The sequence below is a fragment of the Pseudopodoces humilis genome, chromosome 7 (genome assembly GCF_049639895.1).
Source record: "Pseudopodoces humilis isolate 2021_Gansu_Grassland_sample_001 chromosome 7, ASM4963989v1, whole genome shotgun sequence".
NCBI lineage: Eukaryota > Metazoa > Chordata > Aves > Passeriformes > Paridae > Pseudopodoces > Pseudopodoces humilis.
In genome coordinates this window covers 50,282,091-50,354,179 of record NC_142206.1, presented here as the reverse complement: position 1 = coordinate 50,354,179, position 72,089 = coordinate 50,282,091, and positions in this window count along the sequence as shown.

Here is a 72,089-nt window from a genome sequence, read left to right as displayed (position 1 = left end):
TTGACTGTTTTTTCTCTTCCTCTTTCTAATTTCACCCAGCTTTAATAAATATGAGGTTGTTACTGCCAGTTCTAGTACATGTAACCAGTCATTGTGCTGTAAAGTGCTACCGTTTGCTGTTATTGATCTTAGCTATCTTTTTAATTATTGACGTGACCTGAGGCTTGGTTTGGTCAGTCATGCAGGTCATTCTTCCACCTTAATGATGTGAAATGTTATTGTCAGGGTGACGGAATCAGAGTGCCCATAGTTTAATGCTCTTTTACATGCCAATTATTCCCCAGACTATAGAACAACTGCAGTCAAATATCAAATCTGGAGGTCATCTGTCTTTCTTGACCTCTTTGTGACTACAACATAACAATAGAAATATTTGATAATCTTGCCTTTCTGTTGAATGAAATTATGTTCTAAAATTTATCAGTGATGTTCCAGAAAGTGAAGTAATTTTCTGCTAGAGACAAATTTGGGAAAAATAGTCACATTGTTTGACACCAATTTAAATTTAAAATGGACTTGAGCAGAAATATTTAATCTGAGTTAGAGAGATTCACAGTTTTGTCATGTGCTGTTTTTTACAAGCAAATGGACCAGGTTTTCAATAAAAAGTTGTCAGAGAAAGTGAAATTTTGGTATGGATCAGAACATGTCCAGTGAAGGCATGATGGTGCTGATGGTGGAATGAAGGCTGATGTGTCAATGATTTACTGTTTGGTACCATGGGTGAAATACTGCTGCATATAAATTAAGCACCTTTCAGAAATTCTCCACCTTTTCTATCATTAAGAGTACTCTAAGCAGTAGGCAGTAAAATCCAAAGATAAACCACATGAAGAAGTTTTCCTAGGAATTTTTTAAAAAAAGAACCTCAAAAACCTGTTCATAACCCTGTAACTTAACTTCCTAAAAATACTTTAGATTTGTAGCCTTTAATTTTACTGCTAAATTATCAAAAAAGTGTCAATTTTATTCCTCTGCCTCTTCCTAGAAGTCATAGCGTCTTCAACCTATAACTTGTTGCAGTCTGATGTATTTTTAGAGAAATATCTGACCATTTGCTTTGTGATCAGATGAAATTCTCATATATATATATATATATATATATATGTATGTATGTATGTATGTATATTTTAAAAAATCTTTATGATAGGTAGGGGCAAGAAATGTTTAGAGAAAAGGTTTTAATTTGTGTCATCACAGGGTTGTTCTGCTTTCCATCGGTGTATGTGAGCATTGCTCTTTAAGAAGGCAGTAAAGCCTAGCAAACAGCAATGCCTGAACCTTTATTCTGAAACAACCTCACTTTTAGTTTCTGATGCTTGTACCAGCCACTGTAACTCTTAATTCCTGTAAAAGAGAAAGTTATATAGCCTTAGAGACCATTTGGAAACGGAAGCAAAAGTTCAGTGCAGAATTTTGGTATCTGCTTAAACATGTCTTTTCAGTGGATGTGTCCTGGCAGGCAGCAAATTTCTGGCTGGTGCACATTATTGGCATTAGTCCCTAGAGCCCCTAGTGGCCTGGGATTTGCCTATTTGAGAGATTTTCTCTCTTCAGCTGACAGAGCAGTGGGCAACAAATCACTCTGGGTGTGCTCCAAAGCCCAGTAAAGTCAATGGAGGCATTTGTGGAAAGGGAGGTTAGCAGGACAATCTTTAGTAATGATTTCTCCAGAGCTCTCTCTTACAGTTGGTTTACCATTGATCTGATTTTTTAACCTTTGCATCAAGCTGAAAAGCCCACTTCACTATTTCCACTCTACTGAGAAAGGCTGAGATGAGAGCTGGAAGGATCTTTTGCTTGTTTTCTTGACATTAGGATGGTGAGTATTCACCTATCATCAGAGGGATGCTTCTTTATAATTTATATTTTGGGAGAAATGCAACATAAGATAGATGGTTATTGAGGATTTTGTAAATATAAATTAATAATGCTGATTACACTTGGATATTACAATCCCCTCTCCTATCTTCCCTGAGATGTTTCTTTCTTGTGCTTTCTACTGCAAGAATAAATACTTGAAGCAAATATGCATTGTTATATTGCACCAGGGCGCTATGGATTTTTTAAAAGTACCTTTTTTGCGATACGTTAAAAAAAAATCTTGGCTGATTACAACTTGTTAGCTTTGCTGCTGCTCCAGTTCCGTTTAGGAAAAAAAATATGGCTTTATATTCCCTCCCACTGATTTTCAACTAAAACAGAACTTAGTTGCCTGCTGATCCTGCTGGCTTTTTTAAATGAAAAACTTATTCTTCTTAAACTACTGGAAAATTATGTTTAAAAATCAGCATAATTTCATTGCCTTTTATTTCTGTCTGTCATGAAAACAGCTAGGCTGCTTTCTGGAAAAACCCAATGTAATTTAATGCACAAATTTAGTTATAGTTATGAATATATTGACTGAAAAAATATTTAAATTATCTAGAGATATTAGTCACTCTACAGTAAAAATGACTGTGTGCATACAATGGGGGGGGAAAAATCTATGTCTGTAGGTGCCTGTATATTCATAACAGATAATTGCATAAGATTGAGAGCTAGCAAGTTCAGTAAGGAGGGACTACACCTAACCAATGTACCAAAAGTGGTTCAGCCACTTAAGCTGCAGAGGACAAAGAAATTAATTCAGAATTATGACATCATATGCCAGTTACTTTTAAGAATGGTAAAGACAGTCAGGAGAACAGGGAATAAAACACTTGAAGCTGAGAGAAAATGGTAATTTTTCTGACTGGGGGACCACCTGGTGGTTTTGAATAATTTTCCATGTCTCTTCATTAGGGAGGATATACACTGGAAGAACCAAGAGTGGTTACAAGTTCAAATCTAGCCGAGGTCAAAACTCAGATGCTGTTCTGAATCGCTGATTTATGAAAATTTAGAGTGCTTTATAAACCTAGACTTTTTTTTTTTTTTTTTTTTTGTGAATTTCACACCATTTTATTTTCATTTATTCCTTCTGGAGTGACTGAGTACCCTTTTTGATTCTAATACTTTCTAGCAAATAATTTTCCAAAAGAAAGGAGATAAAGATGTGGGCACCTCTACGTATACAGAATGGTCACACTCAGTCCACTCTCTAGCAAATAGTTCAGTGTTCAAGACACAGCATGAGTTGCAAGACAAGAATAACCATAAAGGTCTTACATAAGCCAAAGAATTTCACTGGAAGGATTATTCTGCATCAAACCCTTATTTTTTGACTGAGTAGGAGGCAGGGGAAACACTGACTACACTGATGGAAGAAGTTCATGTGATGGAAAATCTGCTCCATCTCCCAGTTTCCAATGGTTAGTTACATTCACTGTTCAAACCAAGTGCCTGGCTGTGGCTGAAAAGATCATAAATACTTGAAGTGTACAGCTCGCATAGTTTAAATTCAGCCAACTGACCGTCAACTGATCCTTAATGGAAAGTTCAAAGAAAATTAGTACTCTCTATTGCAGATTTCCAGTTCCATGAGAAACCTTTTGGCTTTTCTCCATCCCTGTCTATACTATTATTATAAGGAAGGTATCACACATTTCCAAGTCTGGCACTTTCAGCCAGTGCCTGAATTCAAAATAGCTGAGGAAGCAAATGATGGACATATTTTTCTGTCTTTGAGTGATATGATTTTGTCACTAAGTCAAGGTCTAGGATGTGTGACCAACATTGCAGGACTTTGTCCCATGCTTAAAAATGAAAGATAGTACTTCCATCCCATTACTTTTTGACTAAAGGAATTCAACTTCCCAAGGTTTCTAGAAAAAAATTGTTTGCTGTTGGCTCACTGAGAACCTGAACATAGCTGTTGCAGGGAGTGTATGTGTCTTCAAATCAATTGAAGTAAGGTGGTTGCCATAATAAATCAGATTGGTGACCCAGCAGTCCTAGCGTCCTGTCTTTAACATCTCCTGGGACTGGATGTTTCAGAAAAAAAGAATAAAGGGTATTCTCAAATTCCATCTGTTGGCTAATTTGCACAGTCATTTTCTACTAGTAACATGATATTCATGCTTAGAGTGGTGGGAAGTCTCTTCCACCAACCCAGACTTGATCTGTTTCTTTAGCAGTAGCCTCTGAGCATTTCAAGGAAGCAGACACAGTCTTGTGAAGTTCACCCCGATGCTGCCTGTTCTCCTCAGAGACTGTTTCTCACTCATTACTGCAAGTGGGCGAGTGCCTTTTTCAAGCCCTGTAAAACTGGAAAATCTAACAGATGGTAGATGTGGCCTATATGCCTGAAGTCCCTTCCTATCACTCTGTCATGTTTCCAAAACTACTTTTCAATGTGCTTTCCTTGGAAGTCATTGGAATATTCCTGTTTGGTTGGATTATTGTACTTTCCTTTCCCCCTTTTTTTCCCCAACTGTAATTCAGAAATACTTAGAGGCTTTTGTCATCATGTAAACATATTTATAGTAGATTCTGAGGGAAGGATAATTGCTCAGGCTAAGACATATCTCTTGCAGCATACTTTAGGGAACTATAAATAACTTTCAGTGGTATCCATGTTTTTGTTAGACCTGTTACTTCCATTACTTCCCATGGACTATCACTATGGCCATTAGCTTGTTTTTCCTACTCACGCTGTGTATCCTGAGGCAGTGGTTTATTGACAGCAATCCAGACCACTGACTGGTCTAACATAACCACAGCAAACAAAAACTTTACCTACATGAATCAAAAAATTATTGTAGGGACATTTGGCATGTAGGGTATAAGAAAGTCATGGGAAAGAGCTACACTTTTTTTCATGAGTTAGAGTTTCTCAATGGTGTGAGTCCTGTCACCTCATTCTTACGCTGATTGTTGTTGCACAACACACACATTAAGGCTAAGGAGCATTTATGATGAATAAATTATCTCCTTTATCCTCTTCTTTTATCTGCTGGGTGACTTCCATCAGTGCTCACCTAAGCATTAGGCTATCCTTAGGCATTAGGCAAGATAAGTTTTTTACTTCTCATACAGGACCACAGTTGGTCCCTTTTGTACAAGCTGGATAGCACAAAGATGCTTCATCAAAAGAGGCCTTTAAAGTTTTAGCACATTGGTTTCCCTAATAACCAAGGAAAATGTTATCTTAATCATGGCTGGTAAATAAAATAGTAATAAATATTAATAAAAACTGATGCTAGTGACACCTATGTGCTTCCCTGACAATTTTACAGATCCAAAATGCTCCACTGAGCAATAAATGTAGCATTCAAATATTTTAGAACTGATGTGAAGGGATCATACAGGAGAAGAAGGATATAACTAAACTGCAATATCAGGCCACCTTCCATCATAGGTGTCTACTGAACACAATGTCTAAATTACTGTTAACTTCAAAGGGGGTGGAACCGGGTCCAGCAGTGCTCACAGTGCATGTCTGCTGCTTCCAAGTATGCTGCAAATGTCAAGACTGGGACTTCAAAGACAGGACTGGAAGGGATGGTTGGCAAACTCTGCCTCCACTCCAAAAATAACCAAGGTCACTTTGAGAAGGTGTGCCCAGTTCAAGAGAGCCTTTGAGTCAGGCATCTCAATTTAAAGCAGCAGAAAAAACAAGCTGTAAATTTTGTCCTGGAGCAAAGCTATAATCTGTCTGGGTGAGAGGTTTCTGATTATCTTCTTTGTGCATGATGAGATCTTTCAATACCTGTGTATGAGTTTGCATGTATGTTTTTGTGGGCATGTAGTGTTCCTCTCCTCTTTTCTCTAACCTGGACTACCGAAATTTAGCTGAATTCCAGAGCTTGGAACATAGGTAGCAAACAGTGCTAGCAAAAAAAATACTAAAAATTCAAAATTAAGTGATCAGAATTCACTTTTAAGGGAAAAATAAATTAATAATTAAACATTAATAATACATGATACATTCAGTTTAATAACCATTTTCCATTTAAAAATAATAATTGTTTATTAAATGTTGCTGATCTTTTATCATGATGCACAGACGTTTATGCTAGCCTTTGAAACAACAAGTAGGATGTTACCCCTCTGGATTGTATATGTGAGGAATTTTGATGGGAAAATTGCTTTATGTCACACAATGACAGTCTTGATCTCTTCAGCTAAATGTGGCTGAGGTTCAAAGAAAAGAAGAGAATTCTTACTGACCTGTATATGGTCAGCCTGAAAACTTTTATAAGGAGTGTCTCTTTTCCTTACTGTCAAGGTAAGTTTAATACTGTTGAATTATGTGTCAAAGGCCCATACAACACACCAAGACTTTTTAGGAATTTTTCTACTGGAAATTGTGGAATAGTCAAACTAGAAAATATTTGCTGAACATGGTAGCTTTAGTGAATTTCCTTTTTAAAAATAAATCCTTTCTTTTTTTTTTCTTTTTTTTTTCTTTTTTTTTTTTATTTTCCTAGATGTCAGTATTTATTTACATGTGAAACTACCTCTCAGCTTCCAAGAGACAGTTTGGAAAAAAACATTCAAAATAATTTGAGCAAATCTCATCTTTCTCACTTATGCTTCTTTTCCCCCTAATTTTTCATCAGTTCACAATAATTTTCAAGATCTTGACCTCTTCTGATACAAGAGGAGAAAAAAAACAGTTGCAAAACTGCTGTTGATCTACACTATATTTTTTTCTTCATCATTCAAGGACATCTCTTGTACTAGAGAATAAGATATTAGCAGTCAGCTGAATACCAGTACCACTTCTCAGGAGCTTAGGTGCTCATGTTCTGCTATGGAGTAAATATTTCTTTAGTCTCAATGACGGATTTCTGCAAATTCATCTCCTTCCTTACAAGATAGCATTTTCTTGCAGCTTCTTAGAACTGCTTTCTGCTAGGGAGATGTTTGGATGGCTTATGTTGCAGCTATCAGGCCTGTGTATGTGTACTAGAAAAGTACATTATCTTTGCTTCAGGGATCACCACTGCCTGCCTTCATTTATACTCCACTGCTGTACCCTCCAGCCCTGTCATTCCAATAGTATTCTTGAAGAGAGCTTGATCCAAAGCACATTACAGAATTGCAAACTCTCTAAAGAGTTTTGTGGCAATGTGGCAAAAATAGTTATAACTTTTGAAATGCTGTGGAAATATTTGCTGGAAGCCAATGAATTTCCTTGTGAATATGTCACATACAAGTGGAAGTGAATAGAAAATCTGGTAAATAATTCAGATTTTTACAAAGACCAAAAAAATAAAGGGAAAAAGAAAGTTAAACACCCCAACCCCCTTAACCTGTTGGGTTTGTCCAGCTTTATTCAATTCTTCATGACATCCTCATTAGTCCAGACTTTAATGCCAGTGTATTGAGTCTTCTATCTGGAGAGGAGCTTTGAAAGGAAACATCATTATATGCAGTGCCTGTACAGATCCAATATGCATGTGTTAGTTTTTCAGATTGGTGTCAGTGTTGAATTTATTTGTTTGGGACAGTGGTGATAATGTGTAAGCCATTTTGCTTCAAGAAAACAATGCACTGGGATCTTTTTTCTAAATATTAAATTCTGGTTTACTCAGGGCTTTCTCCACCCACTTTAGATGAGGGAGGAAAAAATCTTGGCAAGCGGATGCTCTGAGGGGGCACATGGAGGCGTGTGTAATCATCTTGCCAGTTTAATTAACAGTGCTTTTGACTGATATGTGTTAATGAGGATAATGTACAGTATGGAGGGAAAGAACCCTGTGTGCTATATTAAAGGGACAGGTGCTGGGCGTATTGGAAAGTTCACTAAAAGGAAATAAAGTGTATGAAGTGACTTAGAAAGGGAGGGAGAGGAAACATTTCTCAGAGCACTTGTAAGGGAGTGAATCTTTGCACCCAGTTCACGTGCCTTCAAAGTGGCTCATCGAGGAAAATGAGGAGAGGAGAAAAGCTGTCTGTTGGCTGCACCATTCTGCCTAGGCCAGCCAAGGGAGAGTGGCTCCTGCCTCCCTGTGCCTGGTACACCTCATCAAGTCATCTCACCTGTGTACACACTCCCTGGTGCATAAATGTTTGCAAGAGTGGGCCTAAAAATGTGTCACACGTTTGACATTCTGTGCTGCTTCTTCTGAAATGACACCATTTATAGATAAGAGCAATCAATGAAAGATTTCCTTCTGCATAAGGGCCTGATCGTCTGATGCTGCAAGAGCCTCCTGCAAGGTGCTGAGTGCCCTCAACTCTAAGTGAAATCAATACGATTGGGCACTAGCATTTTTAATTCTTCTTATTTATGGGATATTTTTAAACCCTTTCTTATGCTTTGAAAGTAGAACTAGCTTTACAAGACTTATTACCAGCCTGAAAAGAAAGGGAAGAACTCAGTGTGGCAAGTATATTTATCTTGAAGATATCCTTGGAGACTGACAGTGTCCTATCAGGGCCTTTCAATATTTATAAAATATATGTGTTCCCATAGTCTTTATTTCAACAAGGTTGGATACAAGTATTTCCAACACAAAGTCTTCATTTTCAGGAAACAATGGTATTGGTGGTCCCAGAAGGCTAAGTTCTTAGTGAATGTTTCAAGTTGTGTGGTGGGTTTTTGTTCCTTATTATTTTTTATTATTATTTCATTATTTTATTCCTTATTTATTGTGAGATGCAGATATTCAAGTATAAAATAGTTTTCTGAATTCAATATTCACAATTTTCAAGGTTTTATATTTATCTCTGTTTTCAAGTCTTCATCTTTCTACAAGATTTTTGAATTTGAAATCAAAACCTATAAATAGGATTTGTAATTAGAGGACATATTTATAATACTATTGCTTTGAATACGTTGAAAATTCATTACATGTGTTCACTGTCTTAAACAAAGATCTGATATTGCTGCATTCATAGTGCATTGAAAATGATCTATATCTGTATGTATATTTAAATTATCTATATATAATATTTATGTATATTTATATTTCTGTAATCAAAAGAGAAATGATCATCTGCAGGTAGCCTGTTCAGTCTCTTTGAAAAGAAGAAGCAGAAGCCTCTTGGAAAATATTTCCTCTTCTACCCAGGGCTGTACCTATATTCTGTGAATACTCTGCCAAGGCTGTAAATGACAGAAGAGCTCCACAATCTGGGAATAGGACCAGTGGATACTACAGTGCCTAATCCAAGCAGGAGAAGAAGATGTTAGTGTTAATTTTCTTAAAACAAAAAAGAACTCCAAAATCCCTGAAAAAAACCCAACCCCCCATTTTTGTCATGAAAACTCTGTTCCATGAAAATTCCTGTTTCAATGATAGGAAAAAAAAAGTGTTTGCCCTCAGAACAATGGCTTTTGTGCAAATAGCCTGAAACTGGTACAATCCAGAAACTTTGAATATTTAGGAAGATTGTTTCCTGAGTCTTCTGTCTGTGAGAAACAAAGGCTACCCCCAGAGAGCAGCGTCCTTTCAAAATAACTGCTAAGGCAAGAAAGAAGATAACACAACTACCTCTTTATTTAGGAGTGATTATAGGGATAGTTGTTTGGTTGTTTATTATTTAAGAGTGCCCACACTTACACATCTGTTTTTCAAGAGAAAAATCAAACAGTTTTAGATTTTGATGGTTACTTCTGAAAATGAGTAGAAGTACTCCAAAACCAGAATGTGAGAATATTTTCTATATTTTAACAGTATCGGCATCACAGATTTTCAACAATGTAATTCCCTTTTTTCCTTTAAAATTTTATTATGTTTCTTCAACTAGAGAGGGGTTAAAATCCAAGACTATGTTGGCATAAGATCAAATGGGTATAAATTGGTTATAAACACATCTAGGACAGAAAGAGAAGATTTATAACAAACAGAGGACTGAAGTTCTGGAACAGTTTCCAGATAGGGACAATGAAGGGTAAAAAAAATCTAATGGGTTTAAACAAAGAGCTTGATAAATTTATTTTCAGAACTATATGAACTGGTTGTCTCCATTAACCATAAACTGGACCTGATCACTCAGGAGTTCCTTTCTATTTTTGTTTTCTCAAAGAAAATATGCAAGCACCAGACTTTGTGCTGCAGAAATACAACGTCTTGCAAAACACCCCAAGTAAATAAAAACCAAAGCAGTCTAGCATCAGCTCTTACCTGTATCTGACATCAATAACCTTTAGATAAAAGACAGAAACTGGTATTATAACCAAGTGCAGGCCCCCCAGTTTTGACCTTTTTTACTTTTTCTCTCAAATAAGGCAGATTTCAGACATTAATTTTATTCCATCTCTATTCAAAGCAGACATGAGCAAAAACATTGGCTGAATGTACTGTTATTCATTTTAGGGTCAGTATCTCATCCTCCCTGGACAGCTTTACACATAATAAAAGAACTAACATCCAGCAGAGTTGAAAGCCTTCAATAGATCAAGGATCAGGCTCACAGTTTTAGAATCTGTGCCTCAGCAAAGCATCTGTTTAACCCTACATATGCACTTCATTCCAGCTGAAGCATATGCCTAAATATTTATGTGATTGCAGACAGACTTCAGTGCATGCTCAGAGTTAAGATCACATCTAATTGCTTTATCAAAATGAAATGCTGCTTAACCTACAGGATGTACAGGCTATTAATGGATGATGTTATTTGAATAATCATCAATACAATGCTCTCCATTATTTTGATTTATGTATTGAAGCTTTCATTATAAGCAAGCATCTCAGAAATACTGTGTGAAGTTAGGAGTACAATTATTAAGCCAGCCACTTCTAAATATGAGGAGAAGAAGAATAAACTAAGAGAAAAAGGAAGAAAAGATAGAGACTTTCAGATTAAACATCATCATTATGTTCACTGTAACACAGTAGATATTAAACTGTATCAGGTGCCCTGTCTTTTTACCACTAAAATAATGAATGAAAAGTAAAGTACAATATTACACACATTGTTCTTACCCGTTATTATCTAACGATGTTCCATTCTTCTTAATTCAAGCATTTCTGGTCTTGTGTGCTTAACCATCCTACTCTCAGTTGTATCCCTGTTCGTATTGTTTTCCTACAGACAGTTTGTTATGGGATTCAACCAAAATTATATCCTCTGCTAGTAGGATCTTTTCTTTCTTATTCCTACCATTCTGTTACAAATTTCATTATACTTAAATGCACCTAACATATTCTCTTCATATTCTAGATAACTGTTTTGACTGATTTTACTTACTGGGAATAACAATTTTGGCTTTGTTTTTTCATTTTTTTTTAATCTTCCTAAATTATTGTAGTCTGAGTCTTTTTTTCTCTCATATGTACTATCTGATGTATATTCTGAAACATTTGCGATCAAGTTTTGAAACAGCAGGTGTCAAATTCTCAGACTGAGTATAATAATCACAATAATTTGAAGAAAAACATTGAGCCTCATGGAACTGATAATAAAGTCAGAGAACTAAATGTGTCATCTTTCAAGGGATGATGCTATTTACAAATAAATGCTTAATGAACCCAGATCTTGCATTTTTCTTCCACATGATATTATGCTTCATAGACAATAAGAGTAATTTTATTTCTATTGTAACTTTTTCACTTTAACTGCATACAGTCCATCAGCAAATAAAAAAGATATACATTGCCTTAGAGTTATTGAAATAAGGTCTCTTAAACACCCATTGCAATAACTTTTACATTTGCTGTGAACATTTTTAATACACAGAAATAATTATCAATAAAAGTACTGTGATGAGGGTTATGGATCAATTATTTGCATATATTTTAATTTTGAAAATGGATTTTGCTGTTGAAGATAACATTAGCACTTCTGTTAGGGAACAGTTTTATAATTAGGCGAATACTGTACCATAAAATACTCATCACCATAGCAATGGTTTTTCATGGGGCATAAGTAAGTTGATAACAGAGGCAATACATTTACTACAGAGACTATTGTGGTTGAATAATGTAAAGTTATAACTTCTAGTAAAGCACCTACTAACATAAGAAATCATGGCAGTCACACTACATATTGACATTAAGAGTAATTTTAATGAAAGACATTAATATTTTATATAGCATCCTCCATACGAAGCATAATAACATCTCAGTGTCTCACAGCATAGTGTCTCATATACTGCATCTCATCTTGAAGGGTCATGTGTGTGCATGTATATAGGAATCACTTCAACCACTCCTGAAATTCCTTTATTTATTTATATGTAGTGTTCTAATATTAACCATTTCAGTATTTGAATTACTACGAATCTCTGGAGAGCAGAACAAAAATTTTTTAAAAGCAGATTGCATCTCTAAACAACATTCAAATTCTGAAAGCGAAAATGTTAGTCTATCCAAATGAGCTCCAGAACAGAAATTCAGGTAGGTAAAATGCAATTATCTCAATTTGAAATCAGGCACTGAGGATGGTACTGTGGAAATTACTACAAGGCCTTTAATGGAGAAAAGTAGCCCAAACCTTTGTATCATTTCTCCTTTTTACATTTGCTGTAGCATAGTCTATAGGAAACACAGCTTTGTTTCTGACATGAAGTAATGTTACCATGCTGTAAGGCACAAGCTGCCTGCTTTTCCCCAAATGGTTCTCCTGAGGAGAACATATGCCTGCTCTGCTGAACTTGTGGAACAGACCCCCTGTAAGGGGAAGACAACAGGGAAATAAACGTTTGCTTTGTACAAGTACTTAGAGACTTACCTGGGCTGGAGAGCAAGGACAGCAGCACATGTGAACACTTGGGTGGGCCACAAATAAGAACAGCAGAGCCTCTCCCACTGATCTCAAATAGACCAGCATCAATAAATACTGGCAAGCAGAAATAACAGCAGCTCCAAATCAAGACTTCATCTCAAGCTTTGTGCCTGTGAGTCCTACCACTGAAGTCAATGGGACTTAACTGTTCAGGGGAAATATTCATGGGCATACATACATAAAGAATGCTTTCAGGCACGGCTTATAACAGACACAGAATATTTCTGGAGCTGAGATGTTTCATCTCAACGGGACTTAGTGCTTCAATAAGTACTGCATAGAATCATATAATCATATAATCATAATAAGACCTGCAACAGTTATTTTCTACACAATAATTAGATTAAATCTCTTGCTGGTGACTGGACTGTACTTGTATGAAAGTTTTCTTCTCTTCTCATGAACTACAATCAATGGCATATTTCGAAGAGGGTAAAGATTGAGGCTTGTCATATTGGTAAAACAGACATTTGTGATGATGTCCACTCAGTTGAATAATACAATTGTTTTCTAAAATAGCACTGGATTATATTGAGAACGCTTGAATTAAAATTTAAAAATAAACAGTTCTGAGATTTGATAGAAGAGCTCTGATAGCAGGGCTATCATCTTCTGTTCGAGGTATTCCATCTTAGTTACCTGACCATGTAATAACATGATGTCTGTTCTGAGACTCAAGTCACCAAGAACTGAGGTTACTTGGTGAGAGGTCACTATGAGTTTCCATCTTTCAAGTCTTCTGACATCATCTTCTCATCATGCCTTGTTTGAAAAATTATTTTATACCCATAATTTCACAGAATCCCAGAGTATGTGGATGAACTCTAGTATCTTATTATCTTATACTGTGGTTCCCAAAACTGCCCCCAGCACTCGAGGTGAGGCCACCCCAGCTCAGAGCAGAGCAGGACAAACCCTTCCCTGGCCCTGTTGGCAATGCTGTGTCTGATGCCCCCCAGGACACAGTTGGCCCTCCTGACTGCCAGGGCAAGGAACTCCAGATTTGTGTTGTAGGTACACAAAAGCTTTAAATTATGGAGCATTGTTTCCCTTGAAATTATCCCCATGGAATTTCTAAGCTACTGTGTTTTAGTTTTGCTTAAGCAAATTTAACTTCTTTATTGCATGGGAGGATTTGAGGCATGTGTCCTACCTGGGTTAGTGAGACACTTGCAAAATATCAAGAAAGAAGTGGACCTGTTATGAAGGTAGTGAACTAGTTGTGCAGTGCATTTCTCTTCCGGTGCTTCTAAATCCCTTATATTAAAAAAGAAACAAAGGACTGAGACAATTTCTCCCTTGCTGGGGTTTTTTATATATTGGCAAAATAATATTGGATGCATAAGGGATTCTTGAAACAGAATCCAAATGAGGCATATAGGCCTACCATGGCTAATGGATTCCCTAAAAAGAAACACACTAATGTAAATTATCTCAGATAATTCTTTAAGCATTCTATTTAGAAGATAGGAAATCACACAAGAATTTTTATAGCGTACCACATAAGCAGGTTGACATTCTAAAAAAGACAGGGTTTGTTTCAGCCCTGTGCCTTTTTATTATCACATCTTATTACATTATGGTTTGAGATAAAAATCACACCTTGGGCATTTGAATACACTCAGTTTCACCTCCTCCCTCACAGGTGTCCCTCGAGGTACATTGTTATGTTACAGTATCACACTCCTTGTCATATCTTATTGCTTACTTGCAGATTGCGGTAATATTTTGAATACTGACAGAGTGGGCACAGTCTCTGAGCATCAGCACCAGTTTGCACTAATGTAATGTGCCACTGAACCAGTCCTAAAGAGAACAAAAGCAAAAAATATCTGCAAAAACGTACTGAAGACATGTAGCCCACTCTGCAGTATGTATCAATTTATCTATTTTTGGCATGACTATGAGCAACATCCCTGTCACCTTGGTGCTACTGCTGAGAAAACAGTATGGACTGCATGAAAAACTTTTGGATTCATCAGCTGTTAGGGTTCAGTGCAGTCAGTGACAGACACGAGTCTCAGCTGTGTGGCTGCTGCGGCTGGAGGAACAGCGACGATATAGGAGGGAGAAGGTGTGATCTACATCTATGGATAGTTCCTGAACATCATCAGGCAAACCAAAGCTTGAAACGGAGGTTTCTCTGCAGTGAGAGAGGGGGAAGAGGCAATTTCCACTTCTTGCTGGCAAGACAAGACCAAAGGGGTGATATGGTGAAGGTGGTGTTGGGGAATGTTGCATGTTGTTGGTTAGTAGGTTTGAAGAGGTGAGATTTCAGAAGGAAATCAGAGATTTGGGATGTGAAGGAAAGTACAAAAAAAAGAGGAATTAAAACAATCTCTCCTGCAATTCAGGTACTTTATGCCAAATGAAAGAACATAATGATACAGGCAAAAAGGTCAGAACAGTGTAAAGGAGAACTAAAACTAAGAACTTCCTAATGAAGAAATGACAGACACCAATCTTAAAGATTCCTCCTTGTATTTGGGTATAGCAGATGCTGCAACAGTTGAAAAGAGAACTAGGGTGGCAATATGTAATGTGGAAATGGCAGCAGCATCCTGGGTGGGGATATCTGGGATATGTCCTCCGTGTTGGCACTCTCCTGTGGACAAAGGCCTGGTGGCCACAGTCTGAGTGTCTCCAGTAAAAGCAATCAGATCCGGGATAGCAAATGTAGGAGTATCCAGATCCAGGAGGGTTGTACCCTGGGTAAGTGTAGCACAGCCTTAATGACCTGTGTGGCAGCCTGGATGTGCAGTTGCAATTTAAAAGGTGATGAGGATTGCCACAGTAATTTTAAGGGTCTTTCCAGCCTTTGGAGCAGTCTAGGAGCAAAAAGATTGCAGAAGTGCTTAAAATGATATAGAGTCATAGCCAAGATGGACTTCAAATGTGTGAGTGTTGGCAGCAGCAGGGGAAGTGTGATAGAAAAGATCACTTCAAATGAGCACTTCAGGGATGTGAAAAAGCAGCTTCTATGGGGCAGGAAAGAGGAAAGAAAGACTTTCAATTAGGGAAAAAATAAAAAAGAGAAAAGTTGTCTGTCAAATCATGAGTACATTAATGGGCTTTAGCAGTACTAAAAAATCAAGTTTTGAAAATGGGCCAAATTTGGACGCATTCTTCATTCAAAAATTTCAAGCTAGTCTAGAATAAAAATGAGACTGACTAAGTCAATAAACCTGAGCTGTTCAAACTCTAGGTAAAGTTTCTAATGCAGCTTTTTAAAGGACGGTTGATTGAAGTGACCACATAGCTGGGACATGCGTGATTTTTTTCTTTCGAGCTCTTCAGAAATTGATTTCTACTTTTGATTCAACAATTGCAGCTGTTAGAAGATCCATCAATGGGTGAGCTGTCACACAGAAGGATGAGGACTGGTCCACAGAGTATAGTAGAGATTTAGCTATATAGCTGCCAATTAATGCTGGAGTTGTTCAGTTGGCTCTTCTGGGATAGCAAGTATAAACACAAGAAAAATCGGTGTGGAAAGCATGATTTTCTTTTGTCTGGCTTTACACATACATGCACAGTCTCATTTTGAGTTGGATTTTGCAATGCTTATCTTTGTTACATTGTGCTTCTTTTTTTCATAATCAATAGAATTCAAATATATGCATTTCAAATATGTACACTTTCATCTGCCTGTGGTTTGATTTGTTTCAAAATAAGCTTCGTACCCTTTAACCATCCTGGTTATAGTCAGGAGAGGAAGCAGTGGCAGTGGTGACTGTGGTCATGAAGAAATTTGAGTAGGTGATGGAGACCCTGTAGCTCTCCCAGCCTCGAGTTTGACTGAATATACCTCGTGGCAGTTGTAGGCATGTATATTTTACTCTATTGAGTAAGAGGCCTCGTGTTCCTGTTATCAATGAGGAAGTGAAGCTCTCTACAAATTTAGGGCAACTCTAAGTAATTGAATAGTTTGTTAACTTCGGCCAGATTTATCCATTCATCTTGCATACATGCCACAGGGGTGTATTTTGGTTTGGATTTAAATGCTGTTGATGTCCATGCAAATAGCAAGCAGCTAATGGCCCCTAATGATTAGAGAGCATGCTCTTGCCCACACCTTGGGAGGTTTAGGTGGGTAGGTGGCTCAACAGATGCGAGATGTGGGACTTCACATGGCAGACACTGCTCTCCTACCATTAATCAGAAGGCAGAAATAAACAGGGCCCCACAATGTTTAACCTACTTGGCAACACTGCTTGAGGCAGGAAAAAAGGTTCAGCTATACTGTCAGGATCTGTCTTGACACTGTTATGTACTTCCAGTTGTGGGAGGTCATTTGAGTCTATCTGAAAGGGCAGAAAGGAGGCTCAGACCCTGCCCAGCAGAAAAAGCAAAGTTATATCATCATTGCAAAAGCCCCTTCTTTCTTTATTTTCATTTTTTTCTGTCTCAATCACACTTTTTTTTCCTCCCATTTTTGGGTCACACATGTCTGCAGGCCGCAGAGAGTTGAGAAGCAGCATGGGAGACGAAGAGCTTATGGAAATGAGCTCTCCTCCTCCTCCTCCTCATGCAGACTGCTAATCCTGATTCAACAAGATTTTTAATTCCCTGTCCGTGGCTGTGCAAACAATTTGCTGATCCCCAAGAGTTGCTCCAATCCAAGGCTGGAGTAACTCTCAGGAGCAGCTGTGAACAGGATTTTGGTTAAAGTCAAGTCCATAAATATTTGCCTAATATACCAGACTCTTTAAGCACCAAATAAAGCAAGCCCAGGCTGGGGAGGGAGTGGGGAGAGGCAGCAGGAGGAAGAGAAAAATACCCCTAAGTTTTTTTAACACTCGGTTAAATACTTTCAGTACTGCTGATATTTTATGTAACACTGGCTTTATTTATGTATTTATGTATTTTGCTTTGATGGAGGATTATTTTTCTCACTGCAGTTTTCTTTTGATTGATGCAATGTGCCTGCTCACTTTCAGATATGGTTGGAGAAGATGCAGCATAAGTTGGGTGACTGTATTTAAAATGGGTAATACCAAATGGTTTTAAACTTTAATATTTCACATAGACATTTAGTTTTACAAGTAATTTATTTTCTGAGATGCAAGTTTCTCCCTGGACAGTGCTGATTTTGAGTAACCTGATGTTCATTTCCCACCTCTGCATATTAATATTATTTGGACAGTGTAGTTTCAAAATGCCTCATTGCTGCTGGATTCTGTAATAGCAATTAAACAAATAAAGTGAACTTCTTTATAACAAGATATTTTTTTTCCTTTTGATGCTTTTAAACAATATATTCTTCAACAAAAAAAAACCAGCAGCCTCTATTATATGAGACAACTCTGTTAATCATGAAAAACATAAGATATAAAATTGAATAATTTGTAAAATTGTGAATGTTTCCCAGTTAAAATATATACAGCTTGTGTCAGAATAACAGTTGATATAAATGAACATTCCTCCATCAACTTTAAATCAACTTTGCTAATTTACACCCATTGAGAATCTTTCCCTTCCCTGATGTATTTTTTTTAATCTAGCAAACAAAAACTTTCATTTTAAATCAGATGCCTCTGAAAGTTACAATCTTAGTAAAAGGAAAAACAAGCAAACAAAATTCCTCACTTCAAGTCCTTGAAGAGAATTGACATCTCTCTTTGATTGCAGTATGTTTAATTGAACTTCTGAGTGATTCTTCAGAAAAGAACAGACCAAGCATATTTAGATTTGTCACTGAGTTACTTCTTTTTGAAGACAAATCTCAGCAGGTTTTGAACCAGGACAAGAAAAGAGATATTGAATTCAATAACCCTTGTTGTACTAATATTTTTTTTTAAAGAGAGATGAGGAATACTCAGTTATAGAGAAAATGTGACTGTAAATCAAATGTATCCAGAACTTTATTCATCAACATTATGCCATCAAAGAGATATACCTAGAAAAGATTTATTTAAGAATATTACAGGAGTGCTGGGAGAAGAAAAATATGCTTCTGACACTTATACCAGTTACATTTAAACCTTGATTTTGCATGCTTAATATTGTCAATTCTTTTGAGTTTAAATTTCAAATATACTATATAAAAATATACTGTATACAAATATATAGAAATGATTGTAGTGTCCTGTCCTGGGGTGTCCCTAAGCTAGGACATGTCCACTGTTTCAACATGGTCTGGATCAGTGATTGTACTTAGCATGCATAATACTGCTTAACAAAAATCATAATTATTTTATTAAATCTGTAGATATTAAATAGTCATAAATTCATATTAGTCAACATCTTACACTCTTGCTTTTTTACTAGAGTGAATATTGTGTTTTTGATTTAAAAAATAAAAATCATTCCTGATGATTAAACATTTATTGTGATTTGACCTTGGTATCTTTGGGAAAAAAAGTGATTCTGGGACCTGGTCTAGTAATGAAAGTGGTTTCCATGGAAATCTAAGTAAAGAGGAGTCAGGTTACATCTGTCTAATTCATGCCATGGCTTCTAGGAATTGGTAAAAGCTCTAGGTTAATGTAAGGTTGAGTTCATATCTTTCAACAGTATAAACTTGATCTGTAATATTTTAATGGTCATATGATTCTCTGAAAAAACCTTCACAAATTCCACATTGGTGTTTAATGGGCTAAAATTATATAAAAGAAATAAAATACATCTCATACTTATGCAGAGATAACATAGCTCATGATCATAAATGGTAAAATACTTAACAGAATTCTGTAGAAATACTAGCACTCATATCATGAATCCGTGTGTTCAGGATTTTTCCAAATGAAAACATTTTATTTTTTTTTTTCCTGAAGGAATGTGACTGTGAAAGTCACCTTCCTTGTGACTAGTGACTCTCAGTTCCCAGGCTGGTGTAATCCTAGAGCAGGCTGAAGAAAGCAAAATGCAGACCTGTTGATTTCTTCTCTGGTAATTTATAAGGCCAAACTTTTCATGCATCAATAAACAGAACAGTTCCTGCTAAGTCACATGAGCAAAATGTATGAGACTTGGCTTTCCATTAATGAAAGATGTCACATTAAGTAGTTGTTGTGGTTTTAAAGCAGTAACTAAAAAATTACTAGAAAACTTACTTATTTCTTGCTGTGAGTTATGGATTAGAACAAGAGTAAAACAGGCTTAAAACTTAAAAGGAATAAAGAAAGATTATTAACAAAAACTATAAGAAAACCAGAACAAAACTTCCAGAAAACCCTTTTCTCTCCCACTACCCAACCCTTCTCTTGTTCACATGACAACATAGAGACAAAAAACTTTGGTATTTAAAACAATCTTAATTCTTGCTAGAGTCTTCTCATCAGTCTTTGTAGAGAAACAGAAGTCTTTTTCTGCTAATCTATGGAGTTTTTCACAAGGAAATTAATTTTCTTCATACCTTTCTATTTCTCTGATGCCAGCTGCCCGAAAATCTGCCATCAGTTGTCTCCTCCCATTTCACATCACTCTGAGGTGTGTTATGGGTCAAATGAGTCTAGGGGTGTCATTTTTAAGGATGAGTTATTCAAAGGCAAAAGTTCTCTTCATTTGCCTCTGTGAGTCTCTCTGGAAACAGAAGTTTTCTCTTTGCTTCTACAAAGCTACAAATCTTCAACTATTACTTCCCCCCACTCTGTTCCAGCACCTCACTGTATCACAACCACTTTACTTTTTGCTCAAAATCCACACTTTGAACTACTCTATTCTTCCCAATATGCTCTGTCATGAATTAAAGAAGTTTTTTCAGAACACCATTGTCCATCTCCATAGTTTTAACAGAAAAATATTTCAGCTTATTACAGCTTCTCCTTATTCTCTACCTCTTCTGAAGCTTAATTCCTTTCTTTACTGTCTCTAATAGTTTATAAAGTCTCTTTACATGTAGATTACTCTCTCTTTTTCTCTCTGAAAAAAAAGGATTAATCTGCAAGTCTCATCTGGGTAATGACAGGGTTAAAATCTTGCCCAGGCTTTTGTAGATGGTTCTGTGATCTCTGCCGGAGCAGCAGCTGGAGTTGTCTGCGATGGAAGATTCTTCATGGCTGCTCTGGAGAGTGTGGTCACTGTCTCAGCCTGCCGCAGGTCAAAAGCTTTTTTTTCCTTTCTTTACTCAGCAGTCTCTGGTGAGTTCAGTCACAGCAAAACCTGCAGCCGAGCCAGGGACCGGCCTGGCCCGGCCAGAGCCCGGGGCAAGCCCCGCAGGCCCCATCTCCCGTCCGGGAGCCGCTGGGCCCAGCCCAGCCCCCGCCTGGGCCGCATGGCCCGGGCAGGGGACAGGAAACCAGCTAAAGCTCTGGTACCTTTCACAGCCAGGAGACAAAGAGACAAAGAAATTCCCAGACTTCGGTCTTATGGTGGTGTTCACAGGTTGATCTCACTTTTCAATGGTCAAAACTGCTGTCAATTCTTAGAAATGGCCAGCTGTTGGCCAGGAGAGAAACTCCCATCAGCTTCCAGCAGTTTTAATTTCTTTGGGTGTTTCTTTTTGTTTTCTTAAATGCCAGTTTATCACAGTAGTGTAAAATATGTGGCAGGGAGTTTGAAATTCATGGGAGCATATGGAGCAATGAACACTTTGCAAATATCTCTTCCCAGGTTCCTGCTTTCATTCTGATTCTGTATCTTTTTTATAATATGAATTGCCACATCCCTTCTGGATAACAGAAGAGAGAGCCCCTCACCAGGCTCACATTGCACTGGTCTTCATCCAGAAGAACTCAGCAGCCTTGTTTCTCCTACAGGGAGGTTTGTGTTTCAGAGCTGGTGTTTCTCAGCTCAAATAGCACTGAAGACTTCTGTGGAGAAACACACTTTGCTTTCTTGAACTTCTTTGGAGAGCTACTTATTCCTTACTGCTTTTCTTTTTTCGGGAGTTTTTTTCAATCTGATTTCTGACCAGATGATTTCTAATCATCTCAGTAGTGAGGTTTTATCCTAAGGGCTCTGATACCAATAATACCTTTGAAGTTCATCTCATTGTGCCTTAGTGTGTTTTCCTGTGCATGGGGTCTGGCTGTGATACAGTTATTTTTCCCCATGGCAGCCCTCAATTGCTGTGCTTTGCATTTGTAGCTAGAAGAGGGATCAACAGCAGTGTTTTGGCTACTGCTGAGGGAGGTTCCAGCAGCATCAATGCTGTGTCTCCAACATTCCAGCCCCCAGCTCTGCCAGTAGGCTGGGAGTGGGAAATCTAAATACATGTTCTGCAGCCCTGCTGCCTGGAAGGTGGCTGGACATCACTTGCTGATGTGAAGTAGAGAATAAAATCTTTGTTTTTTCCTTTGATTGTGGAAGCACAACCATTGATTTCTACTTTACTAAACTGCTTTATCTCAGTTTATGAGTTTTTTCCATAATATTTTCTGTCCCTTTCCCAGATGAGAAGGGGAAGTGATAGAGCAGTTTTCTGGGAACCTGGAATCCAGCCAAGGTCAACCCACCTCACCCTGATCAATTTACTATGCCTCTTTTGTCAGGAGTTTTGCTGCCATTGCAGTGCCTTGGAAGGTTATTCTAGACTTTTCTTTCTACCCACCACCAACCATGAATGTTTTTACCTATTTATTTTTTTTTATTAATAATTACCTGGTGTCCTTTTTGTTGCTTCTCTTTGCCTTGCAAAATTAAAAGCGTCTTCAGGGTTTTCTAAGTTTCTTGGTGGCTCAGGAGCTGCCATCATTTAGTCAACATTTCTGACTTCCCCCAAATCATCTTCATAATCAAATTGCATAAGATTTAACTTGAATCACGGAGTAATGTTCGTTAGAAAGGATGTCTGGAGGTCATCTGGTCCAATTTACTGGTTAAAACTCAGCTAATTTTGATAGATTATACTTCTCAGGGTTTTGTCCTATATTCTATGACCATAGGCTTTGTACATCTAAAGACATAATCAAGATGAAGTTAAAACAGTGAAGACTGGTTCTTGGGAACATACAGACCTTTTCCCACCTGCATATTAGATCATTGCTGTGACATGAATCTAACTGTTGTGTGGTGAATTTATCCCATTCACCTGCTCCTAATAATATCTCTAAACATGGAACTCCAGTGATTGTTTTAGTCAAGAAAGTGATGTTTGAGATTCATTAATCTCTACAGGATTGAGTAACATCTTAAGCATTCAAAACAAAAAACCCAAACAAACAAAAAACCAAAATCAAACTGCAAAAAGAAAACAAAGAGGCATCCTTATGCCTCTTCTGTGGCTTGGGAAATCAGGGCACTTATTTAACTGCTAACTGTAAGCACCCACATTTGAAAATACAGGTCATAACTTGATAAGGAAAGTGATACAAATCTCTTTTGCTAGAGTTATAATGTGCTAGGCAAACAGTACACCCCCAAAATGAAGCCATCTGCTTAAATAAGCCGTCCGTGGATTGTGTCTCTTTACACGTATTTTTGTGATCCCACTGAGGGCAATGCATTTCCATAGCTGGCACAAATCAGTGTTTTTCTTTGTGAGCCACCCAAATTTGAAAGATCCCTGTCCCAACTTGCATTCTTATTTAAAATAATTATACAGTTTCCTGATGTTTTGGGACCTGTTAGATTTCATTATAATTATTGTCCCAATTTTGTTACTTTCTCAGGTAATACATTATAAATAAAACTACAAATAATATTCAGGTTGTGTCACCTTGGAGAAAGCTTTCACAAAACATCACAGAGGAAACAGGCACAGATAAAACCTGTGAAGAAAATACAGTAGGATGTACATACACTTCTCCCACTCATTGTTTGCAATTTGCACCATTTTTGCCAGTGTTTGTAGGCAGACCTAGAAAACAAGCCACTGCATAACTGCAAAACATAACCTTGGGACTGAAGCAATTGAAGAGCTCATGACTCCACCTCCTCTCCTCAGCTTTACTTGCTGATGGAGAGTGCAGTTCTACCATTGTCCAGGATTTTTATGCAAACTTCCCTGACCATCCATGTAGAAAAGCTTCAAGCCTGCTCCAGGGAATGCTTCATCAGCTGACACAATTAAAGCAGGTCCCCAGTGGACCCAGTGTCTTGTGGTGGCAGTGGAGCTCAAATCCCTTAACCCTAGTTTGGGCCAAATTGGGATGTAACGTGGCTGTCCCACCTTTCAAAGGAATGTCCTCTTCCTCTGCTCTTGACTAGACAATCATGAAAAAAGTTCCTTTCTGTTCTTATCCTGAGAATTCTTCAGTTATGCTGACCAGGTTATAATAAAATATGATGCTTAAACCAAAACATATTCCTTTTTAATGGTACACATTTTGAGGGAATAGTTGCTTGTTTGTTGTTTTGATATGAAGAGTAATTACAATGTGCTGTAGTGAATTCTCCATCCAAGAAAGTATTTCTTTGTTTTGATGTTTGTTTTTTTTTTAGTATTTAATTTGAGAAAGACTTCAGTTCTTTAATGTATCTTAGATGATCACAATAGCCTGTTCTGACCCTGAAATCCAAAGTCTTGACTGAGGGCTGCACAATACTGGCCTGGAGCAGGACTATTTCTATTATCTTCTCTAATCCATCTCTTGCTGGATGCACCATGCCCACATGCTAGAGCATATTTTCTTTCATTTGACAGTTTTGCAAATTATGGAATTACCACCTCAACTCACAGATTCCTGACAGTAACTGCAGGAGGAAGAAAAAAATTGAGCTCAATTGCATATGTGATTTTTTTATCAATCTAGCCCTAGGTGTGCAGGGATCTTATGTTCATCAAGTATATTCAAGTATGCATTTTAGAGCTGGTACTTTACAGAGCTAATTTTCCTTGTCAAAGCCAGCAAAAGCAATTATATAATGTAAACATTTGATTCACTTTCATTGTGCAGACTGTATTTTTCTTAACCCCACATTCTTAAAAACACCTTAATTTCAATGGAAAGCATATGCATTTGTGTAAAGACTATGAGTTCAATTCTCTCTATTGGTGTAGTCTTGTTGCTCCCAGTGGCACTAATGGGAGTTAAGCATGTGCATCAAGGGGCTGGTATTCAATTGATGGGTTGAACTCACAAATTGTTTGGTACGTCCCCATCCCTGTACTCAGCTCCTTTGGTATATCTATGTAAGTGTGAAGAGGTTATTAATTAAAAATCATATTTCTACCATTCGGTATTCAACCCTACATTTCAATCTAATGCACTATGTAAAGAGATTTATTTATGGAGCAGATGCCCTCTGATGGAAGCTAAGAACCAGTCTTAAACCGACCTTGTCCTGGTTCATATAGCAGAAACCATTAAGCCTGCATTATCACTGGTTTGCTGTGGAAAGGCTCTGGGGCTTTACAAGCATTCCCCATGCTCCCCCTGTCCCTCTGTGTCTCTTTGACATTGTGCCACCCCATTGTTTAGAAATTAAAATATTCAGTACTCCTCGCTCTGCATGCAAACAAATGAGCGTTCACGCAACCCATACAAAATAATGGTGCTGACCTTGTTAATAGAAAGATATCCTCCATCTAAGACTAACTTCCTACTGCAGTAGAGAGTCACTAATGCTTACCTGTCTTATAAATAAGAGAATAATTTAGGCAAACTTCTTCTTTTGCAAAAACTGTACCCCAGCCTGCTGAAGCAATAGCAGACACTTCTTGTTTGTGGTAAATGCTGTGTTGTGCCTGTTACTCTTTGGTTCATCCTGTATTAATGCTGAAAGAGATTTATAAAAATTAATACCTGTGTTTTCAGAACACACCCTGGGATGTTGTTCTGAGCCACCTCACCATAGCCAGTCCTGGGTGCTCTGCAACATCCTAGCAGTGTAGAAGTGATTCCTGTATTCCTGTTTAAAGAAAGATCAGATTCTAGGGTTCTTCCTGGAAATATCTTGCTTTCTTGATTGCCTGGACTCTTTCACCTTATAAGATTTATTTATGGATGGGCAAGAGTCTCTTTGAATTGAATATTATGCAAGGAATCATCAATGAAGAATTTTATAGAAGGGTTGTTCTGCTTCAAACCATATGCCAACACAGTATCTCTTCCTCACAGGAGCAGACTGTAATTTGGGGAATAATATCTTTTCCTCAGTGAACAGTTCTTCTTTCGGGTGGAATTCAGACCAGTGCAGAGGCCTCAAGAACTTAATTGGTGCACAGACTCTTTCCTATGGCTCTTCAAATAGTGCTGGATTTCACCCTTAATGAAGAATTGAGTGGGCTGCCTATGAGTCTCAGGGGAAAATGTACTGGTGTGCTCTGGCACTATTGCTCCCACTTTATGTAAACCCACTCCAGCTTGCTCCATGCTTCTGGCTTGGTGCCTAGCTTTGCAGACAAATGTCAACCTGCCAAATATCTTCCATTTGCATTCCAACCCGTTTCAGAGACCATCCAAACCAAACAAACAAAAAAAAAAAAAAAAAAGAAAAAGAAAAAGAAAAAGAAAAAGAAAAAGATAAAGAAAAAGAAAAAGAAAAAGAAAAAGAAAAAGAAAAAGGAAAAAAATAAAAATAAAGGGGGAGAGGCAGTGACTTGTCGAATTTCCTTCCTTGATCCCTTAGGGAAAGGGGTTATTACTGAGTGTTGTTGCACAGGAGCCACCGTGAAGAATACTTGAATGGGAGGGTGGGAAAGAGACAGGAAAAAATGTCTTTAAATCATAAAACTGTCAGTGAGCTTGAAAACATAGAGCAACATTTCAGTCTCAAAGTCGATGTAGGAACTGTTGTACATGTTATGGTTTCTCAGGGATTTACTCAAGGCTATACCTTTTTCTTTCTGCATTCATCAGGTAGCAGGCACAGTTTTTGGTGGATAAATTAATAGATTCAAAGGAAAGTTTATTTCTTAATATATGAACATATAGCAATGTGTAGGGTATTAATCTGTGAATATGAAAGAGTTTTCAAGCACTGAGTACTGTAAACTAGTAGCTGTACTGTTTCTGTTCTAGACAGGCTCTTTAAAGAGTAATTCTCAGGAGAAACTAATTCACATGTTCTGAATAGTCCTCTTGAGCAGCTCAGCTGACTAGATAAGGAATTGCAGGAGACCAGTTTCCTACCTGAGATAGCTAGGCTTTACCACTGGGGAAATGAGCCTAAGAGCCTTACTCAACTTTCCAGTAGAAGGAGGAATAAATGCTACTGCAGGCCTGTGGCTGCATACATTATGTCTGACAACCAAATGCAAACAAAAGACGTTTGTCAGGGTTTGGAGCTGGCACAGAGCACCATGCTGGATATGTCTGAATTGGACAAACTAGAGAATTGGACAGCTGTGGGGGTGAGCCACTGATACATGCTGTAGTTGCTTTCATGGCTGGGCATTTGATAAGAAACGAAGCTGCTAACTCTTGAAATGACCTTTTACACCTGGCCTGCATGTACAGGGAACTGCTTGTGCACAGGCAGCTGGAACTTGCGCTGTTGTGTGAAGCTGTAGCAGGCAGCAAGATAACCTGCCTCAGTTCCCTGCAATATATCCTGCTTTGCATTTTCATCCTAAGAACCTGTTCTATCTAGATGCTTTTACTGGTGAGCTAATGGGATGGGGATCCAGTTCAAGTCCCTTTATGTTTCTGAAAACACAGTGATAATCAGAAAAGAAACTCTTGGGTCTATTTGGTCAATTCTTGTTAGTAGCTTTTAGCCACCGTCTGAAAAGCCTCAAAGGATCTTTTCTAAAGGAGAACCTCACAATGTTGCATCACAGACAAGCAGTTGAGGGCCTGCACAAATTTATCACTTAGCTTCTACCCACAGGAAGTAGATCCCTGCTAGTCACTGCCCTTTTTCAAACTTTACTCTGATAATTAAAATATTGCCATCAGGAAAAGGCTTCATCACCTCAGACCACTTCAAGTAAAGATGATTATGTTACAACTGACATTGCAGATGCTGAACAAAAGCCATGTGCCACCAACAACTAAACAAACTGACTTCCTGTTTAAAAGAATCATAACACATGCATAATTAGCTAATTAAGCTACAAAATAAATAATTACCCAGTGTAAGAGTAAGAGAAGGAAAGAGAAGAAGGGTTAAAAGGTTACAAACATATTTTTTTCTTCTGGAAACATAACTAAATCTTGCACCAGGAACTCACTAGCTCTATCTGTGATTTTCATTTAGGACTGCCTACTGAATGGTTGCTAATTATATGTATCCACTGGAAATGGCAGTGGCTGTTAACTGTGATCTTTCTGGGTGATGAACAGTCTGCCTTGTCCACCCTCGCTGCAGGAAGACTTTTTTTTCCTTGAGAAATTGCATAGAAGTGCATAAGAGCAAAGAGGTGCCTGGCTGTGCCTCAGGAGACAGCTGCTCAAGGCTCACTCCTCCCCAGCTTTCCTGGGTGGTCTTTGGCACATGACCTAGGGCTAGATCCAGGTGAGGACGGGGAGATTTTGCATCCTGTGAGAGCACCTTTCCAGCCCCCACTCACATGCCACCTCCCCAGTGTTTCTCATGTTGGGATGAGGAGATCCCTCAATGCCTCTAGGTCTGGGCATGCCACCAAGTGTCTTAGTCCCAGGTAGCTCAGTGCCTAATTCCTGCCTGTCTGGCTGGGAATACAGATGAGGTATTATTTCGTGTGTGGTCCCCTTAGGGGCTCAATCTGCCAGGTGACCTCGGAGTGTATACAGTCACCAGAGGAGCAGTGCCACTAGTCCCACAGTTAACCCATAGCTTGGGACCAAGAGAAACCAGCAGGGTTTCCTGCTCTGCCTGAGAGCCTTTGAACCCTCCTCACTAAAAACAGGGGAAAGGGGGAGGTGCTCTCCCCATCTTTGCTGTGGAAGCTCTTCCACTTTGCATCAAATAATTGCAGATTCATTAGAAAGAGATAGGGAGATAGCAAGACCGAGCATGACTCTGGCGGTTTGGGGCCCTCACCTGGAAGGGAAGGGCGCAGACCCAGGCTGCTATCCCTGTTCTAGTAACTGTTTAAGTATTTTATCCAATGGCTGTTTAATATAAATCACATAAACACATTGAAACAAAAGACTGGAGCCCAGGTATCCTTCCTTCCAGGTGAGTGCCCTGACTAGTAGGATGGAGATTCATGTTCAGTCTTGATTTCCCTCTTTGGCCAAATGAATCTCTAGATGTTTCTTACAAAGTGAAACTGATTTGGAAGGAGGGACTGAAGACTCCCACGACAGCTTTCAAGTGAGGAGCAGCTAGCATGCAGAGATCCTCCGAAGATGGCAGCATCTCCCAGCTGAAGTGTGGCAGCTGTGACTCTGTCCTGTGCAGGAATGGCCAGGCAGGGAAGGAAAACAATGTGGGGAATCCCTGTTGTCTCCTTTTTCCCTTCAAAAGAAGTGAGCCTAATCCCAGGGGAAAGGTTGACATTGACCTAAATCAAGCCATGTAAAGTCCTGAAGAGGGTGAATCTGTGTTCCTGGCACTGCAGTTCTGGGTGGGGACATCATATGAAGGCTATGTCATGGGATGAGCACCAAGAAGTGAACCCTTAAGCCACCAGATTCTGCAGAGATGATCTTTCCTTGCACAAACCCCCCCTCCCCTCATCTCCTTGTGCCTCAGTTTCTCCCACTGTTCATACAACCTGTTTATGTTGGTGTCTACCTCTCTTACAGCTGAGATGTACATTTTCCAGTAGTGCAGAGTTCATTTCAATCAAAGGTTTCTATGTATTTTCAGATTTGATAATAACAATTAGTAACAAATAATTCTCTCCTCAAAGTAAAATTCCTGGAAATAGGTAACAGAGGACATTTTTGGGCATTTTGTTTCAATACGGGAGGGCAGTACTCAAGCTAGATTCAGTAAAAAAAGATCTGACCCTAAAGATTTCGCCAAGCCATAATCACCAGCCTGAGGTTGCTAGCTTAAATTATCTTCCAGCACTTATTTTGATTTGGCCTAAATGAATTGACTGTATGGTAAATTGATGCATATGGAAACATAGGTTTCTCTTAATAAAATAGGTACTAAAATATTATGGCAAAATGTTTGTCTTGGTAGTGAGATCATACTCTTGCCTAGATTCATTCACTGGAGTACTGAATGTTTTCTCAAATATCCCCTAGTGCATATCTGGCAAGATCTCAAAACATTCTTAACGCAAATTGTCTTTGGTCAATAAATACCAGAACAGAAGTGTCCTAGAGAAGAAGATTTATGATATGAGCAATACAAACACACCCATAAATCAGAACAGGAACGCTTTCAGGTAGCACAGTCGGCATTTATGCAAATAACTGTAAAGGCAGAAATACACATTTAGGACTTTTAACCAATGACTTACCCTTCAGAATCTCACATCAACTAAACAAAAACCCAGAATTTTCTTAGGGAACAAAACACATGATCACAACTACCTCAACCGTATTGTTTTATCTGTAGATAATAATTTGCTTCTTCCTTATTTTCCCTGAGTTGGTGAATTGGATGCTTCAGATTTGTAATTATAGTATCAATAAGATTTCAAGGTATTGCAGTCTTAATTCACTGGAAGTCTGCATTTTCTGAAGAAAAACTAAACTATTGACATTGGCAGTAAATTGCCTGTTGCCCTCTTCCTTTTCCCCCTAGGCTGCCTTGGCTCTCCTAGTCTGGCAGGTAGATTTAGAGCAGGGCAGGCAGTGTGAGTAGAAGGTGTGTGGGGCTAGGTGAGCAGCAGAGTCATTACCAGCAAAGGGAATTGGTGCTGCAAGGGAAACAAGGCAGTGCACGAGGTGTGTAGCGATTGGGCTGGCTGTGGTGAGAAGCAATGCACAAAAACTCCAAGCAGAGTTCAGCAGCCCGTCAGGACACAACGGAGATTAAAGCAGGTGTGCATATTAATGCATGAGACATCTAGGCAAAGGGACCAGATAACTGCCTTTGCAGTTCCAGCAGCACTCACAATCCCCTAATCCTTGTGCTATCACCATGTGATACATGGTTTTGAAGCAGAACATGGTCACATGACAACCCTATATTTTACTGCTTATGGGTAATTTTCTTGTCCTGTCAGAACCGAGTAACTTTGTCTTTGCTATCAATGTGTGGTCTAATGCATATATCATGTCAGTGCTGCACCGAGCTGACACACGCATTAGATGCACTGACAGTAAACAGGAAGTAATCCAAAGTTATTAAGCAGGAAAAATATAAAGAAGCCTGTAAGCTCTTATATGAAAAGCTATCAGCAACTCCAAGATTTTTTCTTTGTAGATTCTCAGTGTTGAAGACTATAAATATACATATTAAAAAACTTTGTTTTCAAAATCTGTAAAAGCAAAAACAGCTACAGATCCCGATGCTGAAAAAGTAGGGCCTAGGTGAATTCTCACTTCACTGCAGCTTGTGCCAAAACACCCATTGGCTGTCCTAAATCCATCCCTGACTAATGACTTTACTTTGGAGAACGATTAGAATCTCTTTTATTATCTCACTACAAATTGACATTTGTCCTCTTTTGTAGGCTCCCATATTCTCCCTGTCTGTTAACTTTTCACAGCTGGAAACTGCATTCTGACTCTAAAATTGGTTATAAAGTTACTGCTGGTTTATCTGTAATCAACTATTTTTCTCCTCTTTCAGACCACTATATAACTGTACAATTTTAAACAATTGTCGCTGGAAGGTGCTCCAGCCCTGTAAATATCAAATTACCTGAAAATTTGTCTCTGTACCTCCTCCAGAATTAAGTAAATAGTCTTTAATTTGCCAAGAGCCAGTCCTGGAAGGTATTTGTGAAAGCCATTGTGACAAGGTAAGGGTGGATAAGTCCTATGGCATTTGAAGGAAGAAAGATGAGACGAGGAAAAGCAGTAATCTTCAGGCAAATAAAAGGCAGAAGATTTGGCTGTCCCTGTAGGCACTTTGGTGTGGCCTGTCACTACCAGATCTTTCAAAAGGCAGTTTAAAGAAAAAGAATCGGAAATCTTTAGACTCTTATTCAAGAACACTAAAATTAAGAGAGATTATTGCCCTACAGTTCTTTGAGGACAGAAAGATATTTTTATGAGGAAAGACAGTTTTTAACTTTGACAACACCATTATCCAATGGTGCCAAATCTTGTACTACATTTTAGACAGGCTAGGAGGTTTTTGTAAAATAAATTCACTTTCTTTGGATCTTGATACCTTGGTAATCAAGTCAATTCAACTGTAAGACAGGAAATATAAAGTAAACAAACCGTTTAGAAATTAGGAAATACGTTTTTTCAAGGATCTAAATATCCATATTCCCCTACATTACCTAGAATTCCTTAAAAAAATATTATTATTGAAACCAGACTTCCCTAGTCTGAAGTATTGAGTTTTAAAAGTCCATTGGATGCTTATTAAAGACACATTTTTTACATTGAAAACTCTCCTTTTTGTATGTAAGAAGGTGTGGGAGTACATTTTGTGCTTGTGTAGTTGAGACCTGGACTGAAAAATAGTCATGTGCTGCCAGCAATCCCTGTGAGTTAGGTCAGATTTTAATCTCTTTGTACAGGGGCCATGTTTTTTATCTGGTAGTGCCTACTTCACGTGGTGGGGTAGGGTAATCAGATAGGGTATCTTTAATCTGTGATCTAATACATCTGCATGTAGGACATTTTCCATATTAGCAGCTTTTGTAAAAGACCCTTTTCCTCTCTGGAACCTCTGAAGCCTGTCTTTTATCATTCACACCATGTCTGCAGGAGAAGGTCAGGTACAGACTATGGAAAGACCATCTGATAGTGGTGAATTTGAGGCAGTCTGGGCCACAGCCCAGCCAAAAAACACAAGAAAATTAAATCAGAGTAAAACTTGTTTCCATTCCAGCCATGGGCAAAGCACGTTGCCCATGGCTGAGATGAAGGATACCTTGCATGCTGCAGGATGCCTGAAGCACTTGTGGAAACATATGGAGCAGGGGCAAGTTTTAGTACCCTCCCTAATGCTATGGTAGGATTCACAACTTACAGGTGAACTTGAGTGTTAATTTGAGGGTGGTGAAGTGGGTGTCCTCTTATCTGAAGTTCAGCCAAATCATCATGAGCTGGAAATTCCAGTGACTTTAAACCCTCACAACATTCCTGCTATTAGTGTTTTACCACAGTGGACTACTTCAAAAAAACCTAAAAATATCCAAAACCCCCTTCAAATCCCACTGAACTTTGTTTGAGAAAAGGCCTGAGTGAATAACAATGCTTTGGGTTAATTTTGAGTTAAGGCATGGTATGATTCTCATTACAATTAGGTCTGGGCAAACTGGTTCAAGTAAATGATCTTGTGTTTCCAGCTTTGCAAGCTCTTGGAAATACGTTAGCCTTTCCTCCCCCCACCCCCCCTTTCCCTAAATTTAGTTTAAAGAAAAAAGAAGGGGAAAAAAAAGCTGTACTCATGGCTGGAGACACTTTCATGCCAACTTTCACCCTGGAGCAAATTTTTCATGCCTGAGTTATAAAAACCTCAGAGAAATAAGTGCTGATATGTTAGGTAAACATCAGAAGACCTTGAACTACAATTTTGCAAGGGGTGTTGTGAACCTGACAGGACAAAAGATTAATCAGACAAAAGCCTCTCTTCATAGCAGTTCATCTTAACAGGGCTGTGGTGTCTTTTGGTGGGTAGGATACAGACACAGGAGACAGAACACCTCACGTCTGCTCATGTTTCAGCTTGCTGAGTGACCTTTAGCAAAATTCAGTATCTGTGATACCCATTTTTGCAAAGATCCTTGGATTAAAAATGCTGTGTAGTTTTTAAATATTGGCGTGCATTAGCATGCAGATTTGCTTTCCAGGCTCATTCCCTTTTCAGACTTTTATACTGTGGAATTAATTACTCGCAAAAGCATGAAATAGTTTTGGTTTTTCTGTGTTCCTCCTCCTCCTCTCTGCCTTTCTTAGCTCTTATAAACTTTCTAAAAATATGCTGAGAGTGTAACTCATCCTGGGTATAATTCCAGAGATGAAGCTACTTCGGAAGCAATCTTGTAGAAACATAAGGTGAGTTCTGGATATTCTGAGTGTGGTGATAGTAGGGGATTTTTGGAGAAGATTTCTTTCTCGCTTGGTTCCTATATTTTTCATCACTGATTGCTGAAGCAGAGACACAGTGGCTAATGCTGATGGCATCTGCTATATGTCTAGAACATTAACTGCTATGATTATGTTTAGAAAAATTTATCAGAAACACAATGTTTTAATTATTAATAAAGCCTGTGGAAAATCAAGAAACAGAAGACCTTTGTAAATTGAAATTAATAATGTTTGTACAGCTACAGGTCTTTTCCAGGGGGCCAGAATATTGTATAAGGACACTATACAAAAGAGAAGTTGAATGAAAATGCTTAACCTGTAAGGACCTTTTCCTCTTTACTTTTCCTTTCCTTCTGTTTATAGTCTGTCTCATCTGTTTGAATATTGAAGGGAAACTGAACATCCATCCCTTTCTTTTCTTTTTTTATTTTTCTGGTAAGAAAACAAACCTGAGGAATTAAAAGACTCTTGGCCTTGTCTCTTATTTGGCTCTTATTCTATAAAACGGTCCTCTTATACACCCACTTCAACAACCAATGTGCTCATTTAGAAGGCTGTAGGATTCACCCCTAGAGTAAGGAAAAGAAAAAAAGAGATGTGTCCACATCTGCTTTGTCTCATTCACAACTTATAAGCATGGTAATAGTGGCTGATTTATTGTAAACATCAGTTTGCAGTTTATTAATGGAAAATTGAATTACTTTTATTTCCCTTGCTTATTTTTCACCCCAAAGAGACAAGTGTATCTAGATGATTCATTGATTTGCATTGATACTTTGGAACAAAAATTAATAAAATTGCATGGATTAAATAAAATACATTTAACGTCATTCAGAGCAAAAAGAATAAGAGAAAATAAAAGTACACTTGGTTAAGTAAACTAATTAACCATTTTCTGAGTATATTTAAATAATGAGCCATCTTTCACATTAAACAATTGGCTTTCCTTTAATTAACCAGAGCACTCAGAATGTTCTTGGTGTGTGGGTTAACCACCATGTTTTTTAATTCTTAACTCCCTGCACACCATTTTATTTTTTCCCACTGAGGCAATTTAAACACACACACACACACACACACATATATACATACATTTATATATATATATATATATATATATAATGATTATTTTACTGCTTCTTTTGCTAAAACACAACTTCACAACACTGAAAGTGTCTCTTATTTTCAGCAATGGATGCAGACGTGAGAATATCACTATTAATTCCAATGAACTCCATAATGTTTTAGCAGCATGATGAAATGCATTAAGATTAAATAATTGAGAAAATTAAGGACAATTGAAGATTGATGCAACTTTGGTAACATTTAGAATTTGGTGGGGTTTTTTTGGGGTAATTACTCTCTTACTTTATACTGCAGTTTTTCAAAGGAAATTAAATGTTCAAATACACATTCCCATTCCAGCATGTTCAAGTATGGTAATATAACTTTTCCTGAGATCTAGATAAGTGGAGGTTGATGAGGGCAAGGGAGTAGTGCCAGCAGCTTAGAACTTGAACATCAGAGCCAGGTGAAATCCTAACCTCACACTTTTCAAGTTTCTTTGTAAATCTGGAACCTCATGTTTGTGAGATGGCAAGGGGATAGGCAGAAGACGTTCCCATACTCTGATTAGGTGTCACAGCTCAGACAATTATTTTATTATATTTTCAAGTTGAAGCTTATTCAAACTTACTTCCTAATCTGTTATTTTTTTCCCCAGCCTAATGGTAACTTTGAATTGTTCAAGCCACAGTCTGAATTAAATCAAATAAACTTTGTAGTTATTTTCAGTCACAGACCTAGCAAGCATTTCTAAATTCATGAACAAGGACTTCTGTCATTAGTTATATAGGACGGTATATAACAGTTGATTAAGCTGGGACATTTCTTCTAATCACAGATTTCCTTCACATTGCCTCCTGTTGGCTAGATTGAGGCTTGCAAATGTTGCTAATCCAATGAACACTGGCAGATCTCAGCTTTTGACATTTCCAGAACTCTTTCTCCAACTTCTGTGACATTTTGATATCTGAAATGCTATCCTGTCAACATTTTTAAATCAACACATGATGTCAACATAATTCAAATTCACTGCCTTCACTGGGCTTCCATCAGGGTTGAAGTTGTCCCATGAACTTAAACAAAGGCTTGTATTAATGTATTCCTAAGAACTAATTTCAATTACATGTTGCAGTACCAGGCAGTATTATGCAGCTGCCATTGCATGAATACAATGATGACATGAAACCCATGGCTGTTCAACTTTTATAGTTATTCTGAAATTCATGAAAAGTGGATAAATTGGAGAAATTATTCAGAAACAAATATATTATTTAGAAACATTTTTGTTGTGTTCCTTCTGATTGCATACTGTACTGGTGACACAAAAATTTCAATGTGTTTTAATGCACCCAATGAGTACAAAGACCAATTATTCCCTTCCCCATGAAGTGCCAAGTTCCAGTTTTGCACAAAAACATTGCTAAATACAGCACCTTATGGTTCGTTCACTAATTGTTTTTCTTTATAAGGCATTAGCTCCTTTCACCACAGTCTGAGATGAAAGGTACCGCTATGATGTCTAGCCATGGGGGATCAATAAAGCACACTTTATATTAATAATAAACACCTCTCGTTCTTTTCTCTATTCTTCTATTCATTTATTGTTAACATAAATTTTGCTTGAACAAAGGCTTTCCTTTTGGGTATCTGACACAAGTCATTCACAATATTCTCAACAAACAGAGTTTTGCAACACTCTTTCGTACATTCTGCTGTATAGACCGAAATTCCTTTGTCCCAGGAAGTGTTTTATAGGTGCAAATTGATGAAATATGTTGACAATACCTGCATTTAGTTCAGTGATTCTAAAAAAGCATTCACTTTGGGTCAGTCTAGGGGTTCATCAACAGTGTCCTTTCCCAAATGGTACCTGTAAGTGCAAATGCAAGGACATACCAGGAAAAGACATGGCAAACATATATGATCTTCCCCGTCATTCTCCTCAAACATCCTTTTATGTTCTGTTAATAGGAATTCCTGAGCCAGATTTTGCTTGTCTGTTTAGAAACCTACAGATCTTCCACCTCTGAAACCCATGTGATTATTCCTTATTCTTTTCTTTTGGCAAGGAACTCAACTGGCTGCTATCTTCTGCATAAATACCTCTTTTTGTATTTTTAGAGTCTGGTTTCTTTTAAGATCTTTAGTACGTGAACTACAAGATAAACACAGGTATCTGGGCCTTACCCAAACTCCTCAGGCCACTTGGGGTTTTGTAGACCAGATAGAATGGTCTTCATCACTTCAATCATTCCTGTACAATAGCTATTCCATGCCGAGATCCTTCAGACATCTATCTGAAACTTTTCCCTCTATAACTTATAATTTTTACTAGATGGGATCTGAACCCTTTATAGTCATAGAATGGCTAATCGTAGATTTCTACTGTGGTATGATGAGGTTTACTTTTGTTTTCATTCATTTCTTAAGGATTCTGAATACTTAATTTTGTGATGACTACTGACTTGATAGTTTTCATGGAAGTGTCTTTAATATTTCAAAGATCAACTTTCTCCACTGAGTAGTAGTGGTGTGAATGTAAGACAAGTTTTCACAGTGTGCTTCCTTTTATATCTTCTACATATATCAAATTTTATCACCCCAACATTTACTCCATGTCATCCACAAATGTTGAGCAGTGCTGTTTTCAACAGAACTTCACAGGTGATCCTTGTCTACTGCAAGAAAAGGTCATTTATTCCTAACTTCTGCTTCATACATGTTTCAATGTGTAGTCCAAAAGCTTTTGTTGGTTTATGGACCACTGAGAGTTCTAAGGAAAAGAAGTTTCTTGTGCATAAACATAAATTTCCAGGGGGAGTTTAATTCATCTTGGAGGATTTGTAGTGGGTTTCTAAACTGAATAAACTCAAAGCCACTGATTCAAACCATTTTGATAGGGAGTCTCTTGTAAAATCTCAGTGAAGTTTTCAAGCCTTTGAATCTGTTAGATGAACAAAATGGTTTTAACAATCTCAACTTCTATGTAGGCCATTAAATAAACAGCAGATTTACAAAGGTACTTAGTCCTTTCTAACTTCTGATGACAACATTCTGGCCAGTTTTCAAAATAAGTGTAACATCCTTTAACAATCCTTCACCTGTTTATAATAAAATAAAAGTGGAATTATGTGTATAAACTGTTTTGCTTCATGGATGTTCCATCATTGGAATTTTGCTCTTAATATGTGTTTGAAATATACAGATTCATGTGTTTTAATTGATTTTAGACAGAAAAAGGAATTAATTCTCAAAATTGTTTTTGGGAGGTTCTTATTTTAGTAATTTTCAAATTAAAGAGCCTCATTTCACAGTGATGTTTGTCTTTGGGTCAGGGTTGTCTCTCTTTGGATCTCTGTAAAACACTTAACAGTATCCTGAGTGCTAAGATATTTGGGTTTATTATGGAGCGTAAGTAAACAGATACTTTCCCAAATCATCCATTCTGCAAACTCAGGAAGGTATCCCGAAAATAAAGTTGTCTTCTCTCTTCTCCTCCTCCCTTAAGTGTAGTAAGAAGTTATGATATTACAGGTTATTAAAGTAATTATTTGGAAAGAAAAGTACTACTCTGGGCTGTAGAGGCCACATCCCAAGAATATTTTGTGAATTTTTTGTTGTCTGTTTGTGAGATTTACTCATTATTTAAGAGCCCATCTCAACTTGTTCTATACTCTTTTAATAAATAAGAAAGCATTGCCCATTAAAAATTTTGTAATTTTGAATTTGTTTGATATTTTTTACTGAGGAGGCAGAACAAGGTCTAACTTGATCTTATTGTTTTCTGGCTCCTTTTACTGAGTGACAGTGATATCCATAATGACACAAACTGGATGCATTTCCCAACAAAATGGCATATAATCCAAATACTCAACAGACTGAATTAATGGATGTGCCATGACTTTCTTGGATTCCAGGATCTTTTGTTTAATTTTCTAGTATTCTTGAGGCCTAAAAGATGACACAGACCAGTCAGTTGCATACATTTTCTAATCGATACAGTAATGTTAACTAGTTTACAGTGTGATATTCTGATTGTGGCAGAATTGCGGAAAAGAAATTCAGTATTTAGAAAATAAGAGTGTTCTTCCTCCTTTTGCCTTTTCTGTGCCAGGTAAAGCTATTTTGAGTTCAACACCATGACTTCCAGACATGCTCATCTCTAGACATCCACAAAGAAAATAATGTGTTCCCTCTTACTGTCCTTTTCTTTCCTGTAACTGTAGATATCTTGCTGGGCAGAATATCACATTCATGTCTGCAGTTATAGAGACTATCATTGCAGTGACATCAGTGGATTTGTGTCCACTAGACCAAGACCCTCAGTTGACCAGAAGGCTCCAAACTACATAGACTACACTAATTGTGCAAAGAAAATGCAAAAGATCCTGCAAAGCTATAAAAAGGGTCTAAATTACGTATGTATGATGTTAACATGATCATCAAGGAAAACAACTGTATTTATAATCTGGTTTGTGCTAGCACTGTTTTAAAGGTAAATGTGCATAAAGAAAGGGTACATCTCCAGAATGTGGAGGAATTCAACATTCTTCATCCAAGATACATGAAATCTGCTTTGTAATGGACTTAGAGAGCTGCTCAAATTGGTATCAACAGCAGCCAGCTGCTGTGACCAGTAAAACCTTGTATACAGAAGTAGAGCTGGGGGTGGGGGAGCGAGGGAGGGGCAGGCTGAGCCCTTGTAGCTGTGCCTGTGCTAGACACTTCAGAGATCCCTTCTGAATCCATAGCACCATTGCTGCTCCAGCACTCATTTTTCATCTTCTTTGAATCCACAGTTGTCAGTGCAGCCCTCAATATGTTCTGTTTAAATTCTCACCGAATCTCCATGGGTTCCTCTGTCTCTTCACACTGAGAGAGACAAGAGAGAGAGAGAGCAGCAAAGTGGTTAGAAATCTTCTGCCAAACACAGATGGTATCCTGATTGCTCTTTCAGCCTACCTGTGTCTGTCTGTGAAGCTGTGGATGTTGTGGACATGTGTGTGAAGAATTTCCAACACTCAGATCATTCACCCAAAGGAGAATTTCCATGTGAGTTTTAATATTCACCACATTAGTCAGCCTTGAGAAACAAATATGGTTATTTAGGGTTTATCTCTGTAAAATGTGTCTGTGTGTGAATGCGCTTATAAGAAGACAGAAGTAGAGGAGAAGAACAGGAAGACTCCAAAATTACACAGCAGTCTGCTTTTAAAAAGTACTGACAAACGCGTTTGCTTGCACAGTGTAGGCAGTCTGTGAAAAATCCCAAAAGCTGTGGAAAAAAACCACACTGGATTTACCTCATGGTATCTCAGCATGCTCAGCTATTTGTCCCTCTCCTCCTCAGGATATGGGCACAGTGTGGGACACAATTGCATTATGGCAGTTTAACAAGTTGGTGCCTATCAGCTGAGTTGTAACCAACAGTGCAAGCTCTCTTCAGCTGCCCCATTCGTGAGATAAAATGCATTAGCTCAAATTTGCATATAGTAGATTTCCCTTCCAAGACAGATCTTTAAATAGGTTTTGGCATACCTGGCAAAGCAAGCTGGTTTCCTTTTCTCAGCACAGAACATATCCAGTGCAGGAAAGGGAAAGATTCCTCCTTGCAAGGAAATAAATCAACCTACCAACAACGCACTTAGCATTTGGAGGAAAAATCTTTGCTCAGCTCCTATAGGTAATCATTTTGTAGAATGAAGCATGAGATTTGATTATCCTCATTATCTTAGTTCAGATAGCTCCAAAAGTTGCTAGTTGTCATGAAACATACAGCTCTTTAAAAAATTCAGTTATGGTATTTGACTTACTGACCTATTCTGGCATTAAATTGCACGATATGGCAATTCACTGTGAAAATTCAAGTCCTTTTTTTCCTCCATGCATATTACTCTCTAGTTCAAAGGAAGGAGTTTTGGATGTCTTACCTTTTTTTTTTTTTTTTGAGGCACAACAGATTTGCTAATACATTCACATACCTTAATTTTTCAATCTTTTCCATTCTACTCATTCTATTTTCCAAGCAAAATTTTGAAGGGATAATTGAAGGGTTTGGGATCTTGATAGCCATTTTTCAATGAACATCCTTAATAAGGATGGTCTGAGAACTCCATGTTGGACCAGACTGTAAAGTGAATATATTAGTAGGAAGAGCATACCTCTCTGTGTAGCATGTAAAGATACAGGGATTCTTACAACTTCCTTTCCCTTTAGTCATTGCAGATCAGACCAGAATAAAAAAAAAGAAACTATGTTCTTTCTCGTACTCTGGTTGTGGTTGGTACTTTTCCGTATAGCTAACTAGCAGACAAATTAATTTAGATAGTTTTTAGATTTCTGACATGGAAATAACACACATGTAAACAAGTAGATAAAAGTTTTAGGTCACCAGCTCATATAGCACTCCATGCTCCTGCTCTCTTCTATTCATATCTTCCCTCAGTATCATGTGCATTATGACAGAGGGGTTTTATGTCCTTGTGTGTCCATGTTTTCACACACCTTTTATTCATTGATTCATTCATTTCTTTCTTTTTTTCTTTTTTTTTTTTTTTTTTTTTCACAATTGAGAGCTTCACAGGATGGTTGTCACAGCTGCAATTCTTGCTTGGCAGCATTTAAATGCATGCTAAACAAAAGTCTCTGTCTTGCCCATCTCAGATATAGGCAAGTTAGTTGATAAATAGCCTTATGCCACCCCAGGGTGTGATTATACTTTGAGATAGCACCACCCGTAGGATGGATGAAGGCCCTTTGATTTTGGCCCTGTGTCTAACAATGTGTTTTAACTCTTTCCAAGTGCTGGGTTTCTGTTGATCTCAGCAATTCTGTACATGTTACAACTGATATGGTTTGTGATATACCTGATAATGTAGCTGGCATCAGTGAAGGAAACCATTTGGTTGGGCTAGACGGAGCTGCACCAAGACTGCAGCCATCGTTCTGTTAATATGCCAGATTATTGTCAAACTTTTCCACTGCCTCCTTCTGTTGTTTTCTGCAAAGCATTATTGTGGTTGAGAGTCATGATAATCCAATCCATTGGTTTTGGTTCTTGCTAACCCTAATGCTGTTGGTTTCACCTGGGCAAGTACTTATCAACTTGTCCTCTTTGTGCCTCACAGAAAGAGACACATAATGTCCTCTGTATGCAAGTTCTCTAATGTTCCATTGTTCAGGTGGAATTGTCATGGATTCCTGGTGCTGCTCTTCAGCACTTTGAGAGTTGCAGGCATTTTAGTAAGTGGACAAGTCTCTATTCTACCAACAGCTTTTACTTGTTACAATTTCAGTATTGAAAAGTTGTTTAGAATCAGAGAACTTAACAAAATTCTACTATTGACTCCTGGCATAGAATGGCAAAGCTTCCCATCTATGCTAATATACATTTACACAAGACTGACAGAGGAAAGTTGCTTAATGTAAATTACATTTGCATTGGCTTTAAGTCAGCTTTATACTATCAGAAAAGAGAATAATAAATTCCAAAGCATTTAAACCCACAAATGCTCACAGTAACTAGTCCTGATTTCCTTATATTTTCACTAGTATAAATCAGGAATAAGTTTGTTAAAATAGTTGGGATTATTTTCATTTATACTGCTGGAGGTTCAGTGGCCCTGCATGGGAAGAAGAGAGAGGAGGTTGATGCATGCTATATGGGACTATATGCAGCAGTTAGTGTCTGCAGGACCTATTTCTTTGGTTGTAAAATAAGAGAACATGTTTTTCTGGAGTTCTGCCTGGCTGTATCTTTATACAATATCCCCTTCTCAAAAAGCCAAATTAGCTAAAAAATGTCTAACTGAAATATAGACCAGTCACTTTTACTACTCACCCTTTTCCTTACCCTGTAAACTTTGGGCTCCCAAAATTGTAGGTGTTAGATGCTTTTATATGTAAAAAAAAAAAAAAAAAAACCCACTTTCAGATGTATTCTGGTTGTAACTCATCTCATTTGGATTGCATAATATGAATGCCTAACAATTTGGCTGCTTAAAAAGGACTAATTTTCTAGGTATGGGGGGGAAAGAGCTCTTAAAGATGTTCCCACAGATATCTAAATGGGAAGGAAGCTGAGATCCCTTTATCCCATTTGCTTTCATTGAATGCTCCAGAAAAGGCATTTTCTAGCTGGGAGCAAGGTATAGGTTTAGAATGTAAGGAAATCCTGGAGTGTATTCACAGAGAATGAAATATTATTTATAAAAGCATCATTATTATATCTTAATTATTTATGTTTCAAAAAATGAATAATATATATTCTGAGTGCTTGCTAATTATTAAATGACAGAAGTAACTCCACATTTCAACGAGCTTGCCTTTCCTGGCAGCAACTTCAAATGAAGAAACAAGAAAAGCTTCAGCACGTTGCCCAAGACTTCTGAGAGCTCTAGTTTTCATAATGGCCTGGTGAGGGGAATGACTCTCAAACAGGAAAATAAAAATTCCACATTATTTTGAAGCACAAAGGCCTTCTAGGGCACTGGGTCATTTAGGGTGAACATGCTGCAAACTTCCCCTTTTACTTTCTCTAAGTGAAAATGTCAGCAACCATACTTATATAGGTGATATTAATATTTTTATATAAGCAGTTTCAGACACAGAAAGATATCCAAAGACCTTGTTCTCAGAAACAATGTATACACTGTAATGCCAAATTTATAAGCTTTGGCCAGCCAATACTTGCTGCTGACATCTTCAATTTAATGGGAAATAGAAATATTGTACCTAGGAGAGAATGAAAAATATCAAACTAAACTTTACAGTAAACTTACATTTTCAGCATTTGAATGGGAAAAATGCAAAGCCTGCCAGCTAAGGTTCATGCTACAGATTCTTACTCAGCTTCTGTTCTCTGAGAAAGGAGGTTTATTGAATTGTTGATCATATCCTCCTGTAACCCCTGAAAAATCCCTCTCCAAGAATAAATTTTTGTGACTGGCATAGTTCTGGATGTTATTCTTCATGAAAATGATGTGGCAAATGGTGGCCTCTTTTATTTTATTTTTGTGAAAACTTTGAAAAATTTTGGTAAAAGTTTCATTTTACTAATGAAATAAATTTTATTCTTTCCTTTCTAGGCAGAAGTTGAGGCTTACTGGCCATGGAGAGTAGCACCAAAAACCTTGCCAAAGCTCCTGTTTATCAGGCAGGAGAGGTGCAGATCTCAGGGAGACCTCCTGGTTCTGCTTCCAGCTGCAGGCATGATTAAAGCCTGGTGGTATTTGAGACTGCTGTAGATTGAGAGAACAGCCAAGCCAAGCCTAGAGGCTTCTTTCTCTGCCTGGAGTTTATCAATTAACTTGAAGCTTTTTATGTTTCAGCTCTAGCTGGAAGCTTCATTTGAACTTCCTCCGCAGACTTTAATTTCCATTTGATCTTAGAGAGACACCATCAAATACTTTGGGTTCTATAAAGCTGAGAGATAACTTTATTGCTGTGTTTCATACCAAACCTGAAGAAAACATTCAGTGATTGCTGAAATATGATATTCACAGAGCTCTTTAAAACCACAATAGAGCTATGATTATTTACATACTTAAATTATGACTTTTTTTAGTGGCAAGGTGTTGTATCTATTGAGAAAAATCCAGGTTAGATGCCAGAGAAGAGAGGAATTGCAAAGTTTCCCATTTCCGATAATTATTTTTTTGCTGCCTTTGCCATCTGTATTATTACATGTGGACAAGAGAAACCATGCACAATGAACAAAGCTATTTTTTTTTTTTTTTTTTAAGAAGCAAGCATATGTAATTGTACTTAAATTTTTTCTCCACTCTGGATAGGCTTCTAGGTCTTACAGCAATCCTCAGCCAAATTCTGAAAGAGACATAACTTTCATATGTCACATGTGGCAGTGTTAACAAAGTAAAGGCATATATTGAAAACTTGGGATGGAGTTGTAGACAATTAACAGGCTGGCTGCAAAGTCCAGCAGAGCCTCTGAGAAATTCTAGTCACACACATAAACTGAATTATGCAGTCTTGTCAACAACTGCCTCAGAAGCATATAACTGGTAAGGAGGAATAAGGGAGGATAAAAGTATGTGTTCATCCTTTTAGAAAAAGGGAAAAGGAGTCTTTTATACAATGTTTGAGAACCGCTTGTAGGGGTCAGAACATTTGTAATCCCATGTCAAACCTAAGACAAAAGACATTTGACTGAGAGGATAAACAGATGTAAATACCTAAATGGCAGTTGTTGGCATCTGTCCAAAGGTTAGGGCTGTTCTCCCAAAGGTTGAGCTGGTTAGACAATTAAAACAATGTCTTCTTTTTTTTTTTTTTTTGTGTCCATTTCCAACCTTTCTCTCCTTCTTTTAAAGTATTTATATTTTGAAAGACAATGTGTATAAAAAAGAAAAGTAAATAAAGACATCTTAATTTTCTAAAGATCAAAATGAGGAGATTAGACTACATTCCAGCATGTCTGAATCTATGTCCTCTCACAACCTTTTATGAAGGAGATCACAATGGCTGCCAGAAGAAAAAAACAACAAAACCCCAAAACCAAAAGACAACCTGTAAGTCTTTGTGAAGTACTGAAGTATGCCCAGAAATCTATAGCAGATTTCTAGATATATGACTCTGATCTCTCTACATACTAGCTTAAATCAAGAGGAACTCCTGACTTGTGAAAAGTTAATATAAGATCAAAATCAGAACTATGTATTTCATTAAGGTCATGACCAAGGTATTTATTGTGGTTTGAGAACAGACAAGATTAAACCACTACAATGCCAATAGTTGTACATTGTGTGGGATTGTTGGGGAAGGAATTTAAAAGAAGTCATTGCAAACTGGCTCCTCCCTCCCATGTATTTTGTTTATATTGCAAGGCAAATGAACACACTTTATTTTGTAACTGATGGAGTAAGTCTTGTGTTTGATATAGCTTACAGGCCTATAGCTGTAGCACCAGAGCATTGATAGCAGAAGTTCTCGTAATTTTACTTGCTGAGTGATTACACAGCTACTGGTCCATATCTGGTTGCCACTATGTTTATGTCTCCACATTTAAATACTAATTCCCTATCAAAATGACAACATGCATGCCGATTTGCCTGCTGAAAATGAGGCAGTGTAAAAATAAATAAGGAAATTATAAACAGATAAGTAGAGCCCATCTGTAATTTCTCTGTTCTTCCCTGCAAAGCCACTGGACCCAGCTAAGGGTGGGGTATTTTAGGCAGTGGTACACTGGCAGAAAATAGAGTCACTCTGTTGTCTGGGGGGGCTAATCTGTGCTGCTACCCCTTTCCCACATGGTGGTAAAGCAGCTTCCAAGAACATGTTGATACTTTTTGAATCTGACATTTAAAAGTAGTCGTACATAAAATGTGCTAACTACTAGATAGACTTCCATGTGTCTGCTTTGTATTTGGTTTCCATATCATTGTAAAGATTTCCTTTATGCTAAAAGTGTTTCCAAAGCCTAAATATGAAAAGTAATAGAAAATATAGGGAAATAAGCATTCCTACTCGAAATTTCCTACTTTTTCTTGTGTTTTGCTAATTTCTTTGCATTCACATTTGGAGAAAAAAAGATCTGTTTCCACAAAGCACACATATATAACAGGAAAACTATTTAAGGAAAGTACCTTACTTTAATTAATACTGTCTTTTCAACTTCACTCTTTATCAGAGATTGAACACGGGTTTGGGATAGAGATATACCCATTTTTAATTCAGATCTGATACTGCTTGCTCCATAAGGTACTGAACTGCTAATGTTAGTTAATTAGGACTTTGGGGCCTGGTTTTCAAAGATGGCTGATAAAAAGCAATAAATGTTCAGCTTTATTCTGCAAAGCTTTGCCTCCAACGAAGAGGGCAGTTTTTAGTAAATTGCAAATGCCCACTACTTGTATTGATAATTCTTTTAAGAGTAAATGAAGCAATATATTTTCACTAGATGTATGCTTTTGAATACCTACAAATATTTTTAGAAATTTTTGAGGATTACTACAGTTGTTTTCCACTAAAGAAGGTAGTGTGTCTTTTAATCTACCTATAAGACACTTGGGAAAATTGACAATCATGTTCTTCAAGAAGGTTTCTACCTACACAAAACTGAACACAATTCAATAGGAATTGCGCACATACTAAGGCACATTTTGGTCACTCTGGCTTTAGTTGTCAGCCTAGCCCCAAATATCAGCAAGATTCTCCTTTAGTTTGCTTCTAGAAAGTTCCTTATAGATATAATTTCTTGCTCAATTTATTGTTTTTACACAGGGATTTGTACAGAGGGGAATAGTTTGCTACTCTGAGCAGCAAAGGACTGCCATGCACTCCCTGACAGAGTATTTGGTTTCACCAATCTAGTTCTGCAACCCTGTGCAAGTCATGTAAAACTATTTGTAAACTACAGATAGTGATGCATACTTGCAAATGTTCTGTGGGAGGCTTGATCAGTTAATACTGTAAAGCATTTGAGATAGCTATGGAGAGAGCGCTGCGCTTTTATCACACTTACTACCATTGTCATCTTTTATTTGCTCTCTTTGCATGGGTGTAAATGAATGCTCGAGGTGTGAGCCCTACGTTTTTTCCATTCAGGCTCTTTTAATATCCTCTCATTACCTGTACCTAAAGGCCTTTCAGTACAGCTATTAGGAAACTTTTCCCATTATCCTAACCTGTCTATTTAATGGTTGCTGTTCTCAAGTCCTGTGAATAACTGCTAGTGATACAGTTTCAGTCTTTTGTTAGCTTTCACCTACATACTTCTGATCCTTCTGTTTTCCGGGGTCTTTTAACAACTGTCATAATCTAGACCAACCTTCAGCTGTTCTCTGCTGTGTCAAGAGGCTCACCCTGTGCTCAGGGCTTACAGAATCACAGAGAAAGAGGAGCAGTGGTGGTTACTTGCTCAATTTTTGCAGCTTCCCCCAAAACCAGGCTGTATTCATGTCAGCTGAAACTGCGTTCTGGCCCATGGTGCATGGACACTGCTAATGTTGCAAACACTCCCATAATTCAACTATTACAAGTAGTAGTGGTAGTAAAATAATCTTATCTTCAACTCATCAGAGCTTTTTTAATTGAATTTTACTTAACATGAGTGTTGAAAGAGCCAGGCTCAACATGCAACCTTGACTTTGAAACCTCTGGCGTTTTGTGGGTGTTAGTCACATCCTTAAAATTACAGTAATATAGTTTTTGTGGCTTAATATTTACATATTTTTATTGCTGTCTGAAAGATAAATGGGAAGAGGATGATCACAGGAGAAGCCTGGAGCAGGATTTTAATATGTTGAATTAAAAAAATAGATAGAGATATATTTATATATATGGGAATGTGAACTTAAGGTTGCATAGGTAAATTAAAGACATTAAAAGACACAAAAGCAGTGGCTGGCAAAGCAACATTTATTTGGCATATAGAAATGCACTCTGTTTTATGGAGTGTATGTAGTGGGACATTTGAAACTGAGAGAAAAATATTCAGGAAGTTCAGGCAGCTGAATTAGCATTGCCAAAGCTGTCAAAAGGAGTCAGTCTTTACATCTTTATTGTAAGTTTGTTGCAGTAACATTTAAAACAAAAGGCCAAATTGGAAACTTTTACTTCCCAGAGTTCCTCTGATGTTTACTGGAATTTACCTGAATACTTTTAGACAAGGAACTGAAGATTTAAGTGCAATTTTCCCACCTATTTTCTAACTGGGTTGCACAACCCATCTTATTTTAAATCACCTTGATGCACATTGTTAACGTCTCTGATACATGCATTGCACATCCTGAAAAATGAGACGCTGGTTCACCAGATCTCTTCCATGCTAGACTGTGAGCTTTGGAGAGGAGCTCAGCTACAGCAAATGAGAATTCCTGCCAAATTCCATCCCCTCCAACTCCCTCAACAACTAGCTTTTGACTCCCTGTACCTACAGATGGAGGATTGCCCTTAATAACACCATAAATATCATGGGTGAGTCATGGGAGAATGGCAAATGGCGACTTCTGCAGGGAAGGAAGCATGTGTCCATGCAGGGACCTCCAGGTGCTTTTTCAACTCTTTTCTCTGTCTTACATATAAGAGTAGACACCTTTCATGGGGAATATTGCAGTGCATGTCATGTGGGTATTTTCGGGTTTTGAAATCAGCAGAATGTACAGCAGGACAAAGAATAATCCAGGCAAGATTCAGAGAATCATGTCCCAAGACCTTAAACACGCACCACCTCAACAGACAAAAAGCAAGAGTTTCATTGGGAAAGACTGAAGAAAAAAGCAAGAAGGACATGTTCTTTTAGGAAATGGGAAAATACACATTCTTACTGCCTTGTCCTGGGATAATTTTTAGGCTTTATTAAGAGATGCAATACAGTGGTATAAATCTGAATTTGTCTGTGGTCATTGCAAAGGACGTTTTGTTTTGCAGGAGAAACAGAACAAGAAAGTGTTGATGCACAAGTCCCCAAAGGGACTTGAAGATAGCTGAAGGCACAGGACTCCATAATTTCTGTAGTCTTTATATGTGTTTTAATGAAGAAGAAAAAGGTTTTATAGCTTAGAGGAGGGAAGTGGAGAGCACATGCTTTCTCTGACATCAATGTCCCTGTGAAGTTTATGAGGCTCAAGTTGAACTGTGAGTTCAAGTGCAAAGTGCTCAGAAAGAGGAGATGTGTCAGTAAGAATGGTACCTCAGGTATCTCAGATACTATCAACTTTTTGTTCATCTCGTGGGAGAGGCCACTAATACAACTAGGCCAACAGACTTATTTAGAGGAGCAAAATAATTTTGAAATTATTTTCAAAATTATGGGAACAAATGCATGTTTTTTTTCCTCTACTTTGATATGTTTTGAAATGACAAAATGATCTGACTCAAGCTTTCAAGGAGGTGGGGAGGAACAAACCCAACACATTTGCATCTCTTTTGGACCCAGTCCAAGTTGAGTACTGACTAGTGAGAGCATGTGAAAATGGGTTATTATATTGGAAATCAGATTAGTGTTTTAGCTCTCATGTTTTCTTAGGGAAAACAGTGATGTGATACAGGAACATAGATGCTGACTGTATTCATTACAGCAAGAATTGTGTTCTGTGGGAGATCATTCTAAGCCAAAAATCAATTGGTTTAGTCCAAAAGGGGAAAAAAAAAGAAGTGTTCTTATCTCTTTCTTTTAAGAGAGGGCATTTCAGGTATTTCAGAAAGAAGGCTGTTATTAATTTGGGTTGTTTCCCATAGGAGTGCTAGGTTGTTGTGGAGCCAAAATTCATGTTAGGACACATGCTTTAAGTTAATTGTTTGTGTGAGAGTAGATGGCTGCAGGTCAGGGTTGCCTGTTTAGTCTGGGAAAAGTACACAGGAGCACTTAACAGGGGAAATAAGAAAAAAGGAAGGCTTTATCCTCCAGTGCTGAGTTTGGAATAACCAGTTCTAGATGAAGGTGTAGGCTGAATCCAGGGAGTAGCTGGGTGGAGAGTTTGACTCCTTGAAAGCCAACCTCAGCATTCCAGTGAAAAAAAGTCCCATTTGTGTGAGGTGATGATTATCTTCTTCCTGATTCTGAGCACCTCCTGAAAGCAGTGGGAGCTGACAGTGCACACAACTCAGGCACAGAGATGTTTCTTTCCCTGTTTCAGGATTTGAAATTATTTTGGGACTTCCTTAATGAACTCTAGTAAATTTTTCTTGCTAGAAAAGACCTCAATAAACCAAATCTTCTAAGGAAGCAAATTTAAAAAGCTTTACTTGCAAGGTACATCACCATATTTAATTTGCGTTTTCAGCCTTCACCACACTATGTGGTACAAGTGAGATCAAGCTGACTGCTTGTTTTCTCAGCCTACAAATCCTTTCTTTGGTTCTTTTTTCAAGAACTTTATAGGCTTCATTCTTAAGGCACCTCATACTACAAATGCTGTGCAGAAGTGCATCTTGCCACTCCTCAGAAAATGGATAACACTAAATGCAAAGCACAAATTTAGGTCTAAGTTGCAATAAGTGCAACCTTAATTCATACAAGGTATTTTCAACAGTCTACTGAATTTAACTGGAAGATTTGTGCAGTAAGACAGTGGGCCCCAAAGTGAGAGAAGTGACACAATTTGGTTCTTAATATGGTATAAAGAAATTTTAGTACAAATTGTGGAAAATATACCTTATTGTCACATGTTTCATGAAGAACAAAAAATCCCCTGACATAATTGTGTCTTTATAAGAGAACTTGCATGTTGGCTAGAAAAAGACTGTTATGTCTTGGAACTGCTTTCTGACCAAAGGGGGACTTATGGAATTAACCATTTGTAAGCAAATATCCAAGCTTCTTTTTGGCCACATAACACACTGATACACACAGTGCTGAAAGAGATACCCCAGGAATCACTTGGATTTATCTGCAAGCAAATCTCTCCTTTCTACTGGGTCTGTGAAATCCAAGTGTCACTTTGAGATTCAGCAACCATTACAAGCTAGAAAGGCTGAATGCTGAAAGTCTGTAGCAATTTTTCCCCTAAACTGGAAATGTCTATGACCATGTGGATGTTGCTCATGTGGATGAATATGGGCTCTCACCAGAGGCACAGTTCACATTAAGTCTCACTGACGTATTTCTGCAGTTCATTGTGAGAGAACATTATTCTTGAGCCAACCTGGTCGAGGTTGAGAATACAGAGGCAGAAACTTTAAATCTGTTGGCAGATCTGCTGCAGCCTATTGTATATCTCTGAGCACACTACAGTGCTTCTGTTCCCATCCTCATCCTTTGTCTGCATAGCGTATATAGGCTGAAAAATCTTTGAGGCAAGAACTTTCCCACTGTGTTTGCAAAGGGGATCTGATCTCACTTAGGTCCCTAAGGCATTGCTAAAGTAAAAATAATAAGAATAATTGCATTCAAAATTGGCAAAGGAAAGAATATTTCTTTATTTTCAGAGATTGAATAAGTTGCTATATTACATCCATAGCTCCTTTTTTTTTTTTTTCTCCAGGATATCCCTTTTTCTCTTAATCAAGTCTTTACATATTGCTTCCCTTACTCAGTGAATAAGGGATCGAATGCTTACTGTGATGCCACATAATTAGCTGAAATCCACAACACATGCAAAACTGAAGCACAGGGATGTTTTATGGTTTAGAAGTTTTATTTAGAAATTCAGAAGTTTACATTTTTAACGGTGGAAATTGAACACTGTGATTATTCTATAATTATGTCATTCTAACTTCTGTGGCTTTCATTGTTTATTTAATTGACTCAAAAATTCCCAATGTGAGAGTATTTTCAATTAAAAATTGAGGCATCTCTTCTGTTTGTTTCAGATATGCTGTGCTTTTAAGATGCAATGCTTTAAGAGCAAAAAGTAATTTTTAAGAGAAAAAAAATCTGCATGTCCTTACCAGTGTATGGATAGGAAGAATTAAGTATAAATAAGGGAGCTGGTAGATACTATTTGGAGCTGTGAGACTTCACAGATTTGGGAAAAGAGACATGATGTGACTCAGCAACTTGTGCTATTATTCATAACAAAGAATTAAAAAAATATGAGTTAATAAGAGCTATGTTATATTGATGAGGTACTTTATAGTGTATCTGGTAGTGGGCTTTGTTCCTGCAAAAGCAATATGGTGTTGTGTAGTAAGAATGAATGGTTTTCACTTAGTTGCTCATATTTTCTACTTTTTTATTATTATTTTCATCTAATCTAATTATTCACAACCAATTTAGTAAGTTTCTGTTACAAAAGGGAATATTCTGGGGTTTTTCTTAATAGATTAGTGTTTAATTTCAAAAGTTTGATTTTACAATTTAGGTGATTGTATACAAATAAAGTTTTTCTTTGGTTGCCCTCTGATAAACCTTCTATGATTTCCAGAAAAGAAAGACTTCTTAATGATTAATTTTTGTGTATGACACATCTCTTGCAATGTATGAAAATGCTGAGTGGTTGAGGATACACTTTCTGTCAGATGATTCCTCTCCTCTCCTCTCCTCTCCTCTCCTCTCCTCTCCTCTCCTCTCCTCTCCTCTCCTCTCCTCTCCTCTCCTCTCCTCTCCTCTCCCCTCCCCTCCCTCCCCTCCCCTCCCCTCCTCTCTCCTCCCCTCCCCTCCCCTCCCCTCTCCTCTCTCCTCCCCTCCCCTCCCCACCCCACATTATATGAATTTATTTATGACCTTGGTAGCCAAGGGTCTGATGTTAGTTTTTGACCTACCATTGAAACATACTTTTAATCAAAAGAAGCACTAGTTGAGAGAAAGCAGATGTTGATCACTCAGCTAAAGGATAGCTTTTTCACAATAAAATAAGAAAAATGAGGATTATCACTGACTGAATCTGTCGGTCTGGAAAAGAAGTTGCATATTCCAGCAGTGAAGAACAAATATGCAAAGTGTCAACACAATCTGAAATGAAGATGCTGAATCTGCTTATGAGGAGCTGGCCATGAAAGCAGGATAAGTTTTTTAAGTGACCTGGTTCTGATCTTGTCTCTGGCAACTTCTGAATGCACAGACAGAATCTGAGTTTATAGAGAACTGTTCACAAGTACAGTTTCTTCTCTGACAAAGAAAGGACAGGTAAATCTGGCCTTTACTTCAGTGATGCAATAACTATTTAGCACTATATAGAAAACAGAGGACTTTGAAGCAGGCATATAGGACATATAAAGAACCTAAATATATATGCATATATGTTGAGTCTTTTAAGAGAACAAATCTATCTGCTGGCCATTGCAAATTAAATAAGGATTACACAGACACTGAACCACATGCAGTGTGTGCATGCTGCTGCTCTGGAAGCTTTCCAAATATACACCACTTTGACTGCTGCTAAATGGCTTGAAAAATTTCTGAAAGGATTTTACTAATTTTCTTTAAAATACAACCTTTTTTAGTCTACTATATAACCGAGCACTAATTTCATAATGTTTTTCAGTGTGTACTATGCACATTTAGATGGATACAAGTCAATACAGTTTAGGGGCTATGTTGACAAACATTTACAAAAAACACTGACAATTCCTATTGAACACTGATGAAACAGAAGTTTGCAGTTCTACATCAGCCTTCAGCTGAAAATTGTCTTAAGTTTGAAATCACAGCAAACACCCACATTCCTGGCTTTCCAAAGTGCACATTAATTCCTGAGAAGCTGTAACTCTCTCCTTGGGTTCTCAGTAGTACCATGTTTTAACTGCTGGATTTGCAGATCGCTCAGAAAGGGCTCAGTTTTTCTCCAATCTCTCCACAGTGCACAAAGGGCTGATGCAGAGAAAAGTGAACACAACCTCCTTAGCTGTATGTTTCAAATCTTGCAAACACTTGTTGCATAATGTCCTCAGATTATACTCTCTCCTTGTCCTTCACACTGTGAAACTCATTCCTGTTCCCATTGCTTTGCATTCCTGTCTCTGGATGCACATGCCTCTGTCTTTGACAGATTAAATCTTGCAAGAACAATATCTACCTAAAATGGTCCTCAGAGATTATCTTTGAGACTAATGCACTGACCATCTGTCGTGGTTTTAAACCAATAACTAAGAAAATTACTTATTTCTTGCTGTGAGATATGAATTAGAACAAGAGCAAAACAGGCATAAAACTTAAAAGGAAAAAAAAAAGAAAGTTTATTGACAAACTACAATAATAAGAACACCAGAATAAACTTCCAGAAAAACCTTTTCATCCCCTGTCTACCCACTATTCCCTTGTTCTCATGACAAAAGAGACAAAAACTTTGGAACTTTGATGGTTAAAACAGTCCCAGTTCTTGCTACAGTCTTTTCACCAGTCTTTGTAGAGAAACAGAAGTTTCTTCCTGTTAATTTATGGAGTTTCTCACAAGAAAAACTATTTTTGTTATAGTTTTCCATTGCCCTAATGTTAGCTGCCCAGAGCTGCTATTATTAGAGCCCACTCCTCCCATTTTCACATCACTCTTAAGTGTGTATGGGCCATGAGTCTACGGATGGGATTTTTAAGGATAAGTTATTCAAAGGCAAAAAGTCTTCATCTGTTTCTGTGAGCTTCACTAGAAAACAGTTTTCTCATTGCCTCTCAAGGCTTCAAATCTTCCAGCACTTCACTGTACCATAATTACTCTACTTTTTACTCAAAATTTACACTTTGAACACTCTATTCCTCCCTATATACTGTCATGAATTAAAGCAGTGTTTTCAAGACCTTATTGTCCATTTCCATAGTTTTAACAGAAAGATATTTCAGCTTAATTAAAGCATCTTCTTAATTCTCTACCTTTTCTGAAGCTTCTTTTCTTTCCTGTCACTGGTAGTTTATAAAGTCTCTTTTCATGTTGATCACTCTCTTTTTCTCTCTCTGGATAAAAAGATTAATCCGCAAGTCTCATCTGGGTAATGAAAGAGTTAAAATCTTGCCCAGGCTGTTGTAGGTAGTTCTGTGGCCTCGGCCGGTGCAGGAGCTGGAGCCGTCTGCGATGGAAAGTTCCTCATGGCTGCTCTGGAGAGTGTAGGCGCCGCGCCAGCCCGCTGCAGGTCCAGAGCCCTCTCTCTTTCTTCACTCAGCAGTTTCTAGTGAATTTAGTTACAACAAAAAACCTGCAGCCGAGCCAGAGATCGGCTCGGCCCGGCCCGGCCGGAGCCCGGAGAAAACCTTCCGCAGGGCCCGCATCCCCCGGCCGGGAGACGCTGGGCCCAGCCCAGTCCCCGCCCGGCCGCATGGCCTGGGCAGGGAACGGGAGGCCTGGAGCTCCGCCACCCTTCCCAGCCAGGAAACAAAGAGAACCAAGAGAGCTCTGGTTTTACACTTTAAGGTAGGGTTCACAAGTTGATCCCACTTTTCAATGGCCTAAACTGCTGTCAATTCTCAGCAATGACCGATAATTGGTCAGGAGAAAAGACTCCAGGCAGTTCCCAGCAACTTAAACTTTCTTAAAGGTAAAGTAACTCCATGACACCATCTCCCCTCTTTCTCTGGATTCTTCCAAATATTTTCTTGGCATTCAGTGTTTCTCATTACCCTGAAAGATGGTCACAGTTTCCTCCGCTTCCTGGGTTTTTCTTCTGGGGTATTATGTCTGGCCTAGAATATCACCTCCATCAGTCATTATTTTAGCTTGAATACAAAACCTTGCTGCCTGGTTGATGTGTTTCTGGTCCTCACATTGTCCTCTTTCAAGTCCTTTCTTGAAAGACATTTTCTATAACGGTTACCAAAAAGATGCAGCTAAAGAAGCTGCTAATGGGTTCTGACCATCTCTTGTCCTTCTGACCATTACTGCCTCCACATTTTGTCCTGTTGTTGTTAACTCTGAGACTGTCTTTTGATTGTCTGCTCTTGTAGTATAAAGAAAAAGGGTCTTGTCCTGTGGCATGTAAATAATATCTAACAATATCTGTGTGTTTTCAGGTGGCATCCTGGGTAAAATAGTAAAGAGATCAGAATAAATTTGAGCATGTACTTTATAGAAATTAATTTTTTTAAAAAGCCATAAATTTACAGCATATGCTGAGTAAGGTACAACAATAATGAGAAAGATAAAAAGATGTTTTATGGGCATAAGGGTCCAGTTAAGGGGTAATGAAGAAATCCTGCCCTATATCTCTCCAGCTGAGAAATGGCAGGGATACTGTTGTCACACATCATGAAGGCTCGCCTTATGTGGCTGCTGTAGAAATTTCTGCACCTCCCCACTCTTGCATTTGATATATATTTAAATCCTAGTAATCCTGGCTCTCAGCTGAGTATCAGTCCCAAAGAGATTTAGGATAGGGTAAGCCAAGGGTTGTGAGTCCATAGCTATGCAAATTCCAGATTCACTGGGGAAATGCAGCAAGGACTCCTGGAGATTATGAGATGGAACAGAGTTCAGAGCTTCTGGTTTTGAGGCAGATCATCAGTCTAAAATGCAAATTTCTATATTTGGTTTTCTTTTTTCGTTATCTGTCTTTTTGGTGTCTGCTCTGGAAGGAAACTTGCAGCTAATAGTAGTAAAATACTCATGTTGACACACTCATGGATACCTGGACAACACTGCAAGTAATTTCCATAGAAAGAATTAGAGAGTGAAATTTCTTTGCCTGTGAAGAGTGTTATACTGGGCAAATTTCCACTGGCACCACCAGATGAAATATGTTTGGCTACCACAATTTCTCCAAACTAAATGCAAAGTGAGGCTGTCTGACTCAAATTCTTATAAAGTGTTCCAAAACACTAGATTCTGCATTTACAAAGTGTTGTGGGTTGTTGTTTTTTTTTTAACTTTTCCCTCCAAAGACCAGCAATTAGTTGGTGTATCATTACAGAGAGGATGACAGAAGGGAACAAAATGGATGACAACTTTTTGTGCTAGACACTCACATGCCATGGTGATGACCAATCTTATAAAATTCTACATAGTCACAACAGACCACAAAGGAGTCACAAAATCATTATAGCCAGTGTATTAATAATCCTCATACTGTAATAAGGAGTGTCCAAATAGCCTATGACATCAGAGAACTTTACAGTTCCAGAGGAACTATTAGATTTTATCTTCTCAAGAATGCTTAGATTAAAGAGTCCTCAATGAGACCCTGACACAATAAAACATAATGATTTCAAAAGAGTTTCTATGTTCTATTGTGTCAATAATTTGCATACTAAGAAGCCCCTATGGTACCATAGTCCTTGACATTACAGAACATGGACTTGGTACATACTGAGTGGCATTTACATTACCAGACAGTCCATACACAGGAAATGTATAATATTAAATCTTAAAAAGAAAATTATCTTCACTTGAGTTTTAATTAAGAAAGTTTAAACAAAATATCCTCTATAATTTCTTAAACCCATAAAAAAATGAAATATGAGGACAAAATAACTTCTTATGCAATCCTGAAGGCTGGATTTTCAGATAGTTGCATGAGAGTAATTCCTTTAGCCTCATTTATGGGGATACTATCCTTAGTCTTTGTACTCACAGCATCACAAATGTCTTGGTGTTATATGTTAGCTTATGTAACCCACAGACCAATATGTTTTCCTGCAAAAGCATGAATTAAGGAACGAGCAGGTGCTTTAACACTGAATATTTCTCTTTTTTTGTGTGTCTGGGTAAGTGACATCCTTAACCCGACTTTAACAGTGTGTATGTGAATATTCCTCTGTAGGTGAAGAGTTCTCTCTATGTGAATAGTTTTATGTGTGGTGGAGAAGAATTAATGTCTCTGTATAAGATAAGAGAATTAACCATGACTGTTGGAGGGAGCTTCACTCCAGATAGTGGGAAGACTTTTTTTACTTGGCTGAGCTCAAGTCCTGCTGTTAATAATTGAAGATTGCTTTGTGGAAAATGACTGTCCATATCCATCATTTTGAAGACAAAATTTTTCAGGTTCTCTCTGTTTTATGCCATATCAAACAATCCTACAGCACGCAATTCACAAGTCGCATGATCAGCTTCAAGTTTCTGGCCTTTGAAAAGTTTGCTATTTTGACTTAAGTATTGAGATACTTCTTTTCTATTACAAAGAAGATGCATCTTTTGAGGATTCAAAGAAGCAAAAAAGAATATTCTCATTTTCCTTGACAGAATGCTTGCTGTGTTCTCCATGTTGAAGGCTGGCAAATATGAACAGACAGGTTTACCCTTTTATCCCTTCTAGTTACCCAATGTGGCTTTTAGGTCTTTCTCCAAATGAAGCACTCTGCAAGACATCCAAAGATAAAAAAGAAGGAGAATGAACTCACCTACATAGAGCTTATGAAGGCTTTAACATTTGATTGATAGTGTTTCTGTACCTGTGACACATTTTTTAAAACCCTTCCACAACCATGAGTACAAGTACTTTTGTGAGCACTCACAGTACGTGCATGTGTGTATATAAAAACTGCAGAACAGAACAAGATTTTAAAGTTAGAGTATAGACACATTCTGTTATTGATTATTGTTATGCAAGACTTATAAGTCTTCTATGATGGAATGGTGGTAGCAGGAAGCCTTAAAAAGCGATGTGGTCCTTGCATGAGTTTCGCCTAAATTTATCAGTTTGCTGGGGCTTTTTTGCTTGCTATTCCAAGAAAGAAATTAACACCTTGTCAGCATGGCAGAGGAGAGAAACACAGTAAGTCTTCATAGATCATTGACAACTACTGATCTCTTGTGCACTGTAGGCAGATTGCTCTAAACAGGAGACCTAAATTTATCTCTAGCTAATAGATAAGCAAAGAAAATCAAAGCCCTGAAAGCCCTGATATGCACTTCCTGTAGAGGGGAGAGCTTCTGCATCCCTAATCCCATGGGATTTTCTTATGTATGAATAATCTTCTGTAAACACTTTTTTATAAAAAAGCAGTTTATAATAATAATAATTTTTGACCATTTGTGAGAAGGATCATAGCGTTTGCTGCTCTCCAAAGCATTTGACAGTAAGAGTGAAAATAAGTACCACTGAAATTTAAGAAAAGTATCTGTGCAGAGTGGGAAAACTGTGGTCAATGGTTCTTTGAAAGACTGAGAAAAGTTTTGCAGTATGTGCACATCTGCAGAGACTGAGTTTGCAGTGATGCACTTGTTTCATCATTTGAGGTAATCTAGTTGGTTTTTTGCATGTTTTGCACAGGGCTTTTTCCAGAAGGGCTTGATCTCTTTTTCCTTTGCAAAGCATTGACTTTGCTATCACTGTTGTTATTGCTGTGCTAATGTTATCACACTTTGATTATTTTCACTGTGTATGTATTTGTTGCTTCCTGTACAGAGTAGAACTTTTTTTGCAGGCAAAAGCCAGAGCAGCAGTCCCCTTTTAATATAAACCCCATTAAAAGCTGCCATTCTTAAATTAGCTCTGCAAAAAAAGTGCATTTTATAGTCAAGCAAGCAGTAATTGGACACTGTGGCTATGAGTGGCCCTTGTGGTGTTTGGACCAAGTCCAAATGTACCTTCTGTCTGTCTCTGACATAGGCAGACAATAGTAGTATTATTTACTGTGCTGGCTCTGTGTAATTCGACAGGCCAGCTGCAAGAACAAAGAACCACTAACATTTTTGCCCAGCCCTATTCCCAATTGAAGGCCCATCTACATTTCATAAATAATTTCCTAAAATACTGGATTCTCTTTCTCTTCCATAGCCTTTACCGTGCTAATTTAGAGAATAAAAGTTAGCCTTTCAAACATATCCCCTTCCTGTCCTGTCATTCATATATTTTCAAGTTTTGGACACCACCCCTATATTGAACCCCAAGTCAATACTATGTATGACTTGTCTCCTTAACTGTGGTTAGGGGTAGGCAACTACCCTGATACTGACTTCCTCATGAATATAAAGTTAACCAAAGGGTTTGGGGGTGGGTCATTTTACTCTATCTAATAGCTAACTGACCCCCTCTGACTATATTAAAACACAAATATTTAAAATATATAGAGGAAGAACGTCCCTCCTACATAGCCATAAGCAACATATGAATGAACACAAGAGGGAGTATTAGGTAACAGTTAATATTAGGGGGATTAGGAGCAAGAGATTCCTGGACCTAATAGTATCTGTAGATTTGACTTAGTTTTTGCAGATTTGGGCAGCTTTTTGAAATGTAACCTATCAAGAATGAGACAGCATTTACCACACCTCCAATTTACATCTATTGTACTTGCCTTTCCAACCAAGGAGAGCATGAAAAGAACTATGCATTACTTACATACAACCTCAGACTTCCTGAAAGCCCAGGTGACTGAACTGCATCTGTAAAATCGGTATAAGGACACTTCATTAGGGACATTCCTTTCCTTGTATGAAAGGATGCCCCCTGTGAGAGTTTTCTTGTGAACTGGCATGAACACTCAGAGTGCTGATTTTTTAAATGCAAAATATGTCCTTTCCTAACATTAATATCTCCATTTTCTCATCTGGTTCTACTGGTAGCCTCTTTGCCATTGTTTGCTGTTATTTCCCTAAGGGGATGCTAGGAATATGTGTGAGAAATCCACAGGTAAGAAGCAGACACTGGGAACAGACTGGGAGCCCAGTCCTCTGATTTCTGCACACTGGGCAGGCAGGCTGGCAGGAATTGGGTGGAGGAGGCAAATTAACTGCAATCATTAAGGTACTAAAACAAGTTACTCCCTTCGGAGACAGAGAGGAGATGGGAATTCTCTGACTCACTGTTCCATCACTGTCCTTCTGGGGCTTCTCCTAGAGTGCTGCTGCTTCATGCCAGCCCTTACACAAGGCTGAAACAAAAAGCTCTCTCTCCTTCAGAGAATGCAATTTCAATGAGCCATGGGCATGCTGCACTCACTCACAGACAGATATGAATATAGCATATGTGCCCACAGTGTTCTGTAAATAATAATCATACTTACAGAGTTGTACTGAATTATGTCAGGCAAAGACAAAGAGATTCTCAAAGTTGCATTATGCTAAACTGCATTTGTCCATGTGAAGCACATATAGTGACACTACTCTTTGAATTTTTAAACTTGATCCTAGGAATCCCTTAAATAATTTGTAAGGTGATTATCAGAAATCTCTTTGTCTACTATTTAGTTTGGATTTATAGACAATTCTCTCCTCGCTAAAGAAATGCTTTCCAAGTGTCACAGTGCACAGGTAAACACTGACCAGCACCCTAGAAAACACACAGATGAAATGGTAGAAGCACAAAAGCAGAGTATGTGCTTGCTAATCAGCCAACTGGGGCATGCTGGCAGCAAGGCTTGGTTTCTTTTAACTGCTCTGGCCCCTGGGAATACACTTCTGCCTCAAACCACTTTGACTGCCCTGTGCTGAGCATTGGTGTTCAAATGGATCTGCTGCAGTTTTTTCTGATGGACTTACAGGGAGCCCTGATGTATGCCAGAAATTCCCCAGAATGAGCCTCAGTGGTATCTAAAACATATGAACTAATTTTCTCACAGGTAAAAATTGCCTTGATTTCTCAAAAATCTGGACTTCCAGCACATTCACACACAGACAAAGTTCATTTGATAAATTAAACAACACTAAGCCAGTGTGACAAGATTAATTTATTTATATATTTATTTATTTTGCAGTGTGTATTCACCTAAATATGAGTCAGACAAATTTAAGAGCTCAAACTAAAGTAAAACATCCCGCTAGATAGGAGCTACCACAGATGAGAAATTCCTGGAGAAAGCTGAATTTCAGGTGCTAAGATGGAGACCTGATTCTTTCCACAGAGAGAAAGCAAACTACTCTTCTTTATGTGGACAGGTTCCTCAAAAGGACTAATTTAAGATTAATATAAATCTCTACTGGGAGATAAAAGCTAAAGATAGAAAACTGGAATCTCAGTCTGACAAAATTTAATTTGTTTTACTACTTCATCAGAACAAAATCTCAAAATGTTTGAGGGGTTTTTCAGGAATAATTTTACCTTCTATCTACATCTGCAACAGCAAAGAATCACTATGTAGGGCAGGTACTCAAGATGCAGAAGATCCTCAGCAGAAGAGTTTATGTGTTGCTTGATTTGGAATTCAAAACCATGTCTCCAATACACAGGGTGAAATATTTAATTTCTACATTTTTGTAGGTCAGGTTTTACAGTTTCATTTGTGATCTTGGAAATCTTTTTTTTTAGGTGAAATGTCCATTAAATTTGAAAAACTACTTACAAGTCCAGGGTTTTGTAAATTGGCATTTTCCAGTATTTTGGCCAAAAGAAAATACAATCTAAAAGTTTATAGATTGGCTGGACATTTCCATTTTTCTATTTTTAATTTATTCCTTTGCCACAGGAACTGATAGTGTTCTAAGGAGTAATGGAGTTGGATCATATTTTCATGTCTTTCATATTTCATCCAGATTGTTCCTATCCCCAAACAAGGATGGTGTCATTTTCACAAATACTGGTTTGAACCTTAAAAATCATTTGCTTCTTTAATAGCTGGTTTAACTGTTGTTTTTGAGGAAATCTCACCAGAAATCGCTTTTGAGCATGTTAAATACATTCTGCTTGGCACTTCAGCTGGCTCATCTGACCACAAACCATGATGATAAGGCTTTAGCCAGGCCTATCATAGAGTCCTTTTCAAAACCAGCCACAAATGATGGGGATAAGCATGGTCCTCTGGCCACAGGATAGTAACTCTCAACTATGATTAACCTTTCTATGTAACACTGACTCATTCTCAAGGCTTTTAGAACTGGTTTATCATATAGCTGCTCAGGAACACATACTTTTTTCTGTATGTGTAATAACATGGAACAGGACTTTTCTACTTGTAGCAGGAGATGGTATATTGAGTAAGGCTGGTCTAGAAGTGATAGTTCTCTGTGAGTTTGTCAGGACTGGGAATCCATCTGGTGAACAGACTGTACCTTGCTAAGGCAAGGGTGAATAAAATGGTAATTTTACCACTCACCTGTTTAAGGAACCAAACTTATTGCTGTTACATTGTTACACATATTTTAGTTTTTGACAGCATGTTTTATTTTGTTATTCATTATTCCTTCTCTATATAAAAATATATTACATAGTAATAGATATATAATATTTTCATTCATTTGAGGTAGGTATGAGACACAACTTCAAGCAATTTTCCTGTATCTTCTTAACATGGTTTGCTTTTAAAATGGTGTAAAAATTTATATTTTGACTGGAAGACATAAAGAAACTGACAAAGTTTTATAAAAACTAACTGCATGAAATTTTAAATTTAAAAAAAGTATTCAATGTTTTGTAAGTGTCTTAGTGTTTGCTATGGCTCTTTCAGCATTATCATGTTGTTCCTTAGCCTCATGGTCTCTTATTAATGTTTTCTGTGTGTCAAAATTTGATAATTATTAGTAAAGATTGTCTGCCCCACAGGCACCTTACAATTTATCAGCAGACTATTATACAATTTGACCCCATCCATAAAAGAGCACATTAAACACTATAAAAGGAAGAAAGTGTCCTGAGAGAGTAGAATTAGCAGTCAGCAAATCTACTCAGTGTCTACTCTTGTATCGCTTATGCTGCTGACACGTGTTTGTGTGTGCACAAATGTTTTCAGTGGTGCCCAGAGACAGGACGAGGGGCAATGGCCATAAAGTGAAACACAAGAAGTTTCACATTAGCATGAGAAAGAACTTCTGTATGTTGAGTGTGGCTGAGCACTGGAACAGGTGCCCAGGGGGGTCGTGGAGTCTCCCTGTCTGGAGACATTCAGAACCCACCTGGACATATTCCTGTGTAACCTGCTCCAGGTGACCCTGCATTGGCAGAGGGGTTGGGCTAGACCATCTCCAGAGGTCATTTTCAACTCTAAAGATTCTGTGGTTCTATGTTTGTGTGTATTTGTAAATAGAAATATAAACCTTATCCATGCTTTTGTAATATATTTCACTGCTCATCTAAATAATCTGAGCAGTTCTGTAATTTAGAGTACATCATACTGCAGTGAAGAGTGACTGTAAATATGCAGCAAAAATCACTGGAGAATCAAATATGAATTTAATTAAAAGGAATTAATACTAAGGCATTTCATCTGATAAGAAGCAGTATCAGTTAGGGACTTAGTAAGGTATATTTTGTAGTCACTGGGGCTTTGGCTTATCTTGCTTCTTCCTGTTTTTCTCAAACCACTGTGTGTGGGATATGTGTGCTGAAGATTGGAGCAGCTGAAAGCTACAGGCAACATTTTGCTCTCTGTTACCCTAGCACAACTTTCTCATTTCCAAGAAGGTGCAGCCAGGTAACTAAGCACAAAAATGCAAACAGCTGCTGAATCCGATCCCAGATGTGGGGCAACTTTCTTGGTGGTCAGAGTGATTTCTGCCTGTGGAAAAGTTTTGAGATAAAATATTAAAAGAAAGAATGTTGGAGGCTCAGATCTACCATCCTCCATGTGTACAAACTGTAGCTGTAAGAACCGAGAAGTATTCCAGGGCAGAATTTATCCCTTCATCTTCTGCATGTCAGAATTATTATTTTTGTAAGCATGTTGAGTCTGCCTCTGATGAAAGGATGAAAGCTACTACTTTCAAGAGAGTGAGACTGGACCTTAACTGTTGTGATGACTGATGAGAATCCAGACCCAAATCAAAGGACAGGCATAATTAATACAGATCTTGCACTTTGCCTGAACTTGAACATGTTCATGAAGACATTGTCAGTCAATGGCAAAAATGTTCTCAGCTGCTCACTGTTTGCTAATGACAAAACAACTATCTAAATTGAATGTTTGTTTCCATTTAAAGGTCAACATGACTGCCTAATTCTAAATTATGTAATTATGCTATGAAAGCAGGATTAAGAAGCTGCTAACCTGTATCATATGGAGCCAACTGTGAAAAAGCAATACTGTTTTGAAAGATTTCTGTTAAATGAGCATCAAGTGACTGTTACCATTGTGGTAATGTGATTGTGCTATTAACAGGATGTGGCACAGACAAAATCTATAAGAAAGACCTTGCACTTTTGAGGGATGTTAAATAACAAGATGATTGCTTCAAAATTACTTCATCTCACTCATTTTTAGGAGCGTTCTTCTGCTCAGTCCAAAAGGTGCAACCACATTCATGAACAGCCTTCCGTCCCCTCTCACCTTGGAGTCCTTGGAAAAGTGCTTTCTCCTTAAAATGGTTACACTGGCTTCTGGTGCAGATGAATCACTTCCAGAGCAGGCCCAAGTATGCAGATATTGATACATTTTTCCAGACTTGATCATCGTGGTTCATTTTTAACACAGCTATTCTGAAAAGAGTGTTTTATGGCTTAAAACTGTGTTGGTGTTAGGTACTGGGAACACATGGAGCAGCAATACAGGCCTTGCCTTCCCTGGAAACAGTGCTGGGTCAAATTGCCATCTCCCTGACATCTCCCTGTCATCTTTCCCTTGAGCTGTGTGATGTAAAACTAATCCTTCATGTTCCTGAACTGGTGATCCTGCTTCCCCCAGATTTAGTGAATTCAAACTGTTGTGAGAAAAGCCCAGTTCAGTTTGACTCTCTTGACGAGCCTTTCCCGAGCAATTCCTCCCACTGCTGCTGCGTCGAACAGCCTTACCACAGCTCTGTGTTTAAGAGGCTGGCATTTTGTGTGCTTCATTTATAAATCCTGTTGGTGGAAACATCTCTGTAGCTGGACTCAGTAGGAGCCTGACACTCTCATTGTGACTAGCTGTTTATTGTGCAAGCTGCTGACTAACTTGCAGTAACTAAAATATAATTTTCCAAAATAGACACAGATGACAAATAGATAATCACTGCAGAGAGCCAATATAACTAAGAAGTACACTCAAGGCTCTTTTAGGTGTACTTCACAGGATCATTATAATCAGCAAACGGATCTTAACTCAGGCTGTCACCTACTCAAAGCTATTCCTTATTTTCAAGGCTGTGTCTCATCGTGCCACTTCAGATAAAGCAAAGGGGCTCCAGTCATGTGCTTTTGTACCACTCAGCTCTCAGATGGCATCCAAACACTGTTCTTTTCTAGCTCCCAAACCCCTGTGACTTCTCTATCCTTTCTTCCCAGCTTCCATTCCAACTAAGGAGCTGGGTTGCTTGGAGCAGGGTGAGCGGGCTCCCTGCCCGCAAGGACTCCAGGAGCTGCTTGACTGCTTAAATCTGGGGTGAGGAACTACTACTTCCCTCTTCTCAGATTTTCCTGCAGCCAGCTTTGCTCTTAAATCAGTGTCCAGCACTTACCAGTCTTTCAACATGGCTGCACCACATGGCCTTGTAGCCATTATATCCTAACAGAGACAGCAGGAAGACTTCAGGATTTGGACAAAAATAACTAAGATGATGGAGATTTAACAGTATTCAACTGATACACAAGCAAGAAAAAGAAAGCAAACACCTTGACTTAACTGAAGAGGCAGAGGGCAAAGACATCATGAAAGTATTCAGTTATCCTTGACTCAAGTAAATAAGTAAATCCCTTGACAGTGGGACCTTGGGCACTTAAGCAACAGGAAAATAAATTAAAATCCTGTGTCTGATAATAAAATACAATGTAGCTTCTGTGTAAGATTTCTGGATACTCTGAGGAGAACTCTTCTACTGAGGCCTCTGGTATTCATCTAGCTCATTAAATGAAACCCCTAGTAGAGAGAAACATTCACACACACCTCAAAAAAGTATGTGTACATTTTGAAACGTATCTATGTTGAATTCAGATTCAGGAATCTAGGGCAGATGTTTAAATTCTGGGTGCTGAAGTGTCACAGCTCTTTGAACAATGACCCAAACTTGACAGTGCTCATGAAAGAGCTGCAGTCACCAGCCTGGACAGGGAGTCGTGGGCACACAAGTAGTTCTGCACTCCCACCTCCACACCCAGCCTGGTATGTGACCATGGTGCTCTCAGTAAAGCTACTGCAAACCCCAGAGTGGACCTCCAGACATTAGAAGATTTTCATGGCAGATTTTTAAAGGGAACTTTTTTATTTTTTTGCCAAGTATGAGATGAAAATAAATCCTAATAGCTGGGGAAGAATGATTATCTATTTACATATCTATCTGTTATCTATCTATCTATCTATCTATCTATCTCTGAATATATCAATAACTGTTTTGTCTCCTATAAAATGAAATGGTACTTTTTGGCCTACTATAATTGGAAGCTGTGGTAAATTCCATCACACAAATCACAGCACTAATATTAATCATTTAAAAACAAAGTGATAGCAAAAATCCTGACAACAATGTTGCTTGCAGGTTTTCACATTTTGTGGTTTGTTTTTTTTTTTTAGCTTCAGTTTCATAGAGACTCCAATTATGAACTGCTTTCCACATGCAGTCTAAAAAAATTTTTGACATTAGGGCTGTCGGTGGCAGATGAAGGTGTTGTCAGAGCACTGGGCGCGGAGTGCAGCAATGCGAGAGGCCGTGTGACACATCTTTTCAGAAAGGCACAGTATCTTCTTCACTACAACGTTTCCCTCTCAGATTAGACTGACTTGTTAACTCACCCTGCCTGATATCTTTTTGTTAATGCCTCAGATTTTTGAGCTGTTTCTCTATTTCTCTCTCTGATCAGTGTGGAATCACATTTGTGGTTGGTACATGCTAAGGAAAGAAAAGACTGAGGAAATATTCATATTCAGGAGTATTTAGAAATTTTACGTTCACACAGAGTATGCAACATTTTCAGAAGGAAGGAAGTGGCGGAAGGAAGGAAGTGGCGGAAGGAAGGAAGTGGCGGAAGGAAGGAAGTGGCAGAAGGAAGGAAGGAAGTGGCGGAAGGAAGTGGCGGAAAGAAGGAAGTGGCGGAAGGAAGTGGCGGAAGGAAGTGGCGGAAGGAAGTGGCGGAAGGAAGGAAGTGGCGGAAGGAAGTGGCGGAAGGAAGGAAGTGGCGGAAGGAAGGAAGTGGCGGAAGGAAGGAAGTGGCGGAAGGAAGGAAGTGGCGGAAGGAAGTGGCGGAAGGAAGTGGCGGAAGGAAGTGGCGGAAGGAAGTGGCGGAAGGAAGGAAGGAAGTGGCGGAAGGAAGGAAGGAAGTGGCGGAAGGAAGTGGCGGAAGGAAGTGGCGGAAGGAAGTGGCGGAAGGAAGGAAGGAAGGAAGGAAGGAAGGAAGGAAGGAAGGAAGGAAGGAAGGAAGGAAGGAAGGAAGGAAGGAAGGAAGGAAGGAAGGAAGGAAGGAAGGAAGTGGCGGAAGGAAGTGGCGGAAGGAAGTGGCGGAAGTGGCGGAAGGAAGTGGCGGAAGGAAGTGGCGGAAGGAAGTGGCGGAAGGAAGGAAGGAAGGAAGGAAGGAAGGAAGGAAGGAAGGAAGGAAGGAAGGAAGGAAGGAAGGAAGGAAGGAAGGAAGGAAGGAAGTGGCGGAAGGAAGGAAGGAAGTGGCGGAAGGAAGGAAGGAAGTGGCGGAAGGAAGGAAGTGGCGGAAGGAAGTGGCGGAAGTGGCGGAAGGAAGGAAGTGGCGGAAGGAAGTGGCGGAAGGAAGGAAGGAAGGAAGGAAGGAAGGAAGGAAGGAAGGAAGGAAGGAAGGAAGGAAGGAAGGAAGGAAGGAAGGAAGGAAGTGGCGGAAGGAAGGAAGGAAGGAAGTGGCGGAAGGAAGTGGCGGAAGGAAGTGGCGGAAGGAAGTGGCGGAAGGAAGGAAGGAAGGAAGGAAGGAAGGAAGGAAGGAAGGAAGGAAGGAAGGAAGGAAGGAAGGAAGGAAGGAAGGAAGGAAGGAAGGAAGGAAGGAAGGAAGGAAGGAAGGAAGGAAGGAAGGAAGGAAGGAAGGATAAAACAGAGGGAGAGAGGGAGAGAAGGAGACAGGTAGAGAGGGAAAAAGAAAGAAAAAAAGAGAAAAAAGAAAGAAAAAAAGAGAAAAAGAGAAAGAAACAAAAAGACCTTTTTTAATTATTATTTTATTTTTCAACACAAAAGGCATTCACCTTTTGTGTTGAATGCAAGTTACATAGTAAACAATAAAAACTTTTTTGAATATACTGTATTTCACACAATACTATAAAAAGCTAATTTTCAATCTCTTTAAACAAATAGAAAGAGATGCTGCTACACAGACTGACCTTAGCAGAATTGCTCAAATTTAGCAATGAAACTGATAGATTTACATGATGCATATGCAGCAAGGCTCTTCATCTTCATGTCCTTGTGCTCATTATAAAGGAATGGAGGCAGAGCATGGTTTATAGAGTGATGATAAAATATACCATGGCACCTGGGCTCCCTGCAGAGCTCTGAAAATTTATCTGTCTTCAGATGAGGTACTGTACAGGCCTGGCTCGCTCCCATCGCTGCACCACTGAACTTAAACCTAGACTTAAAAGGATCACTCATCTGGAAAGAAGAATAATTTAGCCTTTACCCGTCCCAGAGTCCTCCCATGTCTGTATTTTAATAAAGGACATCAGTTTACACAGTTGTGCTGAACTGGTGTTTTGGTTGTGGGATTTAAACTAGGTGCATTAGGATGTCTAATGGTAGTGTTATCTCTGCAGAAGCTGGAGTTGAACAGAGCATGTCTGCTCTTTGTACTAGTGCTCTATGGAAGAAGACCTTGAGGAAGGGTACATGACTGAAGCCAAACTGTAAGCAGAGCAGTAAATCCATGACACTATTAAGAATTTTCTAAGCTTTATACTGATACTTGCAGACCTTTGTTATATTTCTGAGAAAACTAGAAAGGTAGAATTGTTCCCTGTTCTGTTCTCTATTTACTTTTGGGCAAAATTGTATTTTAAATGGAAAATACTTTATTAAGGCTATGCTTTAAAAATTACAAAGAGTTAATAGGATGGTCTGAAGGATGTTATCAGTACTGGTGTTCAAAATGTGAGCACAATGAAATTTTGTTTAGTTAGAAATTTATTTTCATCTGACAGGGTGTTTGAAACTCAGTAGTCTTTAAGGTCCTTTCAAACTGAGACCATTTGATAATTCTCTGATCTGCTCATCAGATGGTACAGTAGGATTGTTTCAATGAGATGCAGACTTTCTTGTTACAGCTTTGGAGATACACAGAACTAAAATCTGACCTCAAAAGGCTATGGATTGAAAGAGATGACACAACACACAGTTTACTACCAGGATCCACAGTGCATCATGCATACTTATTACTTGGGAGAATGTATCAAACATATCAAACCATCCAGCATGACATTACTTGTGCAACCAGAACAGCTTTAGTAAGATTTCTTTGGGAATGAAAAAAAACATGCACTGGAACCTCTTGGGGTCAGACCCTCCCAAGTCATGGGCTATAGAAGGATCTATAATGCGGTGTAGGCTTTAAATTAGGTCTCCTGAGATCTTTAGGGAGCATAAAACAGTAAAGAATGTATCTGTACTTGTAACTTTAGGTTAAAAAGAAGAAAAACAAATGGAGAAATCTTTCTTCAGGGGCCTGCCAAGACACATGTTATTTATAGTTCTAAAACTAGTTTCAGTTCTATTTTGAAATATTTCCATAGGGACTCATTTCTAATTACAAGGCTAAAAATTGTAACGATGGCTTCTGTGTGTTAATGAGCACCTGTCCCATTTCTGAGTGTCTGGGAGAGCCATTCTCCCTCTGTGCTGTCTCATCACATTCCACAGCACTATGGTATACAGGAATATTTCTCTCTTGGACAGTCCTTCTTACCCTGATAGTACAGGGGAGCTGGCATTTCCAGCTGAGCAATACTGTGGGAGTCTGAGAGCCACTTCCTTTCAGCTGGACTTCCATACCTATGAAACACATTTCTTTGTGGTCTTTTTCTCATGAAACAGAATGAAAGAAGAGCAAGTCAGGGTACTTTTTATTGTGCAAAGAGTCTGACATCTGGCAAGCATCTGGTTGGGCATTCTTATCAGGAAGGGTGGTAGTTAGCACATTTTACAGATATAGGACCTTTAATCTGCAGGGGACCTGGGGTCAGAGAGTATTAGGCATTATAAAGTGGGTCGGTTTTTACCAGGGAAATAGATGGCTTAACAAGTAGAGGACAACAAGAATTCTGCTTATTTTTCTCATTAAAATCTTGTAGTTCTACCTTAGGATATCCCAATACTCTGTTGCCAGTGATAACACAGTCACAATGGCTCAACAAAACAGTGCAATTCTCCAGTTTAGTGTAATATTTCTGCATAATGGAGACACAGAAAATGAGAGCTGGTTTGCATCCTGAATTTCAAATCCAGGAAAAAGCTGCTTTACATGTTATATTGGCTTCAGGACACAGGTATCCCTTAGTGGGGAAACAGGGAAGATTATGTTTGAAGAGATGGCAGAGTTGGCGAAGCCAGCCACACATGCACACAATGGGCCTTGCACAGCCTTTCTGTTGCTTTTGCTACTGTACAACCACAGAAGAACAGAATTTCAGTGCAAATGGGAGCTACTGCTTCTGCTTATCTGGTGTTGGCAGCTTCAGAGAAATGAAAAATAAACCATACTGTACGATGATTAATAACCTTTAGGGAAAAATTGTGTCCTGTTCCTCATCCTGCTCGTGGCAGGAACAAAACAGCAATACTGTTCTGCATCATCTCAGGGAATGCTGATATATGCTAAAAGCTTAAGGGATTGCAGGCCAAAATGTTTATACCTGAAGCAAAAATGTTCTTGCAGATACATGTCTCTGGCAGGTACAGTCAGGAGTGGTCATAAAAAGGATACCTGATGATGACAAATATATGCTGTCTAAAAATTTAGGAACTGCGTCCTATAACTAGTATGTCACTCCACTAACAAGCTCATTTTGACTGTGAGAAGCCACTAGCAACAGTAGCTATGACCTACTCCTTGCCCTTAAAGTCTACTACTTAGATTAATTTAGCTTCAGGAAGAAAAGTAGGTGCTTCTGTTCTTTTTTGTTTTCTTTCTGTGCTGGAACCATGCTTCGCCAAGCAGCATTTATTCCTAAATAATGGAATATCTCAGGGGTTAGCATGAGAGGGAAACATTTTGTCTGGAAGGGGTAACTAATCAACTCAAGACCTTTTCAGAGGAGACCAGGTATGTAGGCAACAAACACATTAACTCCAGCTTTAATTTATCCTCCTGAAGGTGAATCTCCAGAAGCAATAGCAGATGGGTGGGTTTTTTTTTCATTTTCTGACCTGGAGTTGAAAAAACCCCATTGAATACATTATAAGGTGGACACACCTTTGGGGTTTTATGTCTCAACCAACCAGTGTTTGTAAGATGGTTATACCTTTTGTTCATGAGGACAGGAAATTACATTTCAGTAGCAGCAGTTCA